Consider the following 72,089-nt stretch of genomic DNA (forward strand, 5'->3'; position numbering starts at 1 on the left):
GCAGTAAGTAACCTGGCTGTCTGAGATGAGCTAGCACCAAGCCTGCAGCTCCCATCACACGGTCCAGGTTGTGTGTGTGTGTGGGGAGGGGGGGGGTTGTTTGTGCTAAAGTTCTGAATAATAAGGGTCCTTCTGAGCACTGATCTTGCATTGCTCTGTAGGAGCTTGAGATCCTGGTGTTTACTTGTCCCTGTCGCATGCCTGTGTGAAGTGGTTGCTGCCTGACTGCATTTGATTGGCCACAGGTGTCTAGTGATGTGTGTTCCGAGTGCAGGTCTGCCCTTCCTAGGAGTGTTTATTCTGGATAAGACTTGGACTGTAGAGAAGTAGTGTTGGGGGAGTGTTAGTGTTTGGGAGTGTGCCAGATGTGCATGGCTCAGTTAAGTAGAGATAATCTGAAAATAGATGTGTTTGGGGGGCATTCCACAGAAAATTTTGCTCCAAATGACATTTTTCAATGAAGTTCTCAGTGAAAAATTTCAACTTTTCAGCAAAACATTGAAAGTGAAACACTGGCTGAAAACTGAAATATTTCAAATTCAAAATGGAATGTTATGAGCCCACGGTTCAGGTGCATTATGCTCCCATTCTCCTGTATGGGACAGGCTCCTTGGCCAGATTGCATTCAAAAAATGAACACCTGTTGACCTACATCTCAGAGGACCTGATCAAAAACCTCTTGAAGGCATTGAAAAGACTCTCATTGATTTCAGTGGCATTTTGGAACTGACCCATGGTTTCCAGTGATGGCTGGAGCAGGTATAGAGAATATCCTAAGGGCAGACCTGCTTCCCTATAATTTATTATTTAAGTGTAAAAGTTTGATGTGCCTGCTTTAAAAATTAAAATGTGTTTTTCAGAGTATTTTTTTTCCTTCTGAGAAGACAACGGCTCATAAACCAATAAATACTACAGCCTGCACCCCTGAAGTGTATTTATTGACAAGCTGTTTGTCTCTGCACACACCCAGGAGGAACCAGTAGCTTTAATAATAGACACCATTAAGAAAAGTTTTTTTTTTTAGAAATTAGGAATATTGCACCAAAGATTTTTGGGCTTGTGGCATAAATTTGCTCATGGCTAGAAGCCTAATATGTTTAAGACTTGCTGATCCTACTTTAATGCAATTTTTTCATAAGGTTCTTCTGTTCCTGTTATAAAAACCTTTGGTACCAATAACGATTTTAACATGCAGGTTTCCCCTTGGGATAAAGCTGCTTTGGCTTTGCTACAATTTGTTTAGTGTAATCTTTTGGATTTTTTTTTACACTGTATAACTAATGATAATATGGCTGCAATGTCTGATTACATCTGTCCCCAAAGAAAGAAAAGCAGGATTGTTGTTTTTAAAGTACTAGTTATAAGTTAGGAATTCCCAAAGCTGGGTGTCTATGCCTTAAGTAGCACAAATTTTATTCCCTCAGTGTTTGCTTGCTTACATTTTACTTTGTGCATTTTGCCTTTCTGTATTATACAATACCGATATAGAACTGGGAAGAGAATGATCCAGGCTTAGTTGTTCTGAAAACAAAACAAAACCAAACCTCACAGCATATGTAGCTGCAAACTTCTTGGGCTAGTGTCACAATTTATCTTTCATTGTTATGCAGCTTCCATACAAACAACCATGGCAACTGCATCTAGCAAAAGATTTTAATTCAGCTTTACATATTCATTAACTTTCCAGCTTAGTTGGGATTCTTTGCTGGGTGGTGGCTGTTGCATTTTTCTCTTCTCAAACTGCCTGTGCAAACAGAGCATATGGCATTTTTAGATTGCTGAAGATCTTAGAGGAGTGTAAGCATCCTACACACATTAGATTGGAAAGAAGGGAATTTTGATGCCAGGTTAAACTACTCTTTAGGGGAAGAAAAGACATGGGACCTTTCCTGTTCATTCAAGACAGATGAAAAAAAGTCAGTTCTAACTATGACAAAAAAGCACTGCATGGTTCCATGTTTTGTGTGTATCAAAGATTCCCAAATCAAGTGTGCTCAGTTTACAGAAAAAAGATCAATCTTCTCTGTCGACCAGCCCTACAACCTCACCCTGTGATCTGAGAGTCAAACTGGTTCCCCTTTCTTTCTCAAATATCATCAGCAGAAAAGATTCTGCAAGCCAAATCAGACCTTCAGTTACACCTGTGCAACCCTAGAGCCCTCAGGTAAGGTTACAGAAATATAACTGATTAGAACTTAGGAAACAATTAGGTTATTGATGAAAAAATTATATCTATAAATAGTTAAATACATCATATCTCACATTCTCTTAACTGTCAGCACTGCTGGGCTAACAGGAGTACAGAACAGTAAAAGGGTGATTTAGGTCAGTGAAGATAGCAGCTATGCAGTATTGGTAACCCCAAGCTCTCAAATTTCATAAGTCAGAATAATTAGAATGTCTTAAAAAAATCATGAGATTTTAAAATAATAAATCTTTGGTCTTTTATTTACCACTGGTGTCTCAGTCTTTAAGGTTCACATTTTCTCTGCACTCGTGATAGCTAGAAACTTGCTTTTCTTTTTTTTAAAAAAGTGGACACTCTCACATATTAACTAACATGACTCCAAGAGCTGGGAGTTTAACAAACACACCAAATATCACAGGAGTCAAGTGCTAACAACACTGCCACTGCATACGCACAGGGAACAGATCTGGGGAGTGAAAATGTGCCATTTTTACGCTGTCATTTTAAAGTAATTCTACACAAAAAAGTGTCATCTAAAAGACAAACAAAATAAGGACCACGCAGTTTTCTATCTACTGTAATTTAGAAGGATGACAGATAGGTCAACCATAGTGGGATTTGAACCTGTGGATCCAGGGAGCCTAGCTATTCCAAAGATGATACTTAGACTACTGTATTCTTATCTAACGTAACTGGTATTAGTATTCATGTATCTGCAGTATAACAAAATTGCTTCAGTTCTCCCTTTCAAAATCCCTACAATTAAAGCACTCTCTCACAGTAAATCATTTTCTGATTTATAAGTGAGTGTAACACACTCATAGTACTTGTGCAATGTTTAACAGACAATCCATCACCCATCCACGCAGCTCCATCCCTACCCCACTAAGGAAGAAGTCTGAGTCAACGGATGAGCCTTATACTATGTCCGGCTCTAGCAGACCAAGGAGAGGATCAAGTTTGAAAGTCACGGGCCTTGCACTATGGCTAGGGTTGCCAGGTGTCTGGTTTTTGATTACGTTAGAAGTCCAGTCCGTGGTGCAGCAGGGCTAAGGCAGGCTCCCTGCCTGCCGTGGCTCCTGGAAGCAGTGGACTGTCCCCACTCTGATACCTACATATAGGGGCAGCCATGGGGCTCCAGACGCTGGCCCGCCCCAAGCAACAGCTCTACAGCTCCCATTGGCCAGGAACCATGGCCAATGGGAGCTGCAGGGGCGGTGCCTACAGACTAGGCTGCATGCAGATCCACCTGGCCACACTTCTGCATAGGAGCCGGAGGGAGGACATGCTGCTGCTTCCGGGAGCTGCTTGAGGTAAGCGCAGCCTGGAGTCTGTACTCCTGACTTCCTCCCATGCACCAACCCCCTGAGCCAGCCAGGTGAAAATGAGCGAGTGAGTGAGGGTGGGGAGAGCGAGTGACAGAAGGAGGGGAGAATGGAGTAAGTGGGGACAGAGCCTCAGAGAAGGGGAGGGGTGGGGCAAGGATGTTAGGATTGCCAACTTTCTACTCTCACAAAACCGAACTAGGGCCACTCTGCTTTCAATCTCCAGCTATTTAGACCTAGGGATTTTTGGCTCAAGAACCTCAGCTGATCTCAGCTACTGAGGCTGCTCAGGGTGATAAATCTGAAGTGATGGACAGACATAAGCAAAATATGATATGGGAGAAATTCCACTTAGGAAGTGTCCTTTAATAAAATTTCCAGGGAGAGGTCACTAACTCCTTAAAGCCACTGAACTGTAAATGGCATAGCTATGAACTGCATGGTACAAGAAAACAGTTTGTAATCCTCTATTAATCCTTGCCATCGGGGCACATGCAGTACAATTATAGACTGCGGCAACATCATTTGAAGACTTTATTCCACAGGGCCATAATTATATCCTGGCCATAATCCTTTAAAGCATTAAAGACATACCATAGGACTAAATGAACAAATGAACTAAAACATTCTTTAAGTCAGTCACATAAAAGTGACAGCAAAGCAGGGTCTTAAATATGAAGCATGGTTAATAAGGAATGGAAAATATGGTATAGAAATATCAAAATCCATAGTGCCATTCTGTATCTTTGTCACATCGACAGTTGGGTTTCCTAGGTCCTGGGATGTAAGGAATATTAATTGCAGAGCAAAATGTGTCAAACAGCCACCAGTCAATCACATCAAGCAGAGGGGCAGGAATAAATTTCTTGGGACTGACACATGTGTGAATAGAAGTTATATTAACTTGATTGCCGTAAATACTGACCCATACCAAAGTGAGATAAAACTGCAACCGAGCATTTACCCTGAGGCCCCTGCGGATTAGACTGCAGCCATATCTGTAATTTATATTCTCCATGCTATTGTCAACATCCTCCCACTTTTAGCACAGTAAACTGAGGTTGACAAAGCTTATGCCATGTGTGTAAATAAAAGAGTACAGCATGTACTACAAAGAGTGAGATTTGGGCACAGTCCAGTATCTTTCTGGTCAACCTTTCATACAAGGTTACTGCACACTATTCACACAGGGTGAAATCCACTCCTGTGCAGAAAGACAACGTAAAGTCTATTATGCACCACTTTTCACTCCCACTGAAGCCCTATCAGCTGGGCTTCTGCATTGCATAGGCCTCATGCTGGTCCTCGGCATGGGTGTCACAAGTCTCAATCTCTTGCACAAAACTATAAATCACCATGTGAATTGAGATTAGGGTAGCATATGGGTCTGGAGGGGAAAAAAATCAATATCCATAATCCATATAAAAACCAGCCACCCATTCACACCTGTGTGGACTTTTCCCCCTTATAAAAGTAGCTGCCATTTTGCTGTTGTCCCCTGAAGTAGTGGGGAACCAACGACACACCAAAGCAGACACTAAGGATTATACCAGGGTTGAATCTCACCTTCCAGCTTTAAAAATTGCACCATCAGTTTGTTTATCAAAGTATAGTTTTCATGGCTGGAGAGTCACTTTTTTATTAAATGTTGTTGCAGAGAAGCACAACATGGTCTCAGAGACATCTCAACATTGCAACACCAAGAGGCTATCTCACCAATAAGCCATCACTCACCACAAAGCGGTGTGATGTTGAAACATTGCTTTTAGGGTCCAAATTAGTTCCTTCTCTCCTCCCATTTACACAGACATAAGGGTTAAATGTCACTGATCATATTTAACATTATTACCACTTGAATTTGTCCTAAGTGTCAAAAAAGATCAGTTGAAAAGAAAGTATTTCCTTCACCCTTTGCAATATATGGTAGATTTTCCATTTTCTTATTTATGAATACTTGTTAGATCATTAACCCTGTACCCCGCACAACACAAAAAATCCAGCTTGCGCTCCTATACTTAGTGCAATGATAAAACTTACAATATCATTTCAGCACTGCACAAATCATACCCCTCCCCCAATTCTGCTCAGTTTTGTTTGTATGAGAGGCCATATGTTTTGATTTATCTTCTCTTTTACTTTTACAATAACTGAAGGAAATGTATGTAGGTTCTTAGACTCAACCAGAAGACATTCATCTGACTGGAAAAATGCTGCAAGACGTAACTGGCCTTTTAAAATACAGTCTGTGTACTGGTGGATGGTGGAGTTTTCTCCTCTCACACAATAACATGCCAGAAGTCAATGCAGATTAGTAAAACTCACTTCCTACTGTATGGCATTAGTTATGTCCTGAATGCAACATAATATATATCATTGCTGCTACTGGAGGATCTGGCATTTCCTGCAGTTTGTCCAATCTGCTGTCTCAACACATGCTTTACCTGTATGAGAATAAGCTGCGTTTTATGAGTCATTTTTAAACTACCGACGAAAACGATAGTAAATTGTCACCCAAAAATATTTGGCTTGCACTAAGCTAGAATAAAGCTGTGAAAACCAAAACAAGCCCCTAAGTACATGTACACTGACAGCAGCGTGTGCAGTAGACACTGCACACCCAGGCAGTGCAGGTATAAACAGCAGTGTAGGCGGTGAGGCGTAACTTAGGCGAGTAGCGTACACTACACACCTGAACTTTAAGGTATTTACGCTACACAGCTCTCTACCTGCCCACGCAGTGCCTCCCCCGTCTCTACTAACTTTAGCAGTGGAATGTCCTGCTGACGACACGTTTTTCCTGCCACAGTAAAAGGCTCCAGCAGCGGGGAAAGGCTCCCACATTAGGGAGCCGCCAGAGCCTTTCACTTTCATGTGTAGCTACACATAACCCAAGCACTGCTATAAGTGTAGCCATAAGAACATAAGAATGTCCATACTGGGTCAGACCAAAGGTCCATCCAGCCCAGTATCCTATCTGCCGACAGCGGCCAATGCCAGGTGCCCCAGAGGGAGCGAACCTAACAGGTAATGATCTAGCAATCTCTCTCCTGCCATCCATCTCCACCCTCCAACAAACAGAGGCTAGGGACACCATTCCTTACCCATCCTGGCTAATAGCCATTAATGGACTTAGCCTTCATGAATTTATCCAGTTCTCTTTTAAACGCTGTTATAGTCCTAGCCTTCACAACCTCCTCAGGCAAGGAGTTCCACAGGTTGACTGTGCGCTGAGTGAAGAAGAACTTCCTTTTATTTGTTTTAAACCTGCTGCCCATTAAGGCTACTGTAGGTTTTGAGGCATGAACTGAAAGCTTTTTCTGGAGTCATTTTGAAGTAGAAGCAACATAACCCACTTGTCTTTGCAGAGTCACAATTTCCACATGTGGTGCAGTGATTTGAATGTTTCTGTATCACCCTGTCTCCTCCCACAAGCCTCACTACACTAGTGCCTGCTCCATGACATATTACTCTACTATTATTGCGCTACGGCAGAGGCCCCAACCAAAATCAGAGACCCACTGTGCTGGGTATGGTATAAGTACATAGTAAGACAGTCCCTGTGCCTAAAGATCTTACCATCTAAATAGACCAGATGTAACAGGGGCAATGCCCCCTCATGGCTGTAGGGTGGCTCTGCAAATGGCCCCCAGCAGCAGTTTCCCCTCTTTTCAACAAACCAGCAGGACAACTCTTATTCTGTTCAGTAATGCGCCTTCTTAGGGCTAGATTAAAACAACTAAAATCATTCCCAAAATAAAGTACTCACGTCCACCCTCCCAGTCTCTCCCATTGAGGGTCTCCCAGGCCTTCCCTGCCTAGAGTCAGAGTTCCCTGCTGGTGCCTACTCACTCCCAGCACTCTCCATCTCTCTCAATCCCACCTGATACCTCAAGGTTCCCTGCTGGAGTCTGTCACTCCAGCTTCACTCTAGTTGTCTCTCTCCCACCTCTGCAGCTCCCTGTTGTTCTTTATAGGTGAAGCACCTCATGCATACCCATTTCTACTAATTAAACCCCAAACCCCGTTGTACCAGACAAAAGAGTGGGAGGGGAAATGGAGGCTTACAGAGATGAAGAGATTTCTCGAAAGTCACATAGCATGTTGAAGGCAGAGTGAAACACACAAGACAACAACAGGGATATGCTCAAGACCATCACAGGCCTGATTCAAAGCCAACGAGTGACAGGAACCAAGGCATGGGCAGTAAGGCCTAGAAGTCAGAGCTGGAGTCAGGCACCAGAAAAGGAACAGGGGGTCAGAACAGAGTCAGAGGCCAAATGACCAAGCCAAGAGTCAAACTAGACAGAGCCAAGAATCAGGGCTGAAAGTCAGAACTGGAGTCAGGGAAGGCAGGAGCAGGTGTGTGTCCAATGCAGGACCAAAGCTAGGAAAGCAAAGAAACAGAACCCAGTTACCAGGCAAGGATGCAGGGACCAAGAATCAGAAGAGGGTGCAGGAACAAGGCAGGGTTTGTCTCAGCAGCAGGTCAGGGATCTGGCTTGTTGCACAGAGTTTCCTGGAATTCCCTCCATGCCTAAATAGTGCATGTGGACCAACTGGAGGTCACGGGGAGTGTTGCTATTTGGGTCTTCTGTGGGCAGCACATCCTGTGGTGCCTAGTTTTCCAGGGTTTACAGAGGACTGCAGCTCTGCCAGAGCTACCAGCTGGTGGTGTGAAAGCACCAGTCACCCAGAGGCCTGCAGACTCACATGCTAGCCACCAGATCTTTACAATGAGAGTCCTTCCGTTGTCTTTCGATTAGGCCCTGAATCCTTGGCAGAACTGTCAGAGTTGAAACATTGACTAAAACCGACCACAGAACCAACACATTGTCAATCTACAAGGATTCTGTTAGAGTTTGAACCTCTCAAATGTCACAAGCATTCCATGTGGAAACTTAAAACCTTTTAAAATCATGCAAATACCCCAGGTGGCAGTTTTTCTCCTGACCATTTCCCTTTCCCTGTTTAAAAATACTATTACAAAAAACTGGCTATTCAAGACGGACATAACTAGCTATAACTGTACTACACAATTTTACCTCAGAGCCTCCATTTACCGCAATTATTTCACCACTGCGGCACATAATTTTTAACATTATGTAATGCTCTTCAATTAAGCAGGAGGTGATCTATTCCTGCTTGCTATCGCTAGTGGGTTTAAAGAAACTTGTCACGTGATCCATCTCAGCTTCAAGTTTGGCACAACCATATTTTTTCCAAATGAGAGAGAACACAGCAATCATAAAGAATGGATTATTTACAGAAAGATTAGTACTTCAGGTCACATCAAGGCTTCACTAATTGTATTTAATTGACAGTACCACGGTGAACATATGCACACTATTCATTAGGGTCATAAAAACCTTCAGTGCCATTAAACACTTACTACTGGAAAAGGAGAAGGCTCAGGGGACTGGTAATGGGAGATGTTGCCTTCCGCCTTCAGGGTGCTGGCTCAAATCCAGCCTGAGCTGGACTAAACTAAAAACCATTAGCTGATAACTCTTTAGTGACTCTTGTGAAATAGGCTGGTGGTCTCAATTCCTAATTGATAGTCAAATGACCACATTATAAACCACCATCAAAATCTGCACCTGTTAGACCTGTGAAGTATGCAGTGTTGCTGTAGCCATGTTAATCCCAGAATATTAGAGAGGTGGGTAAGGTAATATTTATTGGACCAACTTCTGTTGGTGAGAGAAATAAGCTCGCTCTCTCTCAGCAACAGAAGTTAAGTCTGCTCTACACAGCTCTAACTTCTGACAGCAATTCAGGTTGGTTTAAGCACTAATACCTAGCTCTTGTATATTACTTCACATCCCTAGGGCTCAAAGTGCTTTACAAAGGAGGTCAATATCATTACCACCAACTGAGGCCCAGAGAGGTTAAATGACTTGCCTGAGGTCACCCAGCAAGCTAGCGGTACAGTGAGAGATAGAATGCAAGGCTCAAGTCCCAAACCCACTAGCACACACTGCAACTTGTGTCCGTTAGTCTCTGGTACACAAAGAACTGAAATGAGTCTGGAAACAGAACCAATTTGTCATGCCTAAAGGAGATTCTTCTTTAGTTCAGAGCTGAAACACATTTGGCAGGAGCAGTGTTTGTGCATTTGCACCATGACTGTTCTTTGTCTTCTTTCTGTGGTTAGGAACCTTCCATCTCCAGGATGATGAACTAATTGTTTCTTTTCATAAGCACTAAGTTCACACACACAAAATAAAGAATAAACTTGCTCAAGTCACCAGATATATTTCCTAATTATTTTGCCCTTGAGTTTGAGTACCATGTAGCTTTGTCTCAATACCAACTGGAGTTGGTCATTGCCCCAGCTATGAGGTTCCAAAATAACTAGCATTTTGTGGGATTTTACATCCTGTTGAAAGCAAAAATATCCAGTTTAATCCAGGCTGAACTCTTACAATGCTTCTGTATTAATTTTAAAATGACTTGTTAAAAAAAAAAAGAATCACACAGCTAATGTCGAGCATTAATTAATGGTCTCTATACTTTAACTTTAACTGTCAACACTGGTTTTGTTCTACGAAATCCTACATTTTAAGTTTAGGCTCACTAATCTGTCCAATCCACCTCTGTATCAGAGCACCTAACTAAGACTAAGTGTCCACCTCTATCCTCACCTTCCACCTCAGTAGAGACCAGCTGAAGAGACTTTACTAACAAGCTTTAGAATTCACATGGAAGCAGGGCACTCTCAATGGAGGGCCTCTGACTTCAGAATTAATTTCCTCTGATTTTATGACAGTTCAAATTCATGGACATTCAAGCCCTGGTTCCCAGGCTTTCCATTTACTCGGGCTTTTGCTTAAGGAGGTGACCTGAACTGGGTGGAATGGGAGTTTTTTGCCAAGTTCTCTGAGACCCTAAGTCGATACTTCGTTGTCATTCTAGATCTGTTTTAATGCAAGTGATTTAAATAATTATGTACCTGCACCTAGAGAATTCTATTATATTTTTGCCTTTGCAATAGGTGCATCATATATATTGATAAACATATGGAAAGCTGTCCTGGGAACATCTCTGGCAAAGCATAAAACAGAGGTAAAGGAATTTATAAATCAAACTACAACAGTATTTGTAAAGATGTTAACAGCTTTTATTTCATTGGTGTAAGGCAGCACTTCGTACACCACTCACCAACACCAAAACAAAATTTCATTGTCTATAAAATAGCTTCAGAAAATTCAGACATACCAAAAAATAATATAGACGCTGTAATAAATCTCAAACAATACAGCAAATTGCTTAAAGTTCATGTCACTCAAACAAAATACCATTTTCTAGCATACGTGGCAAAAAAAATTCCTTTTTTGTTTTGCCAACAAGACGCACCAGTACAATTCCAGTACATGCCTCACAATTGGAAACTTGTAACATCGCTCCATGCCACTAATAGCTGTTTGTGCTTAGAACTTGTCATTTCACCCTCTGAAAATAATAAAACTGAAAATGATGTGAAACATACATTTGTATTCCAAGTTTAGAACACATTATGCACAAAGGAAGGCCCCAATCCTGCAATGTAATCTGTGTAGGTGGACACTTGTACTCATGCAGAGTCCCACTGAAGTCAATGGGACTCCACACAGGCACAACAATCCATCCATTGAGGTTGGATTGCAGAATCAGGGCTTCAGTGGGAAAGGCTTAAATCCTTTTTCCTTTCCAGAGGCAGTAAGACAATGTTGTAATCTTCTAGACTGACTCCAGTAGTGTTTTGCACATTCTCTTCAACGGAGACTTACCTATTACCTACAATCTCACATTTAGGAAGGAAGAGAGGGATAGGCTTTAAAGGTAGTTGGCACATAAATGGCTTTTGCTGAAATAGTTCTGGGCCGTATGCAGTGCTGTAGTGCACTATGAGAGCCAAACGCTCCAAGAGATGAACGTCCACATCTCGCTTCAGTATATACAGTAACTGCTGCCTTCTTCCATTTCAAAAGTGTTTCTTCACCAGCAAGATATCTGACCCATGACTTTCATTAGACAAGTGTTATGACATGACTCCAAAGACAGGATTATGACGACAAATACTAGAGCCATATTCTTCATAGTCCTTCTTGGTGTGACATACTTGGAAAAATTCTGTCTAAGAAAAAAGAAAAATGAATCAAGAACATAAAACTGCAGCAACAGGTCAATAAATCTGTGCACCAGTAAAGGATCATCTAATAACAGTATTTTTTCTGGATTACAGTGCTGAGACAGGATGCTGTCCCTTTAGGAGCAGGGTAAGCTAGGAACTCTTTGGGGAATCAAATGAAAGTTAATGGGTGGAAATCTGTCTGGAGAAGGGTCTAGTGAAATCAGTATTAATTGTGCCCAATTTTCTTGTATTTTTTCTCTTATGATTAATAAGATAGGATTGGGCCTTGAATCCCAAGAGTCTTTGCAATTCTTAAGCGCTGATTTATGGAATCCGGACGATCCCATGTTACAGATGTCAAATACAGGATAGTTCAAAAGTGGGTCAAATTCTGAAGTCCTTAATCAGATAAAACTCATTGGTTCAAGGGTTTTTTTTCCCCAATTAAAAACTGTAAGGATTCCAGTAAGTTTGAGTATAGCATGTATCATTTTGGATGGCAAAAGTGAAAGCATTTTAAACTGGGTATGCATATCAAACATGTTCAATGGCAGAAAGAATGCATAGGCAGGACAATTCAGAAAGATTTTCATAAAGACATACTGTTGAAGCAAGCATGGAACCTCCAAACCACGCTGCATATGGTGTGTTATCACTTGAACTTCAACCAGTTTGGGCTAGAAAGTAAAATGGTTCAAAATTAGTGAGTCATATAAATTTCATTTTGCTGGCAAGGGTCTCTTCTCTGAATGAGAGAGGTACACATCTTTACCCAGGGCTGGAAGCTCCCCTGTGTTCCTCCACCCACACACAATGCAGAGCACACAATCCACACCTTCCTTCAGGAAAGCAGGTCTCAGCACCGCCTCAGGACTTGTTAATGAAGTTCCATACCCTGAGTTATACCATACGCTGAAGGGCATTACAATGGACACAATCTTCCCCACTAGAGATTAAGTTCTGTTATCACTCTGCACCTAGTTTCCATTGTCATTGAGAGAAGGGTCCCTTCATGTTGCTTGCTAACCTACGTCCACCTGTTTTAATGGTACATACAACGTAATTTTATTAATGTGGTGCAGTCACAACTGAACTGTATATCTGGATACCCTCATATGTCCCACCCTCCCCAGGTTCTTATGCAGAAGTGAAATCTCCTATTAATTAATGCAACAGTTGCTTTAAAGCATTCACATTCATTTCACTCACCCATGTAACAGATATATTTGAAATTCTTGTTTACCTTTATCCAACCACCACTGAGTTCTTCGCTAAATTTCAATCTTGCATCCACTACTCTTTTCAAGTCTCTCTGTAGTCGACGTCCAAAATCCCTGAACATTGTGGATCCTCCTGAAAGAGCCACATTCTACAAGACAAAGACAAGAAACTCTTCCTTTACATGCAAAAGTCAATTACCCAACAAGAACTGTTCTGACGCTGTCAAAATATACAAAATACCCCACCACCTCGTTTTCACAGTAGGCCCGCAACTTGTAGGCGAGTTAATTTTATTGAACTGGTTTCTTTACATTTCATTTTATGCTTGACAAAAATGTTATGCTTTGAGCTACACTTCAGGTGAGTATGTGATTAAAAAGAGAAAAACAGCCATTAAAATGGCATGTTGGTGCTCCACGTATCTGCTTAGTGGTAGCCACTTCTGCTTAGTGTGTTTTTAAAAGTTTTATTACTCTCATGCAGAAGCAATTTAGCTGCATAAATAAAAGCACATGTATTCTATACTGCATCATCAGCAAAGTTACTGGAGATGGTCCAGATAAAGAGTTTTATTCTTGGTGTCAAATAAAGCTTTAGGTTTGTCATGATATGTTTTGGAAAATCAGAACGACAAGTTACATAGTTCATTAACCAATTGACCTTTTCAGACCCAGCCCTCCAAATACAGTTACCGTTGAGTTCTGTGCCACTTCATGATTTCAGAGGTACAGGGCCAACAAAAAATTCTATAACAGAGAAAGGTACAGTATCCCAGTCTTCTCTTTTCTTTAAGTGTCTTACTTCAGAGGGTGCCCACCTCTACCTGATTGTCTTGTACTGCCCTAGGAGTTCAGGGCCCTATTGAAAGCCCACTAGTCTGGTCCTGTGCACTCCAATGGATTATGTTCAGACACTAAATACAGGACATTTAAAATCACACGTACATTCACTTACTGTCCTGCAACTCTGAGAATGAATGAAATTGTTTCAGCGCTTTGGAAGATGACAAACAGGACCCTGGAAACTTAAATCCTGCGTATCTAACACAGCACAGGAAGCGGCACAGCAAGCACCATTACAAGGGGTCTAATCCCTGACTGAAGACGTGCTCCGTAAGGGTCAGAAAGAAACTCAGTCCATGTCCATTCAATCTGCTGCGATTGCAAACCAAGGTGCCAATTAGTACTTACTGCAATCATTTTTGTGGTGCAGACCACACCTACTAGGAATTTAACGAAACGTGACCAGGCGCTCATTTCCTGCAGACCAAGCTTCTATCAGATGGTAACAGGTTTTTGACCCTACAGACCTGGACTGGAATTCAGCCACTGAACCAGAAGTGAAAGACCCCCTGTACCAATCCTTTGAACTATTCAGTCCCCATGTAGATTTTTTTTTTTTTTAAATAAAGAAAGTCCTGGAGTCCATGACATCTGTAACAAACATTCATCTTGCAGGATGCAGAATTAACTGCTTGGGGTTATTTTAATAATGGATAGCAAGAAAACCTTGTTTTGCCTTGTAAAATAAGAGAACAGCTTGCTTCTTTGTTTATGATGATAATCTGGGCATCTGTCAAAGTCCTGTTGACAGAAGAAGTGTCACTTGGGGGTTCATTCAGATTACATTTAATAACATAAGCAAAAAAAGAATGCTCTGGAGAAGAGGCCCTTGCAAAAAAAAATACATTAATAAAGAGTTTTAAAAAAAAAAAAGAAAGAAAGCTTGAATCTGCCGTCAAAAACAGAGCAGCTGCAAATACCAACATGAAGCGCAGAAAAATAAAGCAAGGTCTTCTCTATGTCCAGATGGGTTACTAGCTGCATGTTCAATATCCAAAAGGAAAACTGTTAGGAGTTTAAAAAAAAAGGTCCACTGGAACTTATTTGATAAAATGGCAATTAAGAAGATGCCATCGAAATGTATTGCTTGGAAGGTTAGCATAGAGAGGGACAGTGATAATTCTGTTCAGGATTTAAGCAAGTTAAACAGTAGATTTATTGGATGAAGTGAGAGCTATATTGCTAGAACTAAAAATAAAAAAAGAGGAGATAATATGAGTCTTATAGAGTGTATGATTTAAAATGGTCTTTCTAGAAAGGCAGTGTGCAACTAACTACAAACCTAATATCCGCTCTCTGCTACTGTTGCTATTACAGCAAACTTTTTAAGGTGGCAAATTACGCATTGTTCAGAAGGTACTTCCAACTTGGATATGCTATAACAGAACACAGAAAATATTTCTAAATGACTGTAAACACTGTTGTATATGAAGAACATCAGCGGCATTAAAACATCCTGGGCAAATAGTGAATCATCTCAACTGATATCTAGACAAGCCAGATCAAATTTGTTGCAGATCTTGAGTATTCCTTTAATGGCGCATTTGCTATACCAAGGTTTTTTTGTTTTTGCTTTTTAAACATTAGATCACACTTGCTAATAGACTATTAGTTAGTTTCTCAGAGTCTTCTGCTAAATGTGTTGCTGTCAGTGCTGGGCCAAACCTAAGACAGCCTTGGCAGAAGACAGCTGTGTTCACATCTAGTCTTCAACACATTGCCTGAACTCAGGAGATCTGTTTTTTCCCAGGAGAACAAAAACCAAAACATTTTTGTGCATAGGGCAATAGGAATCTGCATACATTTTTGTCACTCAGCCAAAGCATCAGAACCATTTAGAAATCGAGGACAACGCAAACTGCCAACACCCTCCTCCTAAAAACATAAAAGCCTGCAAACCCTATTGTCTCGGACATTTTACCAGGTAGAACTCAGCATTACATTCCAAGCGCTACTGGAGGAAAAGATTTCTGTGAAGCATGTTAAAAAAGACTGGTCAGGTCATACTGAAAACTTCAGCATTTCTCCACAGTGACACGCCCTGGGATTCTTCAGCCTCCTAGAGGGAGCCCGTCAGGGAAAGTGAAGTCTAAACAGCTGCTCTCAGACAGATGATTCTTTTAATCAAAATGTTTAAAACATTGTGCTTGAACGTGCAGAATCTGTAGAATCAGAAGAAACCTAAGCAGATCACAGGACCCACTGCAGACACAATCATGATATCCCTCAGGAGCCAAACAGATCCAATTAAAAGATCTTATTTTAAAAAGATAGCCCTAAACAAGAAGCGGGTTTTAAAAAGTACTTTTCCTTAATGGACAGATAACATATATGCAAGACTAGCTACACAGGATGGACTGAACAATACAGTGAGCCCCATGTGAGTTCACATTTCAGGGAAAACTAGGAAAATTAACTTCACCCCTCCACGTACAGAACACATTACCCTCTAAAGCAGTGGTTTTCAATATTTTTCATTTGTGGACCCCTTCAAAATTTAGAATCGAGGTACGGATCCCTTTGGAAATCTTAGACATAATCTGTGCACACTGAGGGGTCCAAGGACCACAGCTTGAAAACCACTGCTCTCAAGTGACTGGCAGTAAGGAAAGACTTCCCTTACACTTGCTTCCCTTGCTTTTACTATTAAGCAAACGCCCCCTGGGATACTGAAGTCTGAGAGATGGTACAGATGAGACATCTCCTAGCCCTTCCTGAACGAGGCTGAACAGATTTCATTGCCTTTCATATTTACCAGAGTTTCAACTCCTCATTTTCAAAAGCTTATCAAATGGGTCTCTCCTTCCTATTGATTACCTGAAATAAAAATGGTTTAACATACCACAGAAATTTGATGCAAGCTGTGCATGATGCACTAAGACGACTTATTGCTGGGCAACCACGGAAAAATCAGTTGAAGCCATGTGTGACTTCAGCAAGTCAATTAATTTATTTGTCTCCGTTCCCCGTTAAAAGGGACAATACTTACCTGCCTCTCAGAGACATTATGGGGTTTAATATTTGTAAAGCAGTTTTAAGATAAAGTGCTATACAAACAGCAAATATTATGATTGGGATAATTATACACACAAGTATTACACTCAGATAAAAGATTAGATAGTACCTTACTGTAGGGAACATGGGCCAGACTTGAGTTTGGGTAACTTTATTTGGTCAAATGCTGAATGAAGTTTATATTAAGGAATGCTAAAGCAGCTCCAAGTTTAGGTGAAAGGGCACTGGAGCAGGCCATGCACTCATCCTGGACTTGGCCCCCTCTCAGAGTCCCTTTTTCCCTGTCATGCTTACTGTCATAAGGAATGAGTGGAAGTGTGTGAAAGGGTAACTGACAATGAATCTTTAATTATATTTACCAAAGTGAGAATGGGCCTTTTTCCATTAGACAGAAGTCTCTTCCAGCTACTCATACCAGCCTGTCATAAATATAAAGGGAAGGGTAAACCCCTTTGAAATCCCTCCTGGCCAGGGGAAAGCTCCTCTCACCTGTAAAGGGTTAAGAAGCTAAAGGTAACCTCGCTGGCACCTGACCAAAATGACCAATGAGGAGACAAGATACTTTCAAAAGCTGGGAGGAGGGAGAGAAACAAAGGGTCTGTGTCTGTCTGTATGCTGGTCTTTGCCAGGGATAGACCAGGAATGGAGTCTTAGAACTTTTAGTAAGTAATCTAGCTACGTATGTGTTAGATTAGGATTTCTTTAAATGGCTGAGAAAAGAATTGTGCTGAATAGAATAACTATTTCTGTCTGTGTATCTTTTTTGTAACTTAAGGTTTTGCCTAGAGGGGTTCTCTATGTTTTTTAATCTAATTACCCTGTAAGATATCTACCATCCTGATTTTACAGGGGGGATTTCTTTATTTCTATTTACTTCTATTTTCTATTAAAAGTCTTCTTGTAAAAAACTGAATGCTTTTTCATTGTTCTCAGATCCAAGGGTTTGGGTCTGTGGTCACCTATGCAAATTGGTGAGGCTTTTTATCCAACATTTCCCAGGAAAGGGGGGGTGCAAGTGTTGGGAGGATTGTTCATTGTTCTTAAGATCCAAGGGTCTGGGTCTGTAGTCACCTAGGCAAATTGGTGAGGCTTTTTACCAAACCTTGTCCAGGAAGTGGGGTGCAAGGTTTTGGGAAGTATTTTGGGGGGAAGGACGCGTCCAAACAGCTCTTCCCCAGTAACCAGTATTAGTTTGGTGGTGGTAGCAGCCAGTCCAAGGACAACGGGTGGAATATTTTGTACCTTGGGGAAGTTTTGACCTAAGCTGGTAAAGATAAGCTTAGGAGGTTTTTCATGCAGGTCCCCACATCTGTACCCTAGAGTTCAGAGTGGGGGAGGAACCTTGACACAGCCTCTCACATGTCCTGCTTACAATGAAGACATCTGCTCATGGTCAGCAGCAGATTTTGCAAGAAAATGTCCACCTCAGATTGGAAACTTCTACTATGACCTCAGATCAAGAAACCAAATTATTGGTCCATGATGAGCTACAGCCAACACACTGGAATCTCTAAGTGAAAAAGGATGGTCCCTTAGGGAGAGCAAGGGGACACTGAACCCTATATAAGACTAACCATCCAGAAGGAAAGGGGGGATTCTCTCATATCAACACCTGAACCAGCCATCCGGAGAAGACATGAAAGACTGACCGTCAGCTAAGCCAAGCCTTAAGTCTACAACTAACAGAGGGAAGAAACCGACCACCTCCCCTTGCATATGAAACAAGCTCAAGTTATTTACAACACCAGGACTAGTTCTCTGCTAAGACCAAATCACATGAATTCCAGATTCTATGACCTAGTGTACACTTAAAAATTAGATTGACCTAGTTACTTTGCTCAGGGGTGTGAAAAATGTCATGTCTTGGGCACCGGAGGTAGGTTGACCTAACCCCAGTGTCCATGCGGCTAGGTTGATAGAACAGGTCTTCTGTCAACCCAGCTACCATCGCTCAGGGAGTGGATTAACGACAGACTGAAACACCCCTTCCGTCGCCATGGGAAGCATCTAGGCTACAGGTGTCGCTGTGCTGCTGTAGTGCTTCTACTTTTAGTAGACTCTTAGCCCAATTTATTAGATGAAAAGAAAGGAATTCGTCCTTAATTCCCTGGGAAGCACGGAAGTCATTTTTATGTAAACTTCATAAACTGATTTAATAATCTTTGTATCGGTGAGCTGGATAAATTGAAACTGATCTATTGATTGAATCTCAGTTGTAACCTTAATTTGATCATTGCATTGTGTTATATTTCATTAGTTTGGGGAAGTCAGAAGTAAATTAGATAGTGATTTTTTTAGCTTCATATTTGTTTGCTTATTCTTTTAATTAATCTATAAAAGCAACTCTTCTGGTTCCTCTCCCAAAACTTCAATGCAGGAAAACAACCTATTTAGAGGTAAAGGTAAATAAATTGAGTCACGACTGGAGCCATATTTTAATTATTTGATTAAAATCCTGTTACAACTACACTGCATGTCAGGAAGATGCCTTGTAATCAACAATGTATTTCTGAACTAAACTTGACTTTCAGTCCTGAACGAACAGGACTTAAAAGTCCCTTAAAAGTACATTTTCAGTACATACTTGACATTTGGGTGTAATTTCCAGCTCAGGTAGACATACCCGCACGAATACACTAAAAAGAGCAGTGTAGCAGCACCTGCGGGCTGCCCCGAGTATGCACCTGGGGTTTCAGAGGGGTTTCAGAGGGGATTGAACTTGGGGCCACCAGCCTACCCTAGTGTCTGTGCAGCCACAGCTTCACTTCCGTCTTTAGCCTGCTAGCACAGATAGGTCTACCCACGCTGGAAGTGACTCTCCATCTGCACTGTAGACATACCTTAAGAGGGTCACCTCAGCTGTTCTTAATGATTAAGAAAGGCACAGTATGTCAAGCCTGTAACCAGACTATGTCGTTAGCAAGTCTCCAGTCAGACTGCAGAATATTTGAACAAATGTCCAAATAAATTAAGACATTATCACAGAATCAATTTAACAATTTGTTACCAAATTCCAAGATCATACAGATTAATTCAGCTCATCCCAAACAACAATAATGTAAAGTTTAACCTACTTTTTACACTACATTTTGTAAAAGCTGACAATCATTTGTTTTGGGTATAGTCTCCAGTCATTTATAATTTGTAACAGCAAAGGGTTAGGTGACGCAACGGTTCCTGTACTAGTTCTTCATAACAATGGATAGGGGTCAAATTCCAGTTGTACCAAACTAAAATAGGCATTGCTCAATCCTAGTCCACATTTGTCTGAACTGTAAAACCACCACATAGTGTGGCATAAGCAGAAGCCTTGAAAGGACCCAGACTGTGTGGGTAAGTCAAGTCTAAGATACTTTATGCAGCATCTGAACACACTGTACTTGGAGCATACTTCCATCACCACCATTTTTAGTCATCTATGTGCAGTATGTAGTCATACACTTCACAGCCCGCTAGGGGAATGCACATCACTTCTCACTGGATGAGAAAAAGCAGAGGTTGGAGCTATGGGGAGATCTTTTCTCCTCAGCACAGAGAGATAGCAGCAGCCATCTTTAATCTCTCCCAATAGGTGGGCTGAACGCCAGAGTAAAGAAGTGATACGGCCTCTCAAGAGCTGCCACGAAAGAGAAGGGTTCCTCCTTAATGATCCTGCAGTGGCTGCACTATGGCAACAGTACAGATAGGATGGCATGCCCCATGCTGTGTAGCAGGAAGAAAGATAGAAATAAGTTGCTTAACTTCTGTAGTCAAAACTCAGTGCCAAGAGATGATGTGACATGGACCTAATGGCATCACCACGAGCACTGGCCCCTCCTGCCAGCCTCCCTGCTCTGCACTTAAACTGCCAACTGTGGATTTTCTATTTGCTGAAGCACAGATTAGCAAGGTTCTCGATAACATTTCCAAAGCTTCATATCATTTTGGAAGAACCAAAAATGCAGAAAAGAAAACTGATGACAGTTGAACTAGGGACCACTGCAGAATAAATCCTCATTTGTAATTCACAAATCACCATATCTGGTTATTGGACCTGAAAACATCCACAGTATGACGGTCAGACAGTGCCACCTACCTATCATGCAGTGCATATTTTTAAGCAACCTTCAGAAAAGGCTTAAAATGGCATGATATGTTAGAAGACTTCAGAGGAAAATTTTCACCACCACCCATAATTGTTCTTAACCCTCCACATTCCAACAGATATGCACAAGTAGAAAGCGTATGTGCCACATACCGTGGAGAGTATCTTACAGCTTGGGGGAGAGACATGACTCTAGCTCAGAAGCAGGATGTGCTACGAGAAACTCTGTTAGCTGTCAGGATAGTTCAGCTGGGAGCTAGAGCTTAAGTCTCATAACAGAACATGGATTCATACCTAATGCTGATCCCATAGTGCAGCAACAGGGAGATACTGCAGCCTGAAATTCTTGAACAGTGAGCAGAGATCACTGTTGCCCATTTGTGACTGAAAGGAACCTATATGCTCCTGTAATAATCTTTGTACAAAATATGCCCTGTGAAGTATCATCTGAAAACTAATAACTTGCTGGTCAATAATATCATGGTGAAATGTACATAGCAACATCATATGTAAAATTATTAATTCCCCCTGTGCGATGTTAGCACATGTTCATACCCACATAGCCCTGACTAGGCATTTGTTAAATGGGTTTATCCTAAACAAAGGAATGTATGTTTACCTCTATTTACATGTAAGTAGTAAACAGAGTCCTGGAGACAGCAAGAGGGAGAAATGGCAAGAGACAATGTACATCTGTATTTCAGAAAGAGCATGGAGCCACCTTCATCACCAGACTCCATGTCACCGTCATTACTGTTTGAATGAACTTTGCTTTGAGGCATAGGCCTCAGAAGCGTGCACTTCAAAGGATGACTGGACCATAAAAATGAGGGGTAAAAACACCCCAAGGCATCTCTCCCTCTCTCACCTAAGACAAAGGAACTGACCTTTTGATCCTAGGGGAGATCCTGGCCTGAGAATTGGGTTATCCCTGTTACTGGGAACTTATGGTAAGGATTTTTTTTTTTTTAACCTTGAACCAAAACTAGCTTGTTAAGTTTTAGCTACTGGAAAGTATTTTATCTTTATTTTTCTTGTAACCATGTCTGACTTTAATGATATTTGAATTCACTTAAAATCTCTTTTTTGTAGTTAAATAATCTTGTTTTATTTTTAATCTAAATGAATCCAGTGTTGTGTTTAAACTGAACTGTTTGGTAAGTCCAGTTAAAGCAGCAAACTGTTGAATATTGATCTTTTACAGGAGTAATGGACCTCTAATACCTGAATTGTTCAGAAGAGGGCTGGACAGTGCAGACCATGTTTTGGGGGAAAATTTAGGACTGGGGATGTGTTGAGGGTCACCCTGCAAGTAGTTAGCTTCCAGCAGCCTTGCTTGAGTGTGGCTGGAATATTGCTGACAGGCTGCTGGAATCAGACTTGCTGTACCAGGGCAGTAGCTATATACAGACATTGGTATTGGTATGCGGCTTGTGAGCAGCGGAGGTTGGGAGCTACAACAGCATTGTGAGGCACCCAAGGTTACAGGGCAGGTAGTGAAACAACACCTGGATTGCACTCTGGAATGTGACATCATCTCAGTTGCATGTCCAGGTGGAAGTTAAAGACAGAATGAGAAAGTTTAAAAAAACAAAACAGAACACTAATATTCTCAGAATTCTGGCCAATAAGCACCATTCCTCCCATAAAAAACGTGAGACTGTCAATGACTATAGGTGAAATATGTCAAACTTGTGAGTAATGCTCTCCAGTCAACTTCACAACAATTGTCCAGCCAAAATTTAATGCATTATTTTAAAAAGACTTATGATGGCTATTAGAACTACTACATAAACCCAGATCTGAATTCATCATATTAAAACACATTTATTCAAGACCTTTTGCAGTCATCCCTGGATACAGGTGGTACTAACTCCCTCACAGAACTTGAACATTTTTTTTTTTTAATGCCTCCCCTCCCCTCCCCCCACACACACACACACGCTCTCAGGAGATAAGAGAGAATGGGAGGGAATAAAGAAATGAGTAGTGGGAATGCCAGCTGCACTACACCTAGAGCCCCTCCTGCTGACCAACACAGGCACAGATCTTAGGAGCGGGCAATCAATCCCAGCCTCCTGGTCAAATGAGATTACAGCAGCCACCAAAAAAAATGTAGGAGGTACTAGAGGAATTTTTATTGAGCAAAAATGAGGCAGATCAGATAGGTAAGAACAACAGCATGCTGTGAATTTTCTGTAGCTACCTGTCACCAACAGAAATATTCTTTTTAAAAGATTGAGAAGTTTTACAAGAATTATATAAGACCATTGTGCGCATCTGTAAAATTACTGTAACTATATCCAGAATTGCACCATGGGCCTGGGATGTTTGACTACCGCTCCCTCCGCTACACTCAGATTTAATCATATTATGGAATCACTGGTGTGCAAGAGACATGGTGAGCTTCAGTTTCAAGACTTCAGATAACACTTTCAGATAAATAAAATGGTAATCTCAGGACAACACTGAAGATCATCCAGTACTAACATCTGCTACAGCCATGTTATTACCTGTATAGACAACAGGGAGCCAGACAGCTATCGAAAGTGGAGGTGGGTTTTCTGCTCTGCTGTAGACTGGGTGTGTATTATTCCCTGTAATACTGAAGATAAGTACACTTAGTACTTATCTAGTGACTCAGACAAACTTATGTTCTTCTACCAAGCCCAAGTAAAGTTCTTTTCCATGCTATTGCTCTCTCCCTCTTTAGCCACTTTTACTGACAGCAACTCTGACTACAAAATAATTAACATAACGGACAGAGAAAAGGATAAATTGGGTGAAAACAGGGGAATGGAAACGGTAAAGATCATGGGTGCTCAACCAGGCAAAAATTACAAGAGTGGAGTAACAAGTCTGGAACCCACCTCTTAGTAGAACTAGGGAAGCTGTATCCTTTGGGGAGATCTGAACTTAACTTTTACTTGGAGGCTCCCACTGGTGGGTGGACTTGTCCCCCATTGCCCTGACTGAGCCCAGGTGGAAAATGCACCTCTTGGCAGTTATTCACGGGATTTCTACCTTCTGAAAGTTCAGCACGATGAGAAAGGGCAGCACAGCAGGGAAGCCCAAAGATCTCTCAACCAGAATGGAAAATCTGTACATGAGTGAAAAACGGTGAGAGGGAAGATGAACAGAATGGGGGCGGGGGGAGAGAGAGGGAGAACAACAGAAGAGCGATCTACTAATAGTGTCCATAGGGGACATCCTAAGGGAATCTAAACTACTGTGTTTAGCTTTTAAGTTACTGCTGCATTCTAACAGGTTTCAGAGTAACAGCCGTGTTAGTCTGTATTCGCAAAAAGAAAAGGAGTACTTGTGGCACCTTAGAGACTAACCAATTTATTTGAGCATGAGCTTTCGTGAGCTACAGCTCACTTCATCGGATGCATACCGTGGAAACTGCAGCAGACTTTATATATACACAGAGAATATGAAACAATACCTCCTCCCACCCCACTGTCCTGCTGGTAATAGCTTATCTAAAGTGATCACCAGGTTAGGCCATTTCCAGCACAAATCCAGGTTTTCTCACCCTCCACCCCCCCACACAAATTCACTCTCCTGCTGGTGATAGCCCATCCAAAGTGACAACTCTTTACACAATGTGCATGATAATCAAGTTGGGCCATTTCCTGCACAAATCCAGGTTCTCTCACTCCCTCACCCCCCTCCAAAAACCCACCCCCATACACACACAAACTCACTCTCCTGCTGGTAATAGCTCATCCAAACTGACCACTCTCCAAGTTTAAATCCAAGTTAAACCAGAACATCTGGGGGGGGGGGGGGGTAGGAAAAAACAAGAGGAAATAGGCTACCTTGCATAATGACTTAGCCACTCCCAGTCTCTATTTAAGCCTAAATTAATAGTATCCAATTTGCAAATGAATTCCAATTCAGCAGTTTCTCGCTGGAGTCTCGAGACACCACTGACTTCCTGAGGAAACTTCAATCCATCGGTGATCTTCCTGATAACACCATCCTGGCCACTATGGATGTAGAAGCCCTCTACACCAACATTCCACACAAAGATGGACTACAAGCCGTCAGGAACACTATCCCCGATAATGTCACGGCTAACCTGGTGGCTGAACTTTGTGACTTTGTCCTTACCCATAACTATTTCACATTTGGGGACAATGTATACCTTCAGATCAGCGGCACTGCTATGGGTACCCGCATGGCCCCACAGTATGCCAACATTTTTATGGCTGATTTAGAACAACGCTTCCTCAGCTCTCGTCCCCTAAAGCCCCTACTCTACTTGCGCTATATTGATGACATCTTCATCATCTGGACCCATGGAAAAGAAGACCTTGAGGAATTCCACCATGATTTCAACAATTTCCATCCCACTACCAACCTCAGCCTGGTCCAGTCCACACAAGAGATCCACTTCCTGGACACTACAGTGCTAATAAACAATGGTCACATAAACACCACCCTATACCGGAAACCTACTGACCGCTATTCCTACCTGCATGCCTCCAGCTTTCACCCTGACCACACCACACGATCCATCGTCTACAGCCAAGCTCTGCGATACAACCGCATTTGCTCCAACCCCTCAGACAGAGACAAACACCTACAAGATCTCTATCAAGCATTCTTACAACTACAATACCCACCTGCAGAAGTAAAGAAACAGATTGATAGAGCCAGAAGAGTTCCCAGAAGTTACCTACTACAGGACAGGCCTAACAAAGAAAATAACAGAACGCCACTAGCCGTCACCTTCAGCCCCCAACTAAAACCCCTCCAACGCATTATTAAGGATCTACAACCTATCCTAAAGGATGACCCAACACTCTCTCAAATCTTGGGAGACAGGCCAGTCCTTGCCTACAGACAGCCCCACAACCTGAAGCAAATACTCACCAACAACCACATACCACACAACAGAACCACTAACTCAGGAACTTATCCTTGCAACAAAGCCCGTTGCCAATTGTGCCCACATATCTATTCAGGGGACACCATCACAGGGCCTAATAACTTCAGCCACACTATCAGAGGCTCGTTCACCTGCACATCCACCAATGTGATATATGCCATCATGTGCCAGCAATGCCCCTCTGCCATGTACATTGGTCAAACTGGACAGTCTCTACGTAAAAGAATAAATGGACACAAATCAGATGTCAAGAATTATAACATTCATAAACCAGTTGGAGAACACTTCAATCTCTCTGGTCACGCAATCACAGACATGAAGGTCGCTATCTTAAAACAAAAAAACTTCAAATCCAGACTCCAGCGAGAAACTGCTGAATTGGAATTCATTTGCAAATTGGATACTATTAATTTAGGCTTAAATAGAGACTGGGAGTGGCTAAGTCATTATGCAAGGTAGCCTATTTCCTCTTGTTTTTTCCTACCCCCCCCCCCCAGATGTTCTGGTTTAACTTGGATTTAAACTTGGAGAGTGGTCAGTTTGGATGAGCTATTACCAGCAGGAGAGTGAGTTTGTGTGTGTATGGGGGTGGGCTTTTGGAGGGGGGTGAGGGAGTGAGAGAACCTGGATTTGTGCAGGAAATGGCCCAACTTGATTATCATGCACATTGTGTAAAGAGTTGTCACTTTGGATGGGCTATCACCAGCAGGAGAGTGAATTTGTGTGGGGGGGTGGAGGGTGAGAAAACCTGAATTTGTGCTGGAAATGGCCTAACCTGATGATCACTTTAGATAAGCTATTACCAGCAGGACAGTGGGGTGGGAGGAGGTATTGTTTCATATTCTCTGTGTATATATAAAGTCTGCTGCAGTTTCCACGGTATGCATCCGATGAAGTGAGCTGTAGCTCACGAAAGCTCATGCTCAAATAAATTGGTTAGTCTCTAAGGTGCCACAAGTACTCCTTTTCTTCTTGCTGCATTCTAGAAATACTTAAGATACAGAGACAGGGATTAGAGTGGAAGAAATCCCATTACTTAGTCACCAAGTAAAAACCCCCACTAGCCACTATGATTTCTGCACTGGTAGTTCATCTCAAACATCTCCTTTCAGTTTCCTTCTGTTCTCCTTTCCCCTATTCCACGTACAGAAATAAAATCATAAAAATAGGCCTCTGTATTATGTCTTCCCTCTGCTTCCAGGACCTAGTGACCTACCCATCTTCTTCCATCTAAGTAAAGAGCAGCATTTCCCATCAATTATTTTGGAACTATTAACTCCATGTAAAGAGAGACAAAGGAATCAATGCTTCCCAGAAGTAAAGTCAAGATGGAGTTTTAAAAAACAAACAAACACTGGCAGTACTATACATAAAAAGTAATAAAGTGAACAAGGAGAGAAGGCAAAAAAAAATCTCCCACTTAGTGACTTAGCCAAGGAAAGGTTATTTACCAGGCTGACTTTGATGCTAAAACGGGAGCCAGCTTTAGCTTTTATAAACTAGCAAAGTGGCAACCCTGATTACTGTGTGCAGCCATTCCATCTTATTGTGATCCTGACAGACCTCATATTAATTCAGCATGGAACTAATCGATATTTGACAGGGAGACCACCCTCTCCCCAAAAAAGAAACACCTACATGCGGAGGACAGCGGTGCATGCAATTCAAGAGATGGCCTTCTTTTGTAAAGACAGTACAGTACTAAACAATTCCCTAGCATTGGGTGCAAAGAATGCCCTGTTGGAATTGTGGTCTCTTAGAACAAAAGAAGTATGCACAGACTAAATACCTGTGGGCACTGAAGATCTCATTAGATTTTTCACAAATCTAGAAAAAAAATTAATCTTGGGGTCCTAATCAAAATGCCTAATCCCAACTGTGTCAACTTTAGTCAGTATTTTTTACTTCCTGTCCTGAAATGTTTTGCAGACTTGTTGTGCAGGGTTCATTATGTCTCTATCTAGAGAAGGCACTATAGAAATAAGATATTTTTAGCAAGCAAAGAAAAAGGAAGAGAGCATTAAAAATGGAGACTTCAAATAAAAAACACACTCATGTCTGGAAAGACCAGACTGAGCTGTTAAGTGAATAAGCCCCTCACAAATTTGGTCACAAAACATCTACTGGTTTCAAGTGACCCAGAGATCAGACTTACTTAGCATACCTGCTTTACTGAGCAAAATGATTTCCAGCACCATCCCACATACATCACCTTTGAAAGGCCAATGTTACTATGTAACTCAGACACCTCAATGACTACCACCAAATTCAACAACCAGGGAAGATGCATTTGAGGTCAGCAGTGAGGAGATCAACCTATTTTCTTACTCAATTTAGGAGAAAACCATCACCACTTATATGGGTAAACAAACAAATCTGCACAATAACCTGGCATCTTTTATTCATCTGAAGTGTATCACAGCTGCAAGGGTGAAAAACAAGGAGCAACACAGATTGTCCTTCCAACTCATAGAGAAAGCTCACTGCAGGCCTATGTTTTAAAGTCAGACTGAGGATTTATGGGCTGTAGTTCAGGAACCTTCATTTTCATATTCTAACAAGCCAGTAACAAAGATCCCTCTTGGCTGATGCCTGATAAACTTATACAGGGTTAATAGCCTGGGTTACATCACTATTTTTTATTTACATATTTTAATATCTAGCTTCAGTATTTAGCTATTTTTGGGATGGGGAGGAGTGAAGGGGGAAATGCAAGAATCAAGATTACCAAAAACTTAAAATTTTTCAAACCATGGTATATTAATAAATTTCCAGGAACTCAAGTTATAATCCCAGCTCTGTTACAGACTCCACATGTGGCTCAGGCAGGTTACTTAACTTCTCTGCCTCAGTTCCTCCATTGGTAACATGGAGAGAACACTTACCGATTTCACATGTCTGTTGCAAGAATTCAAGTGCTTCGAAAATGAAAAGCAGTAAATACTAAGTACCTTTCAATGAGAAATCCAAGTTATTTGGATTCCCCCCAAAAGGTTTTTTTCTAGTAGTACTTATACCTAGAGCTTGCACTTCCCATACCAGATGGGAATGGTACTTACATAATTAAAATAGTTCATTGTGAGAATATGGACCTTTAATTTTCAGGTGAAGTTAGTCAGTCTTACCCCAAAAAGACTGATACCTTATATAATGGACAACTAACATCAATGGGACAGTTCTATAGAACTTCATCAACTACATCCGAAATGGATTCCATAAAATCTGGATTGGCAAGCTGAAAGAAGTGGAATACAGACATACAAATGACACGAGAGGACTCTAGAGTTAATTTCCATGAACGATATGTTGCAACATTTTTCTGTAAAAAATTCACTGGGGCTGATGTTGCTTCTACTTACTGAATATGGAATGTACTTGTAGTGACCAAAATAAACTCTTCTCTATATAAATAAAATGGAAATAATGCCACAGAGGTGTTAAAACTTTTTACTGTTGTAGCAAAATATAGGCTTTATTTCACTCTCCAAATCTTTAGACTCATCTTAATATTTGCCCTGTTTTAACTCCAAATCGTGTATTTCACTGCCATGAGTTGATATATCGAGGGTATAATCTACAGATATGTAAACATACACAATAACTAAAGTTCAAGTGTGTGTATATATATTTTTAGGCAGTATAAAAAAAATTAAGATTGAGAAATCAAGCACTCATGCTTTAGGAAAGTAGTTATGAGCTCTTCCGCAATATTAAACTCAGCCATATTGCGCATATTAATAGCATTTACATTTAAGGAAGAGGGACAGAAGAAGATATAACAAATATGCAGCATGGATAGATTAACATTGAGGCCGGAGAGAGATTTGGAATTTTCTTACTTCAATGCTAGACATCTTAACCCTAATGTAACAATGCTCCTCTTCTGCTGTCTGCAGGAATTGAACATGGGATCTCTGGATCTAAAGGTTTACTGAGCTAATGAATAAGGTCCACTAGCTCAGAGGCATTAGCAGACTCAAACCTATACAAATGATCTGGCTACTAGATCGTACAGAGAGCCACGACGTTAGCATGGATCACTCCAATACTGCATTAACATTAGTTTAATTTCCCTTAAAAAGAAGGTCAAAGTCTTGTTCTTATCGTACATGCCCAAGCACACGCTAGGTTAAATGCAAACCTGGCTAACGTCCTCTGAAATTGAAGATCCAGTACGCCAAAAGCCCTTGTATCCAAACATTCAAGTGTCGGTTTTTCTAAGTCCATCTCGACACTACGAGCTAGGGGTGTGATTCCTGCTCACTGCTCTCATGCGCATACTTGAGCTGGCCATCACTGACCCAGCGGGAGTATAAACCGTAGTGTAGACACAGTAACACTAGTAGTGGCAGCAGAGGCACAGCTGAGCCATGCTGAGTACAAACCTTCTTGAAACCAAGGAAATGTACTCGACATGACTCTGCCGTCCCTCTACTACCGCTCCCCATGCGCCCACCGCTACATCGCTATTTATGCTTGCTCCAGCTCGATGACCGACAGCACGAGTATGTGTACACAAGCACTACACACCAGTAGCTTGCAGCCTAAATCAATGAAAGACTTTATTTACTCTGCCACATGTGAGCAGAAAGTTACAAGTCAGTGATCAAGTCACTCCAATAGATGAAAATAAAGCATTTCACCACAGATGGTCCCAGCTGTGGTGTGTTTATTAAAAACATCACAGGAGATGTTTCTTGCAGACCCTGCATCACGGTGTGGCATCAGTGGACTGAAGCGTTTTTTGTTTTGTGTTTTAACAGAATCAACACATTCAGCTGACGTGCCAACCCAATTCAATCGGGTGTAGGGATCAGACACTCAGCAGTGATTCTTTGCTCCCGCATTCTGGAGTAGAGCAGGCAGCGTACTTGGCCTCCTGCCATGTCAAGATCAGTGCTAGAAGGCTCCAGAGGGAACTACACCCAGCCTGCCTTGTCTTTGTAATAATAGGGCAAAGGCCTGAAGAATGATTAAAAACATTTGAAAAAATTAAGTGAGCAGAGATCTTAGGACTTTCAAGGATCACAGCGATGAATATGGGCTTAGAGGTGCAGTCTGAAGCCGGTGCCAACACATATGAAGACACATGTGGGTGAAGCTTTTTAATATTGTAGATCACTCCTCAGAGATTCCCTTATGGTCCAACCTTTCCTTCCAATTACAACAGTTTTTAGTGACATACATTAGTAACATTCGTGCAGCATTAATGAGACAAGATGAAAATAAACGTTTCTTTAATGGGGATGGATGCAGCTGTTACATTACATTCCCCCATATTTTGCACCTGTTGATTTTCCCCTCTTTAGATATATGATTTTTGTATTTGTCAGTACCAGATCTCCGCAACTGCCAGTAACCAGCGTTATTCTACTCTTTCCTGATCTTGCTGCAGCTTGGATCTAGCTGTATGTTCAGTATCTCTCCAATTTTGATCATGATTGACTTTACACCAAATATGAAGAATTTGCACAGATGCTAAAAGGGTTCTGGGGTTTTTGTCTTTAAAGTTTGGATGTCAAAAAAACCCTTCTGCATACCCTATAAGAGCTCTGAATGAGATACACCCAGCAGGAACAGTAATTGCTTTCAGGGTGGATAGATGCTTTACCATTGTCCAGAATCACTGCAGTATAGTCCATTACTTCAAGCAGGTGGGCTAACTCACTGGTCCACGCACCAGAAAACACTTTCTAGCCACAGGATTTCCATTCCTTTCCTTTCTGGATTCAGTTTTATTTCAGATTAAGCAGTTTAACACAAGTTCAACATATCGATTATGTCCTTTTCCCCAACCCAGGGTCTTCTGCAGGAGCCTACCTACCACCTACAGGATACACTCCACAGGCTGTCTGCCTGGAAGAAAGGTGAGCATCTCGCCTTCCTAGCCTTTGCCCTGCAAGCCATCTGCCTGAGCCATATAAACTGGGTTCTTTCCCCTGCCGTGGGGTGCCTACTTGACGCAGCTCTCACAACTGAACTACTTGCTGCACGGGTTGTTTGTTGGGTGGGAAACATCATGACATGTCAGTTATGCTTATACAATCAATGGTAATTTTAAATATACTCAGACTTGTTTAATGACAGCCAGTTTTAAGAGACTTGATTCAGAGATGAATTTGGCCTTCAGTTTTACAAGGACAGTCACTATAATAGGATCTGTTCATTGGAGTTTCCCTACCTAAAAGGCACCTCAAATATAAGTGTCCAAGAATTAAAATACTACTTCTGGTAAATTGCTATAAGCAGGAATGATATTCAAAGGGTTTGACTACACAACTAAATATACTGTATATAATTCATGACATTTGCTAATTTAAACCAGTATTTTAAAAAAAGAAAAAAGCCTCAGTCAAGATCTGAGATTTCAGGTAAATTTTTCTTGTTTTAGTTTGTGCTTCTGAAAAACTGAAAGATTTAGACATTATATACCTCCACAAGAAAAACAAAAGATTAGGCAGTTATCCACCTATTATTGTGTGTCTGTGCATATATTAACTGCAAGTCTTCCAGCCCTCTCAGACAAGACTTACTGGTATTTATAATTTCCACAAGGTGGTGCTCTTGCATCAAGAATTATATTGCACCTTTTTTTTTTTACCAAAAAAAAAAATGTTATGCTAGGCACTGTCATTCTTACCTCAGGATGAAAGAAAATTTCAGGTCCAAGAAACCTTTCATAACCAATATCTATAATTAATTTATTTTTGTTGATTGCATTGATGCCTGTGTACTGTTTGATCCATTTTCATGGATCTACATCATATTTGGCAAATTCTTTTACTATGTCAGGGCAAATGTAACAATATTTTTCCTGTAAAGAAATACCATGCATTAAAAGTTGCCTAAACTGATCATACGTAATTATTAAATACACCAAGGAACAGTTCAGAAAAACAGTGAAAATTACTTAATTGGAGAATCAAAAGCGAGGTCTAAATCTATTAACCTAGGGTTCACATTTCGTAACTACTGTTCTTACAATTCTAACCTTATTCTTAAGGAACAGACTGTTCAGGAAAAGTCCTACATAATGAATTGGTAAAGCCCCCAATCCTGCATTGAGAGATGCGCAAGACCCCATTGATTTCAATGGGGCTTCACACTGGCAAACTCCTTAGCGTGCATGCAATGTCACTGAAATCACTGGTTTCAAAGCAGAGGGTCCACCTGTACGCATTTCATTACATGATCAGAAATAGGTGATCATCCCAGTAATATTATGCAATATATGCAAGACTCAGAGGTTGAGTTTTTATGGAGAATTTTCTTAACTAGCACAGTTCAAATTTGAAGCAAACTCTAAAGCCAATTTCACCTTTAAAACACGTACACATTAATTCTAAACGAAAGTCTTGCTTGATAATTATTCATATTTCTCCTTGTCTCCCCTTTACATCTTTTCCCCCTCATTCTATGAAGAGCTTAAATAGAAGGAAAAGTATAGTTTAACAATTCCTATATTTGTATATGTAAAAAGGGCCACTGGCAATGTGCTAAAACAAAAAACAAAAATCTACCTCTCTTAAAAGTAAGGTAAATTTCACATCAAATGTTTACCTTTATGGCTTTTGCTGTCTCCAGAGACTGTTCGGGGGAATTTCCACCTCCCTCTCCCTTAGGATCTGCTGAATGAAATATGTGATATCTCTACCTGCAATAGGGATATGTTTGATGCAACTTCCAATTATATAACCTTCTGCTTATGGAAAAAAAATGCTTAGAAAAAGCTGGCGTACGAAGTACCAAAAGTTAACAGCAGAATATAATGTTCATTTTTACCCAGCAGCTTCTTGCGTTTTTTTAAAAACCTAAAAGTGAGACTTTGGCACCTTTCAAAGTGACCTCAAATTTGTAAACCCTAATGAAACTAGATGCTACTTTCTAAGGCCCTTGATTACTATTTGGAGAACTGATGCTGCTTAATATTATCTAATACAAACATCAGCAGTGAATGTAAAAAAAATTAGGATAATCTTAAACGCATGCTGAAGATAGAGACGTTCCAACCATGAGGTCTTTTTCAGGAATGATCTAAAAAGGCAAAAAGTACTCATGACAAGAGAAAACAGGTATCCTGCACGAGAGACTGAAAAATGGATAGAGAAGAACAAAGGTTACAAAAATACTGAACAAACAACAAAAAAAGCTATTAAAGGGAAGGGAAAATGACCAATAAACACAATAAGGAAAAGAGATGTTTTAAAATGCATCCTGAAAAAGGCAACAAATAAAGACAAGAGAAAAAGGAAAAGGGTAATATTGGCCATAGCCAGTAACAGTAAACACAGCAATGACTACTTCGTATGGCAAGCTTATGCTGTTTCTAAGAGTTCCCATTTTAAGTTCCATATAGCAAATATTGCAGGGTACAGATAACTACCAACAGGCAATAAGCTTAAAGAAGTTAATGGAGCCCACAGCATTATAATATATTTCAGTACTTAGATGTCATTCAGGCCAACACACTGGATGCCATAATTGGAACAGAAATTAGAGTGCATAAATAATGATTACAAGTTTGTATCCTGAGAGGGTTCGACAATTAGAAATTGACTAGATGCTTGCGCTGCGTTTATATAAGCTTGCCTTTGTTTCACACAGGTAACCTGTACTCTAAATTTTTGACAGTAGCATGAGGAAATACCCCATATGTGAAAGGTAGAATACTATACAAATGTCCAACCAAAAACTTTTTGGAAATGGAACTCAACACACAGAAAAGTGCTACACATTCAGGCAAAGATGAAATCTCTGCGTCAAGTGAGAACATCCACCACACTGACCAACTTTCCAAATTTGAGCAGCATTAACAAATATTGGTCATGGTAAAAATTTGTATACAGCAGGATGCATGGACAGGATTTATACAAGAATAGGAATCTCCAAAAGACATATTGACTCCTTTTTCATGGCCTTCATTTCAGAAGACAGGATATTGGGCTAGACGTACCTTTGGTCTGACTCAGTATGGCAGTTCTTACTGACCTCAGAGAGAAAGAGCTGTAATGGTATTTAATGAACTTGGATTTCAATTTTCTCCACACCACAACTACTGTAACCACATTGTGAAGACTCATTTGAAAAATGCTGACTTTTTTATGTAAATATCACCACTATAAAGTTTGTGTGTGTGGTTTTTGGAGGGGGGTGAGGGGGTGAGAGAACCTGGATTTGTGCAGGAAATGGCCCAACTTGATTATCATGCACATTTTAAAGAGAGTGGTCACTTTGGATGGGCTATTACCAGCAGGAGAGTGAGTTGGGGGGGGGGGCGGGGGCGGAGGGTGAGAAAACCTGAATTTGTGCTGGAAATGGCCCAACTTGATGATCACTTTAGATAAGCTATTACCAGCAGGACAGTGGGGTTGGAGGGGGTATTGTTTCATGGTCTCTGTGTGTATATAATGTCTACTGCAGTTTCCACGGTATGCATCCGATGAAGTGAGCTGTAGCTCATGAAAGCTCATGCTCAAATAAATTGGTTAGTCTCTAAGGTGCCACAAGTACTCCTTTTCTTTTTGCAAAGACAGACTAACACGGCTGTTACTCTGAAACTTATTAAATATCTAATGCAGTTCAGACTTTTATCAAACTTGGCTCCTGATCCAGCAGTAACCCAATTTTTCAGTTTATGAGGGCACTTAAGAATCCCAAATAAGTCCCAGGTAAATAGATCTGATCCTTTTACTCTTTGGCGGGTAGACACAGGCCCAACCTTCCACAACATGGTTGTTAACATTTCTTTGAAAAATTACTGGATTATTAGGAAAAAAAGTTTGGTTTGACATGTGAACAGAAATGACATACTGTGGCCATAATAAGTAGTATGACTTTGACATATAAGTACATGTAAGGAGGAAACGCATCCAGAGTAAGACACTGATTCTGCAAACACTTACGCAACTGCCTAACTTTCCTACCGAAAGTAGTCCCATTGATCTCAATAGGACTACTCACCATAATAAAGTTAAACACGGTGTACATGTGTTTGCAAGACTGGTGTATAAGGGATAATCTGCATTATGTACAGGGAGCAAACTTAACGTCTAAGGATTCTTCACATCACCACTACTCCTACCTGGGAGCGGATGAATTACCAAGAAAAATAAATGAAAGAATGTGCATTAATTTTAAAATAAACTAAACTAAAATCAGATTGTTTTGCAGGATTCCACGTAAACAAGTTGCATACAACTACTTAGTGTCATAAATTACAACCATCTTTCCAAACAATTCATATAAACAGCCTGATGTTCAGTGGTGAACAAGTTTCAAGGCTGATCCAATTTGGGACCTTAACTACTTAACAGTGGTCTTTATTTAAAAAAAAAAAAATCCAGCTATGAATTGTGTATTCTTTATATTTATCTCCTCCTACGCAAAACCACTGATTTTAAAAAATCATTTTGCATTAAGTAACTAATTTAATCTTCAACAGAAACCTTTCACAGAAGGGAATACATAATTGTGCACATGATTGCTAACATACAGCATATTGCTACGTGACATTTCCCCCTATTTCACTGTAATGCTTTATTTTGTTTGACTGAAGTCAGCCAATTATTTTAAGCAGCATCTGTAATTCAATCAAACCATCCAAAGCTTTTAAAAAAACAAAGCCCAAACGAAGAAGCCTGTTTCAGAAGTGTACTAGAAACAGGGTCTAATGTGATTTTATATATTATTTCTAGAGCAATAAAAAAAATGAAAAATTACAAAAGGCTTCTAGGCTTTGTAACAAAACCTACTTGTGCTGGGAATGTTATCCACCACAATTATACCATCTCCCATTTGTGGAAGCATTTTCTTAGCCAGTTCCATTACTCACCATTAAAAAGTAATGATCCTCAGGTTCAGTGCGAAGATATTTAAAAATTACTTGCTCCATGAATCTCTCCATGAGATCCCAGTCTTCAACAATACCATGTCATATGGGCCACTGAAGCAAAAGAACATTTTAAACGTGTCAGTATATGAGCCAGTAGGTAACAATACAATGAACACAAGAAGCAAAATCCTAGTATCCTCTATGAGAGCCATAAATACTAGCCTATATAAACATTGTGTCACCGTTCTACTTTTAAAAGAAAGCCAATAATTTTTAAGTCATCATTCTCTCCTGGGTCTCTCGTTATGACTCTGTCTGTGGATAGGGGGCTGGACTGGGAGTCAGAAGACCTAGGTTCTATTCTTAGTTCTGCCGCTGCTTTACTGTGTGACCTGGGGCAAGGCACTCCACCTTCCTGTGCACCAGTTACCCCATCTGTAAACTAGGGATAATGATACTTCTTATCCATTGTAAGCATTTTGCAATCTATGAATGATAGGAGCTAAGATGACAAACCAAGACTTCAGTATTATATTATTTTAGACCATAGGTTCCTATAAGCAGGGGCTATCTTCACATTTTCTTTAGTGCCCAGCACACAGTTGGTGCTTAAGCTAATATATAAGAAAGTAATATCGGATATATATTTTATGAATATTTAACATATACCTTACTTTATTAATCTCCCACAGAAAAGGGTCCTTTACAGGACAAAGAAAAATGGACTCACACAGAAATGGACTTATAGGATGACCCTGTGCAAAGGGGCCAGGGGACATGTTCTGACATTTCTCAAAGCAAACTGATCAGCACCAAAATAGTAATTTTATCATTTAATATAGGTCCCATGCAATTTTCAGCAAGAGGAAATAAAAAGATTTGGTATCTATGTCTATATCAGCTATTGACATTACTGGGGAAAAGAAAATGCATTAATAGACCCTCACAAGATGGATCTGTCATCAACTGTTGCTAAAGCACTGGTAGAAGAACTATTTAAAAGAAAGAACGAAAGAAAGAATGAACGAAAGAACGAAGCCAACCAACCAAATTTGCACATGCTAAACTGAAGCCAACTATATTCAATCCTTTCATTCTGCAACTACAACGACTAGTATACTTAATGACAGCAAACTTCAGATAAGAGTTTGTTTCAAATCTTCTTGACAGGCGTTTAAATAATCTACAAAAATGAAAATATAGAGTCAATTCAAAAAGATTTCTGAAAGATGCTTAAAGCTTCATTATATATTCTTACTTTTGTAGTATAGGTAGGTTTATCTATGGCTTCATCTCCTATGAAAAAGTCTAAATCATCAACTCCCTTCATTACTCTCCTCTGGGCTTGGTCACCTACTTTTGCTGACTCTCTGATTGCAATAGCTAAATAAATAAATAAATAAATAGTCCATCACAAAAGAACACATTAAAAATAAAAAACTCTTTTTCTAAACATAGAACAATGTGAGGTGTTAAGTGGTTCCCCTTTCCTGCTTTAAATAAAGCAAGCAAGGATTCTTTTCTCAAAAATAAAGACTGGAATGTAGGAAGTGATAAGCTGACACACTAATATGTTAGGGTACATTTTCAGTGCAGTGCAGGGAATTTGGTCACTTATCTACAATTAACATCAGTGGGAGTTGCAACCAAATCCCCTCCCTCTCTCTCCCACACACACACACACACGCCACTTTAAAAATTTACCCTGTTACCAACTACAGCACTCGAGAGCTGCATACTTTTGGATTTCCAATACAGTAGGCACTCCTGAAGTGAGGAAATTACAGGTTTTTCTGGGTCTCAATATACCAGGTAAGTTGGAGAATTAAGAGGAAGGAGAAGGGGGAGGCAGTGGGAGCATGAAGAAAATATTTGAAAACATTAAATTACCGAGCCATTATTCTGGCTGGTAGAAAAAAATCAATTTGTAGCCCTATAGAGAAGCTTATTGAGACATTCATGCTTGCTATTAGCAGGAGGCAACTATCACTAAAATCACTAGCAGAAGGCTGGTGTAGGCAGAAAGATTAAGCAGCAAGACATCGAGGGCAAACTATAAATAAAAACAGAATAAAATGTAGCCTGTTTATTTACAATCTTGTTTCAGTAAGCCAGAATCACACACTCAACCACTTCTAATGGAGAACAGGCAGTACGTAGAATAATCACTTAAGAGTGCTTCTAACAGTATTAGGACAAAACTTCTTCAGAGTCTGAAAACTTTTCAGAAACATACACCAGACCCCACAAAACATTCCAATTGACAAAAGTCAGATTTACATTAATAGTCAGAGGAAATATTTCTTACCATATGGTGTATACAAAAACCTATTTAGCACAACACATACGTATATCTTTATAAATTCTTTTGATTTAGAAAATTGTTTTAACACTTATGTTAACTGAACTACGTAGTTACTGCACTATAGTTCTGATAGAGAGTGCTTCCCCAATAACTTCCTTGGACCTCTGGGCTTATTTAATATTTCCTTACCTTGTAGCATCTATCCAAAAAAAAGTCAGCATTCAAGGCAGGCAAAAAAATACTGTGGACATTAGAAAACTAGATGTTGTTTTAGATTAACTGAACAAAGTCCCATAAACCTTTTCAAATACAGCAGAAGCATAATTAGCACCTCAAATTTAAGGCAATATGTAGTCCAAACAAAGTTTTTAAGCATAAGATACAAGACTACGACGACACCTTACTGATATAAAGGACAACTAAAATCAATGGAGTTTAGAAAGGTATCAAATTTAGATTCCAACATTTTTGGTGTTAATATGGATCAATAAAAAATTAAGTAACAGATCCAAATAAAGACCATTTGAATATGCTATGGGCACAGCACGTACACACCACAAAAAGTGATACAGGATATTCCTGATTCTTCTTTGAGTGATTGTCCCTATTGCAGTCTATGGAGAGTTATGCGCATGCACTACGCACCCAGAGCTGTTCAATGTGGTATTGCTTGGTGGTCCGCACATGCGCTCTTGTATTGCCTCATGGTTTCACCTGAGCCGATAAAGGGTGGGGCAGTCCACGTCTCCAGTTCCTTCTCACCGACGCATGGTCCAAGTTGGAGATTCTGCCGCCCTCTCATTCTTAGTGACACATTTTTTATTTTTTTTTAACAAAAAAATGGATCTTATTTTCATTCATTAGTTAAAATTTTATTGGTTTTCGTTGTACTTTGGTAATTCCTAGCATTTTTTTTTTTATAAGTAAGGACTTGGGACATCACTTCGGCAGTTTTTTCCCCAAACAATCTCTCCCCCTTTACCCCCACTCAGCTCCAAGGTCTGGGTAGTGGTTTATGCTGAAGATACCGGGATTCAAAGTCTGTGCTTCCTGCCCGCACTCGTTTTCCATCAGCAACGAACACCAGCGTCGTTTATACTATCTGGGGGAAGGCCACATGACCATATCCTTCACAGCACGTACACGGGAAGGCTGAGCTCTCCACCTCAAGAAGCACCCCCCATACGTCGGTCTGAGCAATACAAGAGTGCTCCTCCTACCCCCCTGAAGCCTCCATCCAGATCAACCAGTATCAGTGCTACAGACCCCGCACTGGGGCCTAGCCATGAGCCATGGAAGCATGCACATAAGCATGGCAGTAAGTCTTCCTCTAAATCCAAGAAAGATACTGTACTGTCCACGAGTTCCAGCCACGGAGGAGCTATGTGCTCCAAGGCCACACCACTGACCAGATCCACCAGTCCCAGTGCTGGATCCACATACCCTTCCTGCCTTGGATCTACTGGCATCCCGTGACTCGCTGGTCCTGACACAGGTACCTTTACCAGTTCCAGTCCCGTCAACAGATCAGATACCATTGACTCTGTGGAGAACTGGAAACCCTCCCTGCCCTCAGAAACTGTTGCTCACCCTGGAAAGAGTGAGGTCTCCACATGTTCCAGTGCTCTCACTGCAGAGGGCTCCATATCCTGCATTACATCTACCACGCCTGCTGGCCATACCTCTCTAATGCATCCCATTTCGATGGATACATCAGCACCACCATTCACACAATACTCCAACTCCTCTGAATCTGAGGACCCAGACATTCGGCACAGTCTGCTGCTTCCGTTCCGGAAACATGACTACCAGAGGGTTCCGATGGCTCCGTGGCAGTTTCTTCCTTTGCCTTACCCAAGAAGCTGATATCTATCTCCCTGGACACAAGTACAACAACAGCGGGATCAACGGGTTGGCCATATTGGAGCTCATGGCTCCAGTATTCATCTTCAAAACAGTCTCGTTCAGCTGGGGAGAACTCCCCTATTTCACCACCCTACCCTTCAACTAGTAGATGTTTGGAAATGGTGTTAGACAATGCACTGATCAGCCCGGTTTAGACTGTACTGGCGGATCCGGAGAGATTCCCTTCACCATCTCCAGGCACAGCTATGTCATCAACACCTTCCTCCGCACCAGACGAATATCATCAGTTTCAAGAACTCCTATGGAGAATAGCCAATGCTCTTGAAATCCCACTGGAAGAGGTGCAGGACCATTTATTAGACATTCTGCATACATCGGCATTGGCAAGGGTGGCCTTACCAATCAATGATGCCATTCTTCAACCAGCACACACCGCTGTGGCATACCCTGGCCATCTGTACACCGACCCTGAAGAGAGCCAAGAAAAAAGATACTACATCCTCCCCAAAGGGTCAGAATTTTTATTTTCACACCCTCCGACTTCTTGGTAATACAGGCTGTGTTAGAGCGGACCAAACAATGCCGTCCACGCTCCAACCCGGCAGACAGGGAGGGTAAGAAACTGGACCTCACAGGTTGAAAGGTTTTCTCCTTGGCTGGACTACAGTTCAGGATCTCTAACGACTTGGTACTGATGGCCAAGTATGACTTTATAAACTACAGCCAGATGAAGGAATCCGCAGATAAGCTACCTCAGTAGGATTGTACTTGATGTAAAATCACTTGTAAAGTTGGTCGCAAGGTCCATACTTCAGGCTGCAGTTGATTCAGAGGACACGTCCTCACGTCTGTTGCAACTGGAATTGTCATGAGGAGGGAATCCTGGTTACACATCTCAGGTTTCGCTAGAGAGGTGTGGACACAATTGAGAACCTTCCCTTTGATGAATCACACCTCTTCATCCAGAAAACTGATGATTCCTTACACGCTCTAAAAGACTCTAGAGCCACCTTACGATCCTTGGGCATACATACACCATCAATAAAGAGAAAATGTTATCGCCCATCACCAGCCCATCCCTATACGACTCACTTCTACCACCGATGGGCCTACGAACCTCCTCAGAAGCGCCCTAAGCTACACAGAACTCGTCCACCTGTTCCGGCAATGCAGACCTCTGCACAACACAGTCATCGTGAAAACAGTATTTCTGAGTGCACCTAGAGAGCCATCCCATCCCCTATGTCTTTTAGGCATCATCTCAAACTCCTACCAGCTTGGAGAGCTATAACAGTTAAGTGGTTCTTGGATGTCATTTGATACAGCCAAACCATAGACTTTATGATGACGCCTCCTCCACATCTCCTGCCCTGACCCCCCGCTCAGAGATCCCTCTAATGACAGTATTCTTACCCTCGAGGTGGACTGCTTCCTACAGCGAGGAGCAGTGGAGTCAGTCCCTGCAGCCTTTCATGGCACAGAGTTCTATTCCAACTATTTCTTTGTACCCAAGAAGAAATGGGGATGGAGACCAATCTTGGATCTCTGACACCTCAACCGCTCAATTCGCAAGACGAAATTCCATGTGGTCACGCTTGCGACCATCATTCCTTCACTAGAAAAAGGCACGTAGTTTACAGCTCTCGACATGCAAGATGCCTACTTCCATACATCCAACACATAGAAGGCTCCTGAGGTTGGGCATCGATACTTCCAATACAGGGTTCTCTGATTTGGACTTACCATCTCCCCATGAGTTTTTACAAAGGTTTTCTCTGTGATAGCGGTTCACCAACATCATCAGGGAATCCTTGTCTTCCCATACCTAGATGATTGGCTGCTGGCAGCGTGATGCAGAGAGGAAGCTCGAGCATCGACATCCTAGCTTCTTCTACTCTTCTCCTCCCTAGAAGTGAGCAACATCATCAAAAAAATCAACTTTGCACCATACTTGGCCCCTGGAATTCATAGGAGTTCGCATCAATTCAACCTCTGCCTGAGCATATCTGCCACAAGACAGATTCCAGAGCCTACTGGACCAAATAGCAGGGATAAACTCCAACACTTCTGTCTCAGCCAGGACTTACCTCTCCATCCTAGGGCACATGGAAGCGTGTAAATATATATCATCATTCATGCACCTGCACCTTTGCTGTCTACAGCTATGGCTGCAAAGAGTCTATTCCCTTATGCATCATGCTCAACTTTCCACCAGAAGTCATCTCTTCTCTTCAATGGTGGACAGACCCGATACAATCTGCTCCAGGATGCCCTTCCTCACCAACCGTGACAGTCATAATGGTGCGTCACACCCAGGTACTCACACTGGAGATCACATTACACAAGACACCTGGACCATGTGAGAGGCCAGGATGCACATAACGTTCTCAAACTTTGGTCAGTACACAAAGAATGCCACTTGTTCTTACCAGCTATCGGCTATCGCCACGTCCTAATCATGTCAGACAACACCACCACAGTATACTACATAAACAAGGGGGCACGAGGTCCCCAGCACTGTGTATGGAAGCGATTCGCCCCAGGAATGATGCATCAAACCTCATATACTTTTGTCAGCAGCCTACCTGCCTGGCACCTAGAATGTGATTGCAGATTTTCTCAGCGGGAACTTCGCAACTGACCACAAATGGGAATTGCACGACACAATAATCGTGGACATCTTTGGTCACTGGGGTACACCAATCAGAGACCTCTTTGCATCTCACACCAACACCAAATGTACCCAATATTGCTCCAGGGGAGGACTCTGTGCCCACTCACTGGCAATGCTCTGGTCATTGATTGGTCAGATCATATGAACTATGCCTCCCCCCCACACACACACACACACTCCTACCCCGCTTCCTCCACAAACTCTGGCAGGAGAAAGCGACAGCCATCTGATTGCTCCATTCTGGCCTCGCCAATTATGGCTCCCTCTTCTTCTCTGTATGTTGAAACAATCTCCACTCTCGCTACAGACATTTCTGGAACTTCGGACACAAAACAATGGCAGACGCAGGCATCCAGACCCATGGACACTACAACTGACAGCATGGGTTTTGGATGGACACCTCCATTAGTATGAGAATGCTCATTGGCAGTGCAAGACATACTCTCCAGTAGCCGAAAGGACTCCACAAGGCGATCCTATCAGGCAAATGGACATGCTTCACCTCCAGGGCACATTGGCAGAGACCTTTGGGCGGGCGGGGGGGAAAGGTTTCGCCTTCCTCTGCGGCATTGGGTCTGGGTCACTTGCAGATTTAAACTAGGGTAAATGGTGAATTCTCTGATGAAGTGAGCTGTAGCTCACGAAAGCTCATGCTCAAATAAATTCGTTAGTCTCTAAGGTGCCACAAGTACTCCTTTTCTTTCTGCGAATACAGACTAACACGGCTGTTACTCTGAAACCGGTGAATTCTCTATCATTTAAAGTGTTTAAACCATGATTTGAGGACTTCAGTAACTCAACAAGAGCTTAGGGGTCTATTTCAGGAGTGGGTGGGTGAGGTTCTGTGGCCTGCAATATGCAGGAGGTCAGACTTGATGGTCTCTTCTGACCTTAAAGGGTATGAGTCCTGGGCCCAAAAGGTCTTGCCACCGAAGCTGTGGGTATCCCCATACTCTTCGACTATTTCCCCCACCTAAAAACCTAGGGACTGGCTCTCAGCTCTATCAGAGTACATACAGCCGCCATTAGCACTTTCCATCCTCTAGTGGAAGGGCATTCCATTTTTATCTACCCCTTGACCACCCAATTCTGGAAAGGCCTTTTATGTAAATATCCGCTCATTCAGCCCATTGCTCCCCAATGGGACTTAGTCCTTACCTCTTTAATGAGCTCTCCCTTTGAAACGCTGGCCTCCTGCTCCCCCCCACCCCCCATGAAGGTCACTGTCCTTGCTACCATTACCTCAGTGAGGAAGGTTGGTGAGCTGGGAGCCATGATGGCAAACCCCCCTTTTACAGCGTTCCATAAGGACAAGGTCTCAATACAACTGCTTCCCAAGTTTCTGCCAAAGATGGTTTCCCAATTCCACCTCAACCAACCCATACATCTCCCTACCTTCTTTCCAAAACCACATGCTTTGAATGCGGAACGGTGGCTTCATTCCCTCAATGTGCAGAGGGCTCCAGGACAAAGCCATTCTGGAAGTCTCCCACACTATTTGTCATCATAGCGGAGAGAATTAAAGTTTAGGCCATTTCCACCCAGAGAATCTCTAAGTGGGTCTCAGAGTGCATTACGGCTGCTAACACTTGTCAAGGCTCTCCCCACCAGATGGGATATGAGCCCATTCCATGAGAGTACAAGCATCGACCACAGCCGCACTCCACGACAAACCCCTTGCGGATACATGTAAGGCGGCCACGTGGAGTTCAGTACACACCTTTTCCTCTCATTATCCTCATTCAGTGCAGCAGTCCTCTGTTCTACGGTTCCGCCATCTTCCTCACACCCTCCTCCTATCTAGGTACTGCTTTCCCCTCTGCCACAGCTCTGTAGGTGGAGAATGAACTGGAGATGTGGCCAGTCCGCCCCACCGTTTACCACCGTGGGTGAAAACATGAGGCAATACAAGGGCGCATGCTCTGACCACTGTGCAATATTACTTTGAAAAGCTCCGGCTCCAGAAGCATGTGTATAATTTTGAGTGGAATACAGACAGGGACCACACATCTCGAACCTCCAGTTACAGGTAAGTAACCTTCTTTTATCTGAATACCGTGGGGGTTATGGATTTTATTCACATAATTGAAAGGGCAGGAACCATTCAGCAGCAGGGTGGCCTCCCCCGCAGCCAGGAGCTCTTCTTTTTCCTCGCAGTGCTGGCCAGGGGTCGCTGCTCTGCCCCGCCAGGACTGCAGCCACTCCCCACACCTTGCGCCTGCAGGGATTAGGTGTCATCAGCCTTGCAGCAGCGCAGGAAGCCCTCTGCAGGTCCACTGTCATGGTCCCACTGCCATGACAGTGGGACTGCAGAGGGCTCCCTGCGCTGCCGCAGAGCCAGTGATACACAATCCCTGCAGGTGCAGGGAAGGCTGCAGTCCTGGCAGGGCAAAGCAGTATCTTGGTTAGGGACCTCTGCTCTACTAGGACTACAGCTTCCCTCACTACATCTTGCACCTGGCCAGGGTTGGGTATCACCAGCCTGCAGCAGCACAGGGAGCCCTCTGCAGCTCAGCTGTCACGACCCTGCTCACGGACTCCCAGGCCATTCAGCAGCAGGGTGGCCTCCCCAGCAGCCAGGGGTTTGTCCTGCTCTTCCTCCTCCTCACAATCTGGCTGGGAACTCTGCTCTATTATCCCAACCGCCACATTATCTGAATCCCTTCCTTGTCTCCCAGCATGAGATACATGAATTCTGTGCCCCCTGCAGCATGTATCTCATGCTGGAGACAAGGAAGGGATTCTGACAAAGCAGAGGTTCAGATATATAGGAGTATACTGTATAAGACTCCCAACCAGGGATACTGTTATTTAATATTTGGGTTTTTTCACTCTGTCTAGAGTCCCAGTCAGCATAAAGATGGATACACATTGCTGCCAGGTGGTACCTGCATTTCAGTACTTAAATTGACAAAAGGCCTCCCACATACTACCCAAGCTGTAACCACAGAGTCAGGTAGAGAGGAAGTACCTTGTATTCTGTCTAAGCCAGAGTCCTGGCAGAAAAACAACAGAGATAAGACTAGAGCTCTTTTCATCTTAGTCATAGCAACCAGAAGCTGATTTAATGAGGAACAATCCTGGCAAACTGCAGGAAGGAGTTTTCATTAGCTATACTCGAGTCAAGGATGCAGATATAGTGAATATGGACAAGAGACCTTGGAAGGTTGAGTTAAGAACTGGAAGGTAAATTATTTATTGCTCATCACTTTCATTAATAACTTTGTACATCAGAAGCTGAGAAAAAAGTTACTTACATGATGGAATAATGAACTGTGGTTCCGTATTTCCTGCATAACCAAGTTTTGTGTACCTAAAAGAGTTATCAGTAGGTCTTTAGATGCATCAAGAAAAAAATCAGTTCACTTTCAAGCTCAGTACTGACTATACAAAGTAAAGACACTAATCACGCTTCTTGCGGTGTGAAAGCCAAGTAAGTGTACAGACCATCTACACTGTTAAGCACAGCTCTGCTCTAAGAAATGACTAAAAGTCACATATTGGAGTTCCAAATTTTGTCCAATTATTTCAGTATCAAACATTCTTAGTTTACAAGTGAAAAGGTATTTTTCCCCCCTTCTATCAACTCAACTTTGGTTTTTTCCATCTGACTTATCACCAGTTCAAAAAAAAAAAGATTCTGCAGGACATATTATTCTGTTAAGAACATAAGAACAGCCATACTAGGTCAGACCAAAGGTCCATCTAGCCCAGTATCCTGTCTTCCGAGAGTGGCCAATGCCAGGTGCTGTAGAAGGAATGAGCAAAACAGGTAATCATCAAGTGATCCATCCCCTGTTGCCCACTCCCAGCTTCTGTTCTCCAACATCTGTGCAACCCTATTATCATTGACAGGGTTAGCAATGATAGGACTACTCACAGTTACCTCTAAGCTCATTGTGTGTTAAGTTTATATTGTCTAAAGGAGGCAGATGAGAACAAGAGGTGTGTTCAAAGCATAAGCCAGAGAGACAAGAACTAGAGTTCTAAACCTGGCTCTGATACAGATTTTCTCAGTGACATTAAGCAAGTTACTAAGCCCTGGTCTACACTAGGAGTCTAGGTTGAATTTAGCAGCATTACATCGATGTAAACCTGCACCCGTCCACACGATGAAGCCCTTTATTTTGACTTAAAGGGCTCTTAAAATCGATTTCCTTACTCCACCCCTGACAAGTGGATTAGCGCTTAAGTCGGCCTTGCCAGCTCGAATTTGGGGTACCGTGGACACAATTCGACGGTATTGGCCTCCGGGAGCTATCCCAGAGTGCTCCATTGTGACCGCTCTGGACAGCACTCTCAACTCAGATGCACTGGCCAGGTAGACAGGAAAAGAACCGCGAACTTTTGAATCTCATTTCCTGTTTGGCCAGCGTGGCAAGCTGCAGGTGACCATGCAGAGCTCATCAGCAGAGGGAACCATGATGGAGTCCCAGAATTGCAAAAGAGCTCCAGCATGGACCGAACGGGAGGTACGGGATCTGATCGCTGTTTGGGGAGAGGAATCCGTGCTATCAGAACTCCGTTCCAGTTTTCGAAATGCCAAAACCTTTGTCAAAATCTCCCAGGGCATGAAGGACAGAGGCCATAACAGGGACCCGAAGCAGTGCCGCGTGAAACTGAAGGAGCTGAGGCAAGCCTACCAGAAAACCAGAGAGGCGAACGGCCGCTCCGGGTCAGAGCCCCAAACATGCTGCTTCTATGATGAGCTACATGCCATTTTAGGGGGTTCAGCCACCACTACCCCAGCCGTGTTGTTTGACTCCTTCAATGGAGATGGAGGCAATACGGAAGCAGGTTTTGGGGACGAAGAAGATGAGGAGGAGGAGGAGGTTGTAGATAGCTCACAGCAAGCAAGCGGAGAAACCGGTTTTCCCGACAGCCAGGAACTGTTTCTCACCCTGGACCTGGAGCCAGTACCCCCCGAACCCACCCAAGGCTGCCTCCTGGACCCAGCAGGCGGAGAAGGCACCTCCGGTGAGTGTACCTTTTAAAATACTATACATGGTTTAAAAGCAAGCATGTGAAAGGATTACTTTGCCCTGGCATTCGTGGCTCTCCTGGATGTACTCCCAAAGCCTTTGCAAAAGGTTTCTGGGGAGGGCAGCCTTATTGCGTCCTTCATGGTAGGACACTTTACCACTCCAGGCCAGTAACACGTACTCGGGAATCATTGTACAACAAAGCATTGCAGTGTATGTTTCCTGGCATTCAAACAACATCCGTTCTTTATCTCTCTGTGTTATCCTCAGGAGAGTGAGATATAATTCATGGTCACCTGGTTGAAATAGAGTGTTTTTCTTCAGGGGACACTCAGAGGAGCCCATTCCTGCTGGGCTGTTTGCCTGTGGCTGAACAGAAATGTTCCCCGCTGTTAGCCACAGGGAGGGGGGAAGGTTGAGGGGGTAGCCACGCGGTGGGGGGAGGCAAAATGCGACCTTGTAACGAAAGCACATGTGCTGTGTATGTAATGTTAACAGCAAGGTTTACCCTGAAAGAGTGTAGCCACTGTTTTATAAAATGTGTCTTTTTAAATACCGCTGTCCCTTTTTTTCCTCCACCAGCTGCATGTGTTTCAATGATCACAGGATCTTCTCCTTCCCAGAGGCTAGTGAAGCTTAGAAAGAAAAAAAAACGCACTCGAGATGAAATGTTCTCCGAGCTCATGCTGTCCTCCCACACTGACAGAGCACAGACGAATGCGTGGAGGCAAATAATGTCAGAGTGCAGGAAAGCACAAAATGACCGGGAGGAGAGGTGGCGGGCTGAAGAGAGTAAGCGGCGGGCTGAAGACAGGGCTGAAGCTCAAATGTGGCGGCAGCGTGATGAGAGGAGGCAGGATTCAATGCTGAGGCTGCTGGAGGACCAAACCAGTATGCTCCAGTGTATGGTTGAGCTGCAGCAAAGGCAGCTGGAGCACAGACTGCCACTACAGCCCCTGTGTAACCAACCGCCCTCCTCCCCAAGTTCCATAGCCTCCACACCCAGATGCCCAAGAACGCGGTGGGGGGGCCTCCGGCCAACCAGCCACTCCACCACAGAGGACTGCCCAAAAAAAAGAAGGCTGGCATTCAATAAATTTTAAAGTTGTAAACTTTTAAAGTGCTGTGTGGCATTTTCCTTCCCTCCTCCACCACCCCTCCTGGGCTACCTTGGTAGTCATCCCCCTATTTGTGTGATGAATGAATAAAGAATGCATGAATGTGAAGCAACAATGACTTTATTGCTCTGCAAGCGGTGATCGAAGGGAGGAGGGGAGGGTGGTTAGCTTACAGGGAAGTAGAGTGAACCAAGGGGCGGGGGGTTTCATCAAGGAGAAACAAACAGAACTTTCACACCGTAGCCTGGCCAGTCATGAAACTGGTTTTCAAAGCTTCTCTGATGCGTACTGCGCCCTCCTGTGCTCTTCTAACCGCCCTGGTGTCTGGCTGCGCGTAACCAGCAGCCAGGCAATTTGCCTCAACCTCCCACCCCGCCATAAACGTCTCCCCCTTACTCTCACAGATATTATGGAGCACACAGCAAGCAGTAATAACAGTGGGAATATTGGTTTCGCTGAGGTCTAAGCAAGTCAGTAAACTGCGCCAGCACGCCTTTAAACGTCCAAATGCACATTCTACCACCATTCTGCACTTGCTCAGCCTGTAGTTGAACAGCTCCTGACTACTGTCCAGGCTGCCTGTGTACGGCTTCATGAGCCATGGCATTAAGGGGTAGGCTGGGTCCCCAAGGATACATATAGGCATTTCAACATCCCCAACAGTTATTTTCTGGTCTGGGAATAAAGTCCCTTCCTGCAGCTTTTGAAACAGACCAGAGTTCCTGAAGATGCGAGCGTCATGTACCTTTCCTGGCCATCCCACGTTGATGTTGGTGAAACGTCCCTTGTGATCCACCAGAGCTTGCAGCACTATTGAAAAGTACCCCTTGCGGTTTATGTACTCTGCGGCTTGGTGCTCCGGTGCCAAGATAGGGATATGGGTTCCGTCTATGGCCCCATCACAGTTAGGGAATCCCATTGCAGCAAAGCCATCCACTATGACCTGCACATTTCCCAGGGTCACTACCCTTGATATCAACAGATCTTTGATTGCGTGCGCTACTTGCATCACAGCAGCCCCACCAGTAGATTTGCCCACTCCAAATTGATTCCCAACTATGGTAGCTGTCTGGCATTGCAAGCTTCCACAGGGCTATCGCCACTCGCTTCTCAACTGTAAGGGCTGCTCTCATCTTGGTATTCATGCGCCTCAGGGCAGGGGAAAGCAAGTCACAAAGTTCCATGAAAGTGCCCTTACGCATGCGAAAGTTTCGCAGCCACTGGGAATCGTCCCAGACCTGCAACACTATGCGGTCCCACCAGTCTGTGCTTGTTTCCCGAGCCCAGAATTGGCGTTCCACAGCATGAACCTGCCCCATTAGCACCATGATGCATGCATTGGCAGGGCCCATGCTTTCAGAGAAATCTGTGTCCATGTCCTGATCACTCACGTGACCACGCTGACGTCGCCTCCTCGCCCGGTATCGCTTTGCCAGGTTCTGGTGCTGCATATACTGCTGGATAATGCGTGTGGTGTTTAATGTGCTCCTAATTGCCAAAGTGAGCTGAGCGGCCTCCATGCTTGCCTTGGTATGGCATCCGCACAGAAAAAAGGCGCGGAACGATTGTCTGCCGTTGCTCTGACGGAAGGAGGGGCGACTGACGACACGGCTTACAGGGTTGGCTTCAGGGAGCTAAAATCAACAAAGGGGGTGGCTTTACATCAAGGAGTATTTCAGGCAGGACTTCACGGAGGGTTCCAATAAGAAATGGTGCACCTAAGTAATTGTTCTTATTGGAACAAGGAGGTTAGCCTGGCCTCTGATTGATACATGGCTAGATTTACCTCGCTGCGCCTTCTCTGTGAGTGACTGCAGTGTGACCTAGAGGAATGAGTCCCCTAGACGGGGGAGGAGGTAAATGAGTACAAAACAAATCTGGTCTATTTCTTGTTTTGATCCACTCCATCTATCTTTTACATCTTTGGCTGGCAGCAGACGGTGCAGAAGGACTGCATGCCATCCATATCTCATGGCTGCTCGGCAGAAGACGGTACAGTACGACTGCTAGCCATCCTCATCTCTTGCCTGCCTGGCAGAAGATAGTACAGTACGAGTGCTAGCAATCCGTATCGCCTGCCTGCTCAACATAAGACGGTTCAATAGGACTGACTGCAGGACTAAAGAGAATGACCTGGTCAAGTCACTCCGAATTTAGTCCCTGTGCCCATGTCTGCCCAGGCGCTCCCAGCCGACGTGGCCAGGAGCACCTCGGACACGACGAGGACGGCTACCAGTCGTACTGCACCGTCTGCTGCCAGAAGGCAATGGATTGCTGCTACTGTGTAGCAATGCCGTATCGCGTCTGCCAGCACCGAGGAGACATACGCTGACGGTTACCTGAGCGGGCTCCATGCTTGCCGTGGTATGGCATCTGCACAGGTAACTCAGGAAAAAAGGCGCGAAACGATTGTCTGCCCTTGCTTTCACGGTGGAAGGGAGGGAACGGGGGCCTGACGATATGTACCCAGAACCACCCGCGACAATGTTTTAGCTCCATCAGGCATTGGGATCTCAACCCAGAATTCCAATGGGCAGAGGAGACTGCGGGAACTGTGGGATAGCTATCCACAGTGCAACGCTCCGGAAGTCGACTCTAGCCTCGGTACTGTGGAAGCACTCTGCCAAGTTAATGTACTTAATGCACTTAGAGCATTTTCTGTGGGGACACACACACTCTAATATATAAAACCGATTTCTAAAAAACCGACTTCTATAAATTCGACCTTATTCCATAGTGTAGACATACCCTAAGCTTCTTCACAGGTTGGATAAAAATCAATTTACATTGGATTTTTATTTAAATCAAATCATTTTGTTTTAAAAATCAACCTATTTGAAATTTTGATAGATTATAGTAATATTAGGCCTTTATATAGGTTGTTAAATCATTTAAATTAGAAACGAAAAAATAAAATTAAGCAGTACATGTTTGCTGCTGAAGTTTTAAAGAAATCTGGTAAAAAACTGGTAAAAAAATCACTGTATATCCACCTGGCACTAGAGTTTGTTGAAGTGTAAAATCAGCTTTTGACAGCAGTAACCTCTTCTGCAGGTGCAGAGAGTATATTCTTCATTTCAGTTTATTCAACTAGTTCAGTTCAATAACTAGTTCATTCAAAGTTATGAAACCAACTGAGAGTTGAAACAGCAGGTAAACTTGTTTATCTCCTGTTATCTACGAATAAAAACTAGGTGTGAGCGGATATCCACTACTTCTAGAATCATGATGTACATAGTGACCAGAAACAATCAGTTCAATTCACTATCTACAGATAGTTTAAATGCAAAACATGTTTGGATAAACTTTTCTTACCTATCCAGCACGCTTAAAATATTTTTTTTATTAATTAACTAAAACATTGTTTTTGTGCATTTTAATTTAATTCTAATTTTCATCCAAACAGAGTTTGACACAAATCACAAATAGAAAAGTAGTGTAAAAAAGAAATGCTCCATTCACCATTTTCTAACATAGTAAAGTAGAAGTTATTAATCTGAATAAGTTATTTAAGCAATTATATATCTTAACATACAGTATCCTCCTAGTCAGCAAAAAGTAGCACCAAATTTAGTGTAAAGACTTTATTTACTTGCAAATCAACATGTTTTAACGGTTACCAACCAATGAAAACCAATTTTATTTATTTTCTTAAAGAAAAATACAAAAGTAACACAAGATTAAAATAGATTAAATTTAAATTTAAAGTTGCCTGCTTGCCAGCGTGGATAAAAAATGACTTTTTAAATTTAAAATCAGACTTTTTATTTTACTGTATTTAATTACAATAAGTTTTTTCTTTTTAAAAAATAAATCTGTTTAAAATGAAATCTGAATTTAATACACAACACATAAAGGCCTAAACTACTTATAATCTCGAAATATTTTTAAGAAATAAATATGCTGAATCCATAATCTCTATCAAAAATTTTGAGTTAGGCTACCTTTCTATAAAAAAAGAATCAGGGGAAAACATCTAGGTAAAGCTTTATAAATATGGCACGTAAGGCCCTGGACTATATTAAGGACTTGTTCCTGTGGGGGACCCAGGGGCTGAGCCACTGGGTACAAGAGACTGGCAAAGTCACCACAGGCACTGGGACCTGGCCTCTGACTCTATGAGGCACCATCACGTATCTCACCAGGATCATCCACTGAATCCACCTCAGAAGTCTCATGCTCCTATTTTATAGCTTCTCCCTACCTGAGCTCTGATTGGCTCCATTTTCAAATTATGAATATTTATAACTCCACCCACATGGATACTTACTCTCCAGCTCATGGAAAAATACTGATCTACCAAGTAACTACCAGCCTTTGCTTCTGGATGGTTCTGGGCACTTCAAGTAAACGGCCTTGCTCTGCCTCTTTTGTGTGGCTGTCTATATACCCGCAAACCAGAAATCCATTAATTTCTCAACTGCCTCCCTCTCTCTCTCTAAACAAATAAAACACGGCAGTGCAAAAAAACATGTGGGTTACACAGGCAGAAGTCTTGGATTGTTGTTAGTTTTGTTTCTCTGGGGATGAGGTGGGGGAGTTATGTAGCAAGGGGGAAGGAGCAGAGAGTGTGCAGCCAGAAAGGAGCAACACTGTTGTCAAAGCAGGACATTGTGGGAAGAAGGGACAACATTCTTCAGAGAGCAGCCTCTAGTGTTGATTTCAATACCTGGGAATTGGAGGAAAAAACTGACAGGGCTGCAGGTCGTAAATGAGATCATCCAGTGCACTGTCTTTTGGGAAGTTTTGGAAATGTATAATGGGTCCAAAACAAGCTTTGTAGGGATGACTGGGAGCATGGGATCAACTTCCAAGTGTGGAATAGTCTCCATCCCATAATGTCACCTGCATCCCATAATTTTTGTGCCTTTTCTCAAAATCCCACAAACCCACATGGCCCTCTCTTACAGTCTACCATCTTCAACAGAATCATGGAGCCTGCACAGATCTGCACTATCATCATAAGCATTGCAAACAGAGGGCACGTAATCTTGCAGTATTTGTAAAGAAGAAAAACTAGAAAAACCAAAACAGTGGTGAACATGATGATTTCTTGGAGCACAGATTGCTGTGGGACATAACGAGAACCAATTCAAGGCTGTTGGTGGCATGCATGGAGCAGCTGCAGATGCTGGAGCGCCATTTGTGGGCCTGAGAAACTACCACTGACTGGTGGGATCGCATCGTAACATAGGCTTGGGATGACAAGCAGTGGCTGCAGAACTTTCAGATGCGAAAGCCAACCTTCCTGGATCTATGCGCTGAGCTCACCCCAGACCTCCTGCACAGCAACACCAAAATGAGAGCTGCACTGTGGAAACCTGCAACACCAATTGCTACTGGTCCATTGTAGATCAATTTGGAGTCAGGAAATCCACCTTGGAGGCCACTGTCATGCAAGTGTGCTGAACCATTAATCACCTCCTGCTATGTCGGATTGTGACTCTTGGCAATATGCACAACATAGTGGATGGATCTTCAAAAATGGGGTTCCTGAACTGTGCTGGAGCGACAGATAGGGATGTGTGTGCTATTTTGATATAAGACCATCTTGTCACAAAGCATATCAACAGAAAAGGCTACTTTTCTATGGTTATGCAAGCACTGGTGGATCACCAGGAGTGCTTCACTTACATCAGTGTGAGTTGGTCAGGGAAGGTGCAGGACACTCGCATCTTTAACAACACAGGACTTTTCAGAAAGCTGCAGTCAGGCACTTTCTTTCCCAACTAGCGGATTATCACTGGGAATGCTGGAATTGCCAATAATGATCCTGGCCACCCAGCCTACCCATTGCTCTCCTGGCTTATGAAGCTGTGCACCAGCTATCTCAACAGTACCACCATCCGGAATGTCTACAACTTCAATCATCTGCTGGTACCACCAGCAGTGCTGCAACTAAACGGATGTCAGTAAATTACCTGTATCAGAAAAGAGAAAAGAGAGAAAAGAGAAAAGGCTGTCTTTGTCTAGTAAAACCAAGGATGAGTTTGTAATCAGGACCAGCAAATTGCAACATGACTCCATTTTGACTCCAAGACGAAAAGACTGCTTGGTTCATTTACGCAACAAGTTTTCCCTTTCATCTTGTTCAGAAGGGACATTTCATTAACATGGTTCAATCATTATGACCAGGCTATACTAAACCTGGCAGAGCAGATGTTGCTGTAAGGTTGCTAGATACAACGTATGACAAGGAAATTGAACAGTGCAAAAAACATTGATATGAAATTGGTTAACCTGAGTTTTGATGGGTGGTGCAGTGTACAGTAATATGTGCTTGTGTGACAACAGAATATGGCATTGTCTATCTTACAGAAACAACTGATACTTCAGGAAATGCCCATACAGCAGAGCACTTAAAAGAAGTAGCAGTCAAAGCTATAACAAACTGAACAAAAATTCAAGTGTCAAGTGCATAGCTTTGTCACACACAATGCTGCAAATGCAACAAAAATGAGAAGAAATCTAGAAGATAATGAAGAGAACCTGACACTTCTAAAATACGGGTACAAGGCTTATTTGATGCATCTTTCTGCCAAAAACTGAAGTACAACTCCGGAAATGAAGGAAAATGTTGCTGAAATTGCAAAATACTTCCATGACAAATACTTGCTTCAGCTTCACGGAAGAGAGCAGGTGAATCCAAACTAATTCTCCCCCAAAAACTATGATGGAATTCAGTGGTTGACTGTTTTGAGCTATTTATAAAGAACTGGCCTATTCTGATGACAATTTGTAAAGAAAATTGAGAACAAAATAAATGAAACTAGCACAGCCAAAGCAGTGAACATTGGACTAAACAGAAAGGTAGAAGATATACTGAATATATTGAAACCTATTTCCATGGCCTTGGACAAACTGCAGAAAGATTGCTGCTGTATTGCAATGCTGTTGCAATTTGGAAAGAACTTTGGAACATTTGAGAAAGAAATACCTGGTAACACAGTTAAATTGCAGGCAGTAAAAAAACAGATGGATCGAGCACTTACTCCGCCTCATTTTCTTGCCAATATCATCAACTCAAGGTAGATGCCTAACCACTGAAGAAGATGCTGCTGCTATGACATGGGCATCTAATAATCACCCATCAATAGTGACAGCCATAATAAATTTCAGAGCTGGAGGTGAACCATTCAAATGGTACATATTTGCTGAAGTTTTAAAGAAAGTCATATGACTCAACTGATAGATATCACTAGCAAAGCACCTGGAACCAGACTTTTTGAAGAGTTAAACAGGCAGTAGCCTCTTCTGCGGGCACAGAAAGAATATTTTCTTCATTCATTCAAAGTTGAGAGATCAACCGGGAGTTGAAAAAGCAGGAAAACTTGTCTCATTCTTCCAGTCTATCAATAAAAATGAGGAAGGAGAGGATGAGAACTACCAGTTTTAAAAGTTTGAAAGACAGCCTAACTAACTTAGGAGTCAGTCTCCTTTTCAAGAGATTTAGACAAGTGAGAATTTAAGCTCCAGTCACTTTCACTTAGGCACATGTGAAAATTTCCCAGGCTGACCTGAAATAATCGGTTTAATTCACTGACTGAAGTTAATCCTTCTGTTCCTTTAGTAAATAATTTAGTTGCAAATGTGAAACATGTTTTGATAACAGAAGTGTAATATCCAAAACATTTAAGGTTTTGTTTAATAAAAAAAAGTGTTATATGCTGGTTTGTGGGTTTAATTAAATACCATCCTCATATAGCTTGACACAAATCATAAGCAAAAAGTTAATTATCTAGTAAATAAGCAATGTATCATTCACCATTTTGTAACATACTAAAAATGTACAGTTTATAAGGCTCTGAAATATTAAGCTGTATAATTGCTTAAATAAAAGTGTATATAGTTAAAACGTACCTCCCAGATAGCAAAAAGATGTACTAAATCTAGTGCAAAGGTAAATCAACATTTTAAATGGTTATATCAACCAATCAGAATGTGCCTTTCTTTAGCAAATAACTGAAATACAAATGGAAAAGTTGATTATAATCAATTATTTAAATCAAGGCTTTCCACTTGGCGATTTAAATCACTCCACCCTACTTCTTTACCTCAACTTCCTGCATCTGTGAAATGGTGATATTTACCTACTTCACAGCAATGACAATTAATTGATAAATTGTCTTGAAGACAGAATGGAGAGTACGAAGAAATCATTACAAGTAGGTTGAGAGAGAGTCAGAAAATTTCCTTTTATATCAGATCAACAGAGAAGAGAAACAGAAGGCTCAGGGAATGGGTGCTCCAATGTGGAGCCTAAATCTACTACATTAGATCAAAAAGAAAAGGAGTGCTTGTGGCACCTTAGAGACTAACCAATTTATTTGAGCATAAGCTTTCGTGAGCTACAGCTCACTTCATCGGATGCATACTGTGGAAACTGCAGAAGACATTATATACACAGAGACCATGAAACAATACCTCCTCCCACCCCACTCTCCTGCTGGTAATAGCTTATCTAAAGTGATCACTCTCCTTACAATGCGTATGATAATCAAGTTGGGCTATTTCCAGCACAAATCCAGGTTTTCTCCCCCTTCCCCCCCCCCCCACAAACTCACTCTCCTGCTGGTAATAGCTTATCCAAAGTGACCACTCTCCTTACAATGTGTATGAAAATCAAGGTGGGCCATTTCCAGCACAAATCCACGTTTTCTCACCCCCCCCCCCACCCAAAACACACACACACAAACTCACTCTCCTGCTGGTAATGAAAACCTGGATTTGTGCTGGAAATGGCCCACCTTGATTTTCATACACATTGTAAAGAGAGTGGTCACTTTGGATGGGCTATTACCAGCAGGAGAGTGAGTTGGGGGGGGGGGGGGGCGCGGAGGGTGAGAAAACCTGGATTTGTGCTGGAAATAGACCAACTTGATCATCATACACATTGTAAGGAGAGTGATCACTTTAGATAAGCTATTACCAGCAGGACAGTGGGGTGGGAGGAGGTATTGTTTCATGTCTCGTGTATATAATGTCTTCTGCAGTTTCCACAGTATGCATCCGATGAAGTGAGCTGTAGCTCACGAAAGCTTATGCTCAAATAAATTGGTTAGTCTCTAAGGTGCCACAAGTACTCCTTTTCTTTTTGCGAATACAGACTAACACGGCTGTTACTCTGAAACCTACATTAGATCACTGGTTGCAATCTAGCTCGGGTCAGTAGCGAGCAAACGCAGTTAACATCTGAGACTACAACAACTGGTTCCAATGCCTCATGCACAAGTGTCCACATTACAAAAGTAACAACAACTGGTATCCTGAAGATTGAATTGCCTGCATACCCCTAGAGGTGCTCTCCCCCAAGTCAGGATAAAAGCACACCGACGGTGCGATGCAGGTAAACTGCACTCTTTCCACACAAAGCTAGGGAGCTGCATTATCAAGTACTGTCAATGCACAGGCACATTTAAAATCTTACACTCTCCATAGAGCCCACTACAAATGGCTCCAACACTATTAGGCTATCCCTATAGTAGAAAGTTTTTTCCTCTTTACCACATGGCAACTTAAACAATAAATGTTCCTTTATGGAGTATGTACTGTAAAAACTCATTAACAGTCAGTCTGTTTAGCTTAAGAAATTAAATCAAATTAGCTGTGACCTTGCCTGTTAGATATTGTCCATTTCAAAATCTTTTCCAACATCCAGCCACAATTTTCAATTATACAAAAGGATCGTACTTTTATATTATCTGGTCTCTTTAAAACCTTTTCAAGGCTAACAAGATAGGGGCCATATAACTTTACCTGGACATATGCTATAGCTCTAATTCTGAAGTGCCTTGGATATTTACTAACGCTTCAGAGAGGTTTCAGTTACAGTCCCTAAATGGACTGGTTTATGAACAAAACTGGCTCTTTATGATTAGCGCCATAAGAATTTTTTTAATGTTTTATGATGAAGCCTGTAGTGACAGAACCATGCTTCTAAGGAGTATGAATAGGATCTCAAGAACTCTGATATTTACCTTTGTTTTTTGTAAGTGGGCTTTGCTCAAATGCCTGCCGCAAGAACAAGCAAGGCTGTAATCTAAAAGGTCTCTGTTTCTCTGATTTAATCACAAATGGGACAGGCATCAAGTGGGAACCCCACAAATAACCTCATGGTCCAACTTCAGCATACTGAGACCCAGTAGTCGAACAGACTGAAAGTTAGGACAAAATACGTATAAGTTTCCAGAAGCTTTAAATTATTCAGGATCAATTTCTCTAAAATGAACACTGACCCAAATTCAGAGAGTCTCTAAATTGGTGCAATTTACACCTCCTTCCCACTCCCAGAGCACATAACTTGGACTCCTCCATAGTTACTAGACTCATCTCACTTGCCAAATTACAACTTAATATGAAAAAAAATCATGTTTCAAGAACCACTTTGGACTGGAGTTTGACACAGCTTTTTCCCCCAAACGATGCATCAGAGGGGGCCTGTAGGGTAACTTAGAATGCTCAAACATGAACAGGTCACTATCTTGCAGGTGTACTAATGTCCTTGACCGAATTTCTCTGCTAAAAATTATCCTATAAATTGGTTAGTCTCTAAGGTGCCACAAGTACTCCTTTTCTTTTTGCGAATACAGACTAACACGGCTGCTACTCGGAAACCTACGGATCTTGAGGCCTAGGTTTTACCCAATGGAAAGTAGATTTCTGATTAAGACAATTATCTCAAGACAATAACTTTGGATATTTTATTTCTTCTTCACATAGGACTGAGAGGACAACAAAGTCATGGTTATTTCCTCAAAACCTCAGTTCTTTTTACTCTTATCTTTTCTGAATTTTCACTTTATGCCATGCTTTCTTTCTCCTCTATTACAGGATAGTAGAATAATGCTAATACAATGTCCTGTGATCTGTAAATTGAGGAATAAATCCTGCGGATGCTTATAATTCCATCTTAATTCCACAAAAATTACAGCATTTATTGCCAATGAGATAGGCTCCTACTGGAAAAAGCTCCAGAGCATACACAATAGCTGATAAACCATTTAAGAGGATCAAGATGCTTTTTAAAAAGGCATTTAAAGGACCACTATTATTAAAGTCACACTTTTGCCTGAAAAGTATAACCCGTTGTGACGAGTAACCCTTAAGATTAATAGAACAAAGAAGTTAGAAAAAGTATATTACATGCACAGGAATAGAAATATTTTTTCAGTTATTTAGTTTGGGTATAATCAATTTTACTGATTCCCATATAGGGTTAATCAGTTTTCTTGTGTGAGTAGAGAAAAACATTTTAAAAATAGGAGAAAGTGATTGTAAAGATGACAGGAGGACTCAAATGGATACAGCACCCTGAACTACTTTTAACTCATTTTTTTAAAATGACTATATTTCCAATTCAAATTCCAACCCGGGAATTGGCTTTTGGAGCACAACACCTAAAGTTATATGATCTAGAAATATAAATACCTAAACTCAGGTGGCTGACTTTATCTATCTCAATACATGGCTCACTGATGTTGCTTCCACTTTTATAGTAGTAAAGTTAAAACTCAAAGATAAACCTTGCTGTTGAAGCTCTGAAATTAACTCAGTTCTTGCTGCTTTTTGGTTCAGGTCTTTATGGATACAACAGTTCTTGCCATTTTAAACGAGTTTTAGAGTCTGTGATAGTTATTAAACTGTTACTTAATGCCTAAAGCCTTCGTGAATGCCTTGCTAAAGTAGCTCCCCACACAGCCTGCTTCAGCAAGGCATTGTAAGGCACCTTAGGCTGCAAGGTAATGGTGACACAGCACCCCACCAGTCTGAATTGTACTCTGGTATGTCATATTCCTCACTGCAGAAGAGTAAGCTAATATCAGTGCAGGATTTCCATACAAAAGTTTGAGTTCCTTGTATTTTCTGAGAGATTATGGTCAACACTGCTCAAATATTCCCCAACTTTTTGAGAAGCACTAAAAAAAATAAAAATAAAATTTTGGACTACCACTTATTCCCAAAAAAAATCCACAAACAATGGAATATCTGCCTCGAAGCTGACAGATGAGATTGAGCTAAAGAAGGATATTTTAACAAATGTGAAGTGAATTAAAAAGGGGGGTCAAGAATTATCACACATGCAAAACTGTTCCCCAATGTTCAAAATAGTTTGCTTACTTCTCCCCCCACACACCTTGTAGCAAAGCTGTACGAGATACAGATTTTTTTTTTTGAACAGTTTACTGGCTCCATCTAGTAGCAATCTAATACATATGACTAAAGATTAGGCAATAAAACTAGTTTTGAAAGTTGACAACTATTTAAATAGTAATGTCAGAAAGGCACATCAGCTCTAATGGTCTTAAAATAGATTGACCTTTTCCATGTGGAGATTGATGTGAACATGTAAACTGATCACTAAGTAAAATCATCCATGGAGAAAGGATGCTTTAATCCACCAAAAATGAAGTTAGTCAGACAAGCTGTTTGCAACCTAAGACATTTTAAAAAGCAGTGGTCACCCCAGATAGAAAATACTTCCTACCACATCTTTGTTTGCAAATGAAGATGGAGAAATAATTAAAATTGTTTTTTAGATTCATCTTTCTGACAGGGGAGATATGCATCCCTGTTCTGCTGCCATGACAAGTTCCCAACTACCCCACTATATCCACTTCCTGCACACCCTGTAATTCCATGTGTCCATCAGTTAAGCAACTCTCATAGACACTAACTGTGTGTCTCCCATGTACAAACCTCATAGTAGGCCTACTTACATGAGAAGGACAAAGGTTAATGCATGGAAAAAGCATCAGACTTCGTGTCAGAGATATGTATGTAGGAAAAAATACAAAATCAATCCTTGTGGTGCACATTTTCAGGACTCAAGAGGCAAAAAAGGAAAGGCACCTCTCCAGAGTAGAATAAAGGTATTTTGCAGAATTTAATTATGAATGTCCATACCTCCAAATATTTCAGTTTCTTCTAACTTTAACCTTCACCCTGAGTTCCCCAGGGGAGGCATTTGGGAGGTGGCTGGGGGAGCGGATTGTTTTTAATTTTAACCAACTATTTTGTTCTAGTAAGGACTTTTATCCTTCAATTATTGTTATGCACTCCCAAACATCTGCATTTTAAAGTTTTTTTGAATGAATTATCTGAAGCTTGTATGGGAAATGAATCAAATTAGATAGCACATCCCACGGGTGGCCAAAGTGTGGATCGAGAGCCACATGGGGCTCTTTTACCATTGAAGTGCGGCTCATGGAGCCCCCCACACCTCTGTCCATTCTCCACCTATCAGACTGGGTGTGGGGAGCTTGGGACCTCTGCCTTGCAGCAGAGTGGTGGGGTAGGGGCTTCTGCACAGCAGGGAGGAGGGTCTCGGGGCTTCAGCAGGAGTGGGGCTAAAGCCCTGAGCTCAGTCAGGCACCTCCCACAGGGCTAAAGCAGGTGTGTCCTGGCTCTCAACTTCTAAAGATTGTCGTATACAGCTTGGAGGGTCAGTAAGTTTGGCGACCTCTGGCATATCCCTTTGTAATTACTTCTATCACTTGTCTATAATCACCTCGAATCATTCCACAAAATAAGACAGTCTCAGCAAACACAACGGGAACATTCCAGAGATTGTACCAGTGAGTCACAAGCTATTTCTTGATATTAACACTACGACTGGCCCCTGCCTGGCTTGTTCCAGTATTTGTTCCCATTCTGTCCTGATTTAATCTTGTTCAGCTTGAATTTAAAATCCCTTTGCTGAAAAATCTTTTCTATCTGAGAGCAGACCGCAAGCCTCACCAAGTGTTAGTAAATTTAGGACACTGCCCTATCTTATTTGAATTAGGATGAGGTGGAAGCAAGGACTGGGAAATCACAGGCATTGCTTTTTTCAGATATGGTCTAATTGAAGATTTTCTGGGGAATCCCCTATTGTTTAATCCCTATACACCAGATCAAGTAATTGCAATCTCTTCACTTACTTTGAATTATTACTCTCTCAAACCATGTGCTTGGTCATTTTTCTGAAAACTGGCAGGGGGCCTGTCTCCTCGTTCAGTTGTTTTGTACAAGAACTGATCAGCTGTACCTCACCTCTAAAGGTGAGGTCTTGGAATCACTCCTCAAACTGAAAGCAAAAAGTTTGTGTCTACAGATCACCATCGAAGAGAAAACACTCCTTAGGTCAATCTGGTAGGAAATATTTCTGTAACACTAACACTTCTCTAGGGCACAACTCATTTCAAGTAAATCAGAGCGAGAATCACCAACTGCCCAAAGGAACCAAAAACAGAGGCAAAACTATGTGCAGAATGGAAGAGACAAAGTATTCCATCCCACTGAAATACGTGGACTATTGGAACCCGCAACTGGAACTATGGACTATACCATACTTGCCTTGAGAAGGCCATAATAAATTTGTGACTGACCTGTGTACATACAGGTGAGATTATTTTAAGTTTTGCTGGAGAACTAATCCAATTTGGGGTAATTAAAGATGTACATGAATGTATGGCATCCTCCTACAGAAGAACTCACAGCAACTCCACATCAATGGTGGGAGGAATTCTGGTGAGCTCACCTATCAGTGGCTCTAGACAAAAAAAAAAAAAAAAAAAAACTTCTTAGCTTTTATGATTGGGAACATAATAGTGTTGTCTTCCTGACTCTGCTGGGAGATCTCAAGAGCACAGCTTGAGTAGCCAAGGTGTTCGCTGGATAGTTCTTTGGGGGACAAGATGTCCTCCCCTCCTCAGAGCACTCTGTGGCACTGAAGCTACTACATGTTTGCTACTCCAGTCTCAGGTTAAAGTAGCTTCTGTGCCTTCCACCCATGACACATAACAGGAATGGCCAATAAACTTCAGCAGAAAGATAGAGGCTCCACAAGATGAGCTTCTGTGGCCAAAGACAAGTGGTAGGATCTGTTCCTCCAAGAGGCAACCTGCCTCCTTTCACATCTACGGGTGTAAGCGCTGAAGCGGCTGTGTTCATTTTACCCTCCAACGAAGTGCTTGTCAAGAACTTTCCCAAGGTTTCATCCATGTTCCACTCATCATTATGGGCAGCAGGTAAGATAGTCTCAGAATGATTTGGAAGGACCGTGAAGAGATGCTCAATATACCCAGAAAATACTATCAGCATAAAAGAGCCAACTTCCCAACTGTGATCGCTTTGCTAACTTAGTCATGTTGAGTAATTAATTCACATTTTAACCATGATCCCTTAAAAACATTAAAGACCTTTAACAAAAATTAAAGCAAGGGTTGTAGGGAGTGGGGCCACGGAGGACATCTGCAGCGGGAGGGGGGAGGGGTATGAGAGCCTCCAGGTTATGGGACACTGAACTGGGGGTGATTCCCCAGAGGACGGAGGGAGGATGCCTCCCGGGGGTTAGGGGTCGGCTCCCCAGCAGGGAAGGGAAGCAGAGGGAGATGGCTCCCTGGGAGAATGGGCAGGACAGTAAAGGAGACTCCCCAAGGGCAGAGGGGAGATGGTGCCCCTGGGGACGGGGAATGGGGGGTGGCTCCCCAAGGGTACGGGGGGGGGCGAGGCCGGGGTGGGACGTCGTGGGGAGCCCGCTCGCGGGGGGGGGGGGGGTCTACGCTGGGGAGCCCGATGCTCCCGGGAGGCGGGGAGGGCCAGTCCTGCCCGCACTTACCGGGTGCCTCCGTCGATCACACACAGGGGCAGGACGCTCGCCATGCTCGGGAGGCGGCGGCGGCACCCCAGACCCTACACGCCCCCCAGGCTAAGCCCGCGCCAGCCGCTGCCTGCCGGCTCGCTCGGCCCCCACCGCACCGGCGCAGGAGGGAAACCGGGCACCACGCAGCCGGCTGACAGCGCCGCCTTCAGGACGCATGCGCCGCGCACGCTCACGCCACGTGACCCGGCTCCCCGTGCCCGCTGAGCGGGCCCTGTCCCCATAGGCCCAGGGCCGCGCTGAGGGCGGGTCTCGCGCGGCAGCCCCCTCCCAGCGCCCCGCGCCAGGGAGGGAAAGACAGAGCCACCCCCCCCTCTGCACGTGACGGGACGCCCCTTAGCTTGGTGCCCGTGGGCCTGCCACCAGGTACAGGCCATGTCGCCTAAGGCCCAAAAGCATCTTTTTCAAGCAGTAAGCTCTGCAAAGGATGCAGTGGGGATGTAGCGTTTCCTGGCACTGTAATGTGGTGGGTGCAGACCCATTTCAAAATAAACTCTGCCTCATTTTGCATTTTTTCAGTGAAGCTGAGGTTTCATAATCAGTTTCTGTCATGGGCACTAACCCTTTATTAAATCATACAAATCTTGTCCTGTGTTTCTTTAGGTGTAGGTGGCTACCCTACAGTACAACACCCTCCAATTGAACCCACAGTATCTTAATCACAGGTGGTATTTGGCACACTAAAAAAAAAGTATAACACTTTCCAGAGCAGTCTCATCTTCCATGCAAATATCTCAACATGCTTGAAAAAAAATGATGAATTAAGTTTCAACACCCTTATCACCTAGGGGGTTATTAGCCACCACTTCACAAACGGGGAAATGTCTTATACTTGCAGGGCCGGCTCTAGGGTTTTTGTCGCCCCAAGCAAAAAATTTGCTGCCACAACTGCCCAAGCAAAAAAAAAAAAAAAAAAAGGTGGGCGGAATGCCACCCCTGGAATTGTGCCACCCCAAGCACATGCTTGCTTTGCTGGTGCCTAGAGCCGGCCCTGCTGTATACCTGTTACTTATCCATGATCATACTACAAGTCCGCTCGAGCTAGAACCCACATTTCTCTGACTCCAATGCTCTCTACGCTCAATGCTTAACCACAAGACCCACCTTCTTTCTAGTAAGGGTATGGTTTTTTATCACCCTCTCTTCAATCTCCAACTCCTTACGCAAAGGCTCACACACAAAGAGAATTGGGGTTTGTATTTAAAAATCAAAAAATTGCTCTCCGAGTTGTAGGAATTCCATATGTTCAGGCTCATAAAAAATATGCTATGCATGTAGCTTGTTCAGTCACTTAACATAGACTGAATGTACGCCTACACATAAACCACTACAGCGCTGTGCCACTGTAGCACTTTGGTGAAGACGCTACTTACGTTAACAGGAGGGGTTCTCCCATTTGCATACCCACCTCCCTGACAGGCAGTAGCTACTTCGAGGGGAGAACTCTCCCGTCGACATAGCGCTGTTTATACCAGAGTTTAGCTTGGTTTAACTGCATTGCTCAGGGATGTGGATTTTTCACACCTTGGGTGACATAGTTATACCAACCTAATTTCCTCGTGTAGACCAGTCCCAAGAGTATTCACTCCGTATGCTTGCTCATGCCATTTTTCTCACAAATGTTGGAAGATATGCTCATCCATCATGACATGATGGAAGCCAGTCAAATTTAGTCTGCTGGAAGGGCTGTCTTAGCAATTTAAGCAGTCAGTATAAAATATCTATACGCCAGAACTACAGATTCAAAGCCTGATAGGGATCACCCAGCCTCCTTTGAAAGTAGTCCAAGGCATTGATTAAAGATCAAATAATATGAGAATAGGGATTTGCCCTACTTCCTTGACTAAAATTTTCTCTCCCTCACAGTGTTGTGTAATATGTGGTGCAGAGCTGAGAAAAAACTGCCATGCATCCATAGGGGCACCTCTGGATAGATCAGGGGTGGGCAAACTTTTTGGCTTGAGGTCCACATCTGGGTGGGGAAATTGCTTGAAGGGCCATGAATGTAGGGCTGGGACAGGGGTGCAGGAGAGAGTGCAGGGTGTGGGAGGGGGTGCGTTGTGCAGGAAGGGGGTCAGGGAAGGGGTTTGGTGTGCAGGAAGGGGTGCACAGTGCAGGACAGGGCTCAGGGCAGTGGTGCAGGGAGGGGTGTGGAGTGCGGGATGGGGCTCAGGGCCGGGGGTTGGGGTGCAAGATAAGTGCAGGGTGTGACAGGAGGCTCAGGGCAGGGGTGCAGGCAGGGGGCTCAGGGCAGGGAGTTGGGGTGCAGGGTGCTGCAGGGGGTTGGGGTGCAAGCACAGGGCAAGGAGTTGGAATGCGGGGTGCAGGAGGGGTTCGGGCTCCGGCCCGGCACCGCTTACCTAAAGCGGCTCCGGGAGTAGCAGCGGCATGCGCTGGGGCCAGGGCAGGCTCCCTGCCTGCCTGCCCTGGCCCCAGCCCCACACCACTCCCCTGCAGCCCCGGGGGGAGGAGGGGCAGAGAGCTCTGCTCACTGCACTTGCCTGTTGATACCTTCCTTGAAGCTCCCATTGGCCGGGAACAGTGAACCGCGGCCAATGGGAGCTTCAGAGGAGGTATCAACAGGCAAGTGCACCACGAGGCGCTTTCTGCCCCCCTGCACCCCAGAGCTGCTGGGACGTGGTGCCGGCCTCTTCCCAGAGCGCCCGGGGGTGGCAATCCCATGAGCCGGATCCAAAGCCCTGAGGGGCCAGATCCAGCCCGTGAGCCGTAGTTTGCCCACCCCTGGTATAAATACTATCCTTTTCTCTAGAATCTCAGCATTCTTATTTTTTTTTAAAGTAAGACTCTAAATGTTAAGGTTGTGGAGAAAAACCTCAAAAATGTGAACCAAATATAACTGATATAGAGATGAGACAGCAGAAAGCCTGGAACAACTGTGTCATTGATCTGTGACAATTTAAACCAGCTGAGGATCTGCCCCATGAGCTCTGAGAGGTATGATCTGCCTCATTCTTCTCAATGAGGTATTACCCAGTGACAACAATTTAAATGCCAACATTGTTAACTCTTTCATTCCTCATGGAGTGAAATAGAATGGAGAGGGAATCTCTCTGGTCTGGACAATTTACTGTAAGTTAAGTCTTCTTTTGGTGCCCCAAGTGGATGGGATTTGGGAGATACCACTGCTTCCCCTCCCTTTCAAAGGGTCAAGACCAAGGGCCTGTAGAGCCCCTGGGCATAGATACACAGATTTTAAGGCCAGAAGGGACCATTTTGATCATCTAGTCTGACCTCTTGCATAACACAGGACATAAAATTTTACCTAGTATTCAAACTGCATCAAGAGGGAGCCAGATTTTAAAAAGGAACCAAGCAGCACAGACTATCATATTTTGAATATCTGCAAATCTACTGTGTGTGTTGTCTCATGTTTGCGATTCATAGGATGGAGCTATTCTATTCTAAAGAGGTTCCCATACAATCCTCATCGCTGTAGTATGAGTGTCTTCCAACAGAGTATTAAATCACATGACTAACATTTCTCATGTATTGTTTGTTCTTACAATTATCCCTCTGAGAAGAGGATAAAAGAGTGTGTAGTGTTTTGTACGCACTGCTCTGTGTTTATATTAGAGAAGGCAGGATGAAGAAGTGCACCTTGTACTTGGAGCAGAAAGTCATGAGGTTAATCATGATCTTTAGTTCCCATGAGCATTTGTTTCACAGTCTTAGACCAGCCCGCAACAAAGCTTTGTCTCCTACACAAACAAGGTTTATCCTTATAATAGAAAGTTCCATTGTACCTGAGGAGGGAAGTTGTCAGCAACAGTCTTCATCCTGGAGCTTTAAGCGATCTTTTAGATATGCTGGGACCAGGCCATTTAATACTTTGAAGAGAAGGACCAAGACCTTGAATTTGACTCAATATTCTGTAGGAAACCAGCGAAGAGAGCAGAGAACAGGTCTGATGCGTTGCTAAGGCGATGTACTACAGCATTATGTACCAGCTGGAGTCTCCAAAGGGCTGATGGTTTCCTGTCCAGGTATATTGCATAGCTGTAATCCCATGACGAGGTGATGAAGGCTTTTATAACTGAGGCCAGGTCACCATATGCCAGGAAGAGATGGAGTCTCCTAGCCACCAGAGGTGGTAGAAAGAGTTACTCAGGAATGCTGTTATGTGACAGCTTAGCAGCACCCAGCAATCCAAGAATACTCCTAAACTAAGGACAGAATTGACTAGTTGTGGGTGTGTACTTTCAAATAAAGGAGACTGTACAGTGGCTGCAAACTCTTCAAAATGTTTTCCTCTTGCTTGGGTTCATGCAGCTGTTCTTCATCCATGAGCTGATCTTATCCAAGCACTATGCCATCTTGGTCACAGTGGTGTGGTCAGATGTGGTTAAGGATAGGGTGAACTGTGTGACATCTGCTTATTGCTGGCTGTGAGTTCACGGCACCTGACCAGTTTGGCTGCATGAAGATGTTGAATAGGACCAGGAAGAGAATTGATCCTTGTGGGACTCCACAAGCAAGGGATCTAGTGGCAAATGTGCAATTTCCCATCACTGCTGTTTGGGTGCATCCCTCTAGAAAGGAGTCAAACCCTTTTAGTGTATTCCCATGGACACCTGGCCCCGCTCAGGTGGAACAGCAGAATCTGGATGCGGGAGGCTGGAAGAGTACTACCACATATACCTGAGGCTGTGTGCTGGCTGACTGCTTTAATTTGTTTTGTTGGCGAGTGGCAGAGTACTACAAAAAACAGAGAGAAAAGTATAATAAAAAATCTGGACAAAAGGCATCTTGGCACTATTTATTTACACTTTGTTCTGGCGAGTACAGGGTGACAATCCAATTCTGGTGGACATTATCAGATACATGTTCTGTGAATTACTTTCAAGTCATTTTTACACCATACCCTACATTTTCATTGATCTGACCAGCAAAGCACCATATTTTTTGCCTTAGTCACAAAGATTTGATTGCAGCTTCAGCTGGTACAGACTTCTTGTTTTCTTGGTAGCAAAAAATAAAGATAGACAAAAAAATTAAAGAAGTAGGTACACAAAAGACAAAGTTATATTCCTGATCAGCTGAAATATGAGGTCCGTTTGGAGACATAATTGCAGATATTGTGCAGCTGTCACCATACAATTCTTAGGAAAGGCTGTCAATGTTACTGTAACACTCTTGCAGTTATGGAGCAGATTCTGGTATTTTCCAGTCAGTGGAAATGCAATTGCTTGGAAAACTGATCTTTCCTCAGAGCTGCTGATTGAAAAAGCAGCAAGACAGCATAAGTAGCAATGCAAGTAGACACCTGTAGAGTACAGATCAAGTTGCTGGAGATTTTCTTTCTTTCTGTCTATCCATCTACATATAAATTGCCATAGTGGAGCAGACCAATGCTCCATGTAGTCCATAACCTCTCTCAGAGGTGGCCAGTGTGATGGGTTGTCACCCCCGGGGTGCAGTCTGGGAGCTGTGGGAACAGCTGTGGGCTCTCACTCCCCAGATGGGAGGCCTCTCTCACACTGCTTTGTTGGAGATTCAGCCAACCTCACCAGGCCCTGTTATCACCCAACAAGGCAGCAGCTAGCACCACACACCCAACGGATTTACCTGAGTGCTTTATTTAAGCCACTGAAGGACATAAAGCCAATTTCCCAGCCTTGCACCCCTGCTGTAGTATAAACCCAGAATTATACCATTTTACACTGCTCAGGGATTTGTACGATGTAAGCTCATTAATATAGTTTGCTTTCCCCTCAATGTGGGAAAGATATGCACACCAAGCTGGTGTTACCCAAGCTGACATTTTTCCCAGACACTTCACTTAAAGACACTCTGGTTTAGATGAAACATAAAACAAGTTTATTAACTACAAAAAGATAGATTTTAGTGATTATAAGGGATAGCAAACAGATCAAACCAGATAACCTCGCAAATAAACAAAAATGCAAACTAAGTCTAACATACTAGATAGGGTGAGAAATTGCTAATTCAAATCCTACCTGACTGATGATACAAGCTGTCAAGGTTCCTTCCCCACTCTGAACTCTAGGGTACAGATGTGGGGACCTGCATGAAAAACCCCCTAAGCTTATTTTTACCAGCTTAGGTTAAAACTTCCCCAAGGTACAAACTATTTTACCTTTTGTCCCTGGACTTTATTGCTGCCACCACCAAGCATCTAACAAAATATAACCGGGAAAGAGCCCCCTTGGAAACATCTTTCCCCCCAAAATCCCCCCAAGCCCTACACCCCCTTTCCTGGGGAAGGCTTGATTAAAAATCCTCACCAATTTGCACAGGTGAACTTAGACCCAAACCCTTAGATCTTAAGAACAAGGAAAAAGCAATCAGACTCTTAAAAGAAGAATTTTAATTGAAGAAAAAGTAAAAGAATCACCTCTGTGAAATCAGGGTGGTAAATACCTTACAGGGTAATCAGATTCAAAACACAGAGAATCCCTCTAGGCAAAACCTTAAGTTACAAAGACACAAAAACAGAAATATACATTCTATTCAGCACAACTTATTTTATCAGCCATTTAAACAAAACAGAATCTAACACATAGATAACTAGATTGCTTATTAACTCTTTACAGGAGTTCTGACCTGCATTCCTGCTCTGGTCCTGGCAAAAGCAACACACACACACAGAGAACCCTTTGTTCCCCCCCAGCTTTGAAAGTATCTTGTCTCCTCATTGGTCATTTTGGTCAGGTGCCAGCGAGGTTATCTTTAGCTTCTTAACCCTTTACAGCTGAAAGGGTTTTTTCCTCTGGCCAGGAGGGATTTAAAGGCGGTTAGCCTTCCCTTTATATTTATGACACAAGCAATTCACCAAGTTTCCATACACAGGTTAGAAATCCCTTTAGCCTGGGACCAGCACTTACCCCAGTTCAGTCTTTGAACCTCAGGTGTTTCCAGCAGTTCTCCTGTGTGGATAGTAAGGCCCAGAGATTATATCACACCCCAATTTATATAGCTTTTCCGTATGGTGGGAATCCTTTGT

At 42.6% G+C, this 72,089-nt stretch overlaps 1 protein-coding gene across 1 annotated transcript; it reads right to left on the bottom strand.

The window, feature by feature from the left end:
* Positions 1-10,611: 10,611 nt before the first annotated feature.
* On the bottom strand, positions 10,612-43,804 carry ACTR3B (actin related protein 3B). Its single transcript, XM_077808761.1, is given in 11 exon segments — positions 10,612-11,629; positions 12,230-12,261; positions 12,264-12,303; positions 12,870-12,995; positions 28,831-28,923; positions 32,329-32,502; positions 33,249-33,280; positions 33,283-33,390; positions 35,612-35,687; positions 37,567-37,702; positions 43,548-43,804. Coding segments are annotated over 11 exon segments (1,170 nt in total). The 3' UTR covers positions 10,612-11,533.
* Between the last annotated feature and the right edge of the window lie 28,285 nt (positions 43,805-72,089).

Source organism: Eretmochelys imbricata, chromosome 2 (assembly GCF_965152235.1).
Source record: "Eretmochelys imbricata isolate rEreImb1 chromosome 2, rEreImb1.hap1, whole genome shotgun sequence".
Classification (NCBI taxonomy): domain Eukaryota; kingdom Metazoa; phylum Chordata; order Testudines; family Cheloniidae; genus Eretmochelys; species Eretmochelys imbricata.